At 36.3% G+C, this 72,089-nt stretch overlaps 2 protein-coding genes and 2 pseudogenes across 2 annotated transcripts in view; 1 reads left to right on the top strand and 3 right to left on the bottom strand.

The window, feature by feature from the left end:
- LOC147437371 (calcium-dependent protein kinase 7-like) overlaps positions 1-2,999 on the top strand; it is a 20,462-nt gene extending 17,463 nt beyond the window's left edge. The window contains exons 7-10 of the mRNA XM_086486915.1: positions 281-514; positions 645-812; positions 1,528-1,600; positions 2,557-2,999. Of these exons, the coding sequence (XP_086343041.1) occupies positions 281-514; positions 645-812; positions 1,528-1,600; positions 2,557-2,606 (525 nt within the window). The 3' untranslated portion in view covers positions 2,607-2,999. The remainder of the gene's footprint in view (positions 1-280; positions 515-644; positions 813-1,527; positions 1,601-2,556) is intronic.
- A 29,951-nt stretch (positions 3,000-32,950) lies between these two features.
- On the bottom strand, positions 32,951-34,350 carry LOC147437370 (uncharacterized). Its single transcript, XM_086485934.1, has 2 exons — positions 34,029-34,350; positions 32,951-33,871 (listed from the first exon to the last, which is right to left on the bottom strand). The coding sequence occupies exons 1-2, from the start codon at positions 34,333-34,335 to the stop codon at positions 33,102-33,104; spliced, it is 1,077 nt and encodes a 358-aa protein (XP_086342060.1). The 5' UTR covers positions 34,336-34,350; the 3' UTR covers positions 32,951-33,101.
- An 11,261-nt stretch (positions 34,351-45,611) lies between these two features.
- Positions 45,612-47,484, bottom strand: LOC147437369 (uncharacterized; annotated as a pseudogene).
- Positions 47,485-48,576: 1,092 nt separating this feature from the next.
- LOC147437368 (jasmonoyl--L-amino acid synthetase JAR6-like) lies at positions 48,577-50,349 on the bottom strand (annotated as a pseudogene).
- Positions 50,350-72,089: the final 21,740 nt, after the last annotated feature.

Here is a 72,089-nt window from a genome sequence, read left to right as displayed (position 1 = left end):
TACACCTCTATGAGAGAGAGAGAGAGAGAGAGAGAGAGAGAGAGAGAGAGAGAGAGAGAAGAGAGAGTTTTGATAAGTTATTGGGGCGTATTTTAGAGCAAGAGATATAGAGTAGATATAATTTAATGAAATTTAAGCTTATAAGCTTAAGGAGTGGGAGAGGGAGCACAACCAAGTTTAGCAATTTTGAACTTTCAGTTTTTTGGATTTGAGGTTTTGGTATGCTGCTGCTAGAAAAATTGTTTATCTAAATAATAATACAGTGATGTTGGTGCTACAGGCTGGTGTTGATAACAAAGGGACCATTGATTATCCAAAGTTTGCTGCTTTGACTGTTCATCTACAACGAATGGATAATGACGAATACTTGCACAAAGCCTTCTCTCATTTTGACTTAGATGAGAATGGGTTCATTGATTTTGATGAACTCAAACAAGCCTTAAGCGATGAGTTGCCCTCCGAGGATGGCACAGAGTTCATAACGGACATAATGAACGAGGTAGATGTGGATAAGGTGCGCCATTCTTTGCTCAGATTCTTCCACATTTTCAAATTACAAGAGAGAACGTTTTTGGAACTTACGTTTTCTTTTAGTGAAAGTAGCATATTTGAAAACTTTTGTGGGGAACTTGTCTGTGATGCAGGATGGCCAAATTAGTTATGAAGAGTTTGCCAGCATGATGCGCACGGGCACAGACTGGAGAAAGGCTTCTCGACATTATTCTCGAGGAAGGTTTACTAGTTTGAGTATCAAGTTGATGCAAGACGGCTGTCTTCAACAGCAAGAGCAGAACAATACAACTCAACTTCAGGTGGAGAACGACACAAATTGACATGTTTTGTTAGGAAGGTTGGTATTGGCCAATGTTGGCTATGCAGGTGACTCCTTCCAGCTGTTTGGTGATGCTATTACTTGGTCATGGTTCTAGTTGTAACCACACTTATACTTTAGTTTGAGGCACCGCTCATATGAGACAGACGCGAGTAAAGGAATGATAGTCAAGAGGAAAAACTCATAAGCATAGATTAAAAGGAAAGTCCAGGAAAATAGCATAAGTGATAGCTTATCGCAGCAAATAACAACACCATAGCTCTTGTAAATTCAGTATGCTTGTAACATTGTAAAGTAAGAATAAAACGCATGTATTCTGCCTTGTGCATTTGTTGTATGCATGTGCAATACATTTGTGTCCTGCTGGTGTTGTGCAATTTATCTTGTTTATGATCTGCTCGTTTTTGGTTTCATACTTTGTTGGTGCTTCCCCTAATTTTGTATGACATCCTGAGGGCAAGCTGCAATGTGTTACCTGCCGCTTTGCCTGAGCCTCTACGAGAGCCGTGGTAGAAGCAATACCAGAGATGCAGGACATGATAGACGGGCAAACGAGCCCATGGTTGTGAGTCCAATCCAAGTGCAAAAGGCCAAAGAAAATTAAAAGAAGTGACTTGAAGAAAGGCAGAAATGTCTTGGTCATTGAAGGCATCTGGCGCAATTTCCATTCTTTAATTGTGCCTCGCATGCTAAAGACGGTCAAGAGTGGAGGAGTGGCAAGTTTGGCCCATATAAAAAGGGACACATCTCCCTTTAATTGCAATAACGGTGAGCTTTCTCTTTTGCAAGCTCTGAAGTTTTTGTACCTTGTCTTTCTTTCTTTTGTTTGCATATCTAATCATCTTTGGATCGCATCAAATTTGTCGTGAACAGATTAGATAATACTGAGTTTGATATTTTCTAGATTCTATCCGGATGCTCTTTATGAGAAAATTCAGTTTTGAGGCTCCTTGGAGATTAGAGACACTCAAGCCCTAGAAATAGTACACTTTTTTAGCAAATCACAAGTGGACACATTCCAAGCACATTCCAAATTTTCGTCCTATTGGAGGGATGTATGCGTTTCTTTATTGCAATTGGCTCCTTCACCCTAGTTCTTGCTAGGTTATGCACTCCGTGTGCTTTGGAGCCATGAAAAGTCTTACTAAGATTGAGCCAACACACCACGGGCATACGCTATCGCAAGACTTTGCCTAGTCTAGGGCGTGAGTGCCTACCTACTCATTGGACTCAAGAGTGCTTGTGTTCAGCTCCATCAGTGTGACTGGATTTGAGGGAAAGAAAGAGAGTAGACAGGGTCTTTGTGTGTAGAGAGCACATGTTGAAGTTGTATTTGTGCCAACAGAGGTAGATGGGGGGGCTTTGCCTTCGCTAACACCATGGTTGCATGCATGAGCCTTGAAACTACGTGTAGTTGAATTAGTCTATCATTGGCAGTCCGTTTTATAACCCTTGCACATCCATTTGATCCCCAATGGGTTGGAGAGTGCCTCGCATGTGCTTCTCTTTGATGCTGTGGCCGGAGCCAGGTATTCAGTGCAACTTTTAGTTCTTGTTATCAAAGATTGAAGGATCTACCTGTCTTTGCACTTTTTTTACATGGAATTTTAATTGGAGAAAACATTGAAGAATTTTTTTGCTTTTTCTGTTTTTTGGGTGAATGCCAGTTGCAACTTGTGTTATCGAATTGATTACCCTATCAATGATAAGGTATTTACTTTCAGGCAGTAGTAGGTGCCCCCAATTCATTTTTATTGGGGGGAAAGTCTCTTAAATTCCTTAAGGAAGATTGAACCTTAGGTTGTGAAGGCTCGAAACTCTCAGAACGATTCTTCTTCTATGGAGCATCTGATCCCTCCTCGAACACACATGGGTTCTCGTGGAGAATCCGAAGAGTTGCTGTTGATTGGAAGTTGGAACCAGAATGACATTTAATGAATTTGGAATAGAGTAGAGCCAGTAGGTACTAGTCTTATGCACTGTCTTAGGCATTTCTGAAGGGTCCATCCATCCCCTTGCAAGGCCTCATACTTCACATGTCAGGTGGGATCAATGATGCCAAATAGGTGACGCTGCGAGATTGGATGTCCGTCACCCTATCACAAATTAAACCATGAGTTAACTTCCCGCGAACCGAATGTGACTCAAAGAGAATTGTGTACCAAAAAGTAAATTACCTGTAAATGTGGTCTCTAGTGTTTATCTGATGGTTATAAATGCTTTCAAGGATGCTTATCGCTATCAAGATGTCCTAGCCAAGTGATAAGGCATTGGCATTTTGAGTCAAGTTAAAGCCTTTTGTTGTTGTTGGTTTTTTTTTTTGGTTGGTTTGGGGGCGTGTAGGATGGGGCGGCCCGTGGGTTTTTTTTTTTTTTTTTGGGGGGGGGGGGGGGGGGGGGGGCGTGTTATCCCTTGAATAAACACACCCCTCAGGTATCATTTCCTCAAAGTAACATGGAAATACTCCTTCAGCTCTAGCTTAGAATGAAACTAACCTTTAATTATTTTTAATACTAAAGAATTCACTAAAATGATCTTTGTGATGATTATGAAGGTAAAAACTTCCTCTCCTCTTTGAATAAGTTTCCCCCTTTTGAGTAAACTTTACCCTTGGTAATGCCACCTACCATCTAGCTTCAATATCTTGGAAGTAAGTAATCAGCGTCATCATTTGTGGTTTAATTAAGTCTTCATGGTTAAACATCATCACCATTTCTAAATTCTTAACTAGGCGTACATAGGTATATACATATACCTATGTATTTGTATATACATATACAAATACATACATATATGCGACAACAAAATTTTCAAAGCCAAGCTTGAAACCACTGTTACTCCTTTTATCAGCTATTTTACTTTAAAACGGAGCTTGTTCTATACTTGCATTTTGTCAAAAAAGAATAACCTTGATGACCCCATCACTCAACACATTATCATACATTTTGCAAAAAGAATTTATTATGGTTTCTTGCATATCTGTGTTCACATCCTTTGGTGGGGTCTAGGAGACTTCAATTGACATAATCAGTCCTTCATTTGCAGTTGTCAAATTGCACTAGAATAGCCCCAATTTCATAAGAGGACCTTTGAAAGGCCAAAATTATGCTCTTAGTCAGCACATGCTTGAGTATGAAATTATGTCCCACCTTGTCATTTTGAATTCCATTTCATCCTTTTTAGTCTTAGCTTTTGCTTAACAAGGAAAGCCAAATTCAAGAATTGATCCAATCTTACGCTTATTAGTGCATGCAAAATTCCTTAAATTGTTTACTTGATTTTGATATACACTTTTCTTTTTGCAAGCTTTAGTAAAAAGGATGTTTTGTGTTTATCCTTTTATCTTGATTTTCAATGCATCAAACTCATGGATCTCAATTTTCTCTATCCCTTTCAATGGGTAGCTTCTATTACTACTTCAACATGTCAATGCAATATTTAATGGCTTTTCTTTTCTGCCTTTATAGGAACACAAATTCTATAGAAACAAAGCATATGCGTTTCCTAAGTTTCTAGTAACTTTGGTAAATTTGATGTAGTCAGGGTTGGTGTTTGTATTTGCAGGATCACATCTTGCTAGCTTTGTAACTTGCCCTGCCTCTATTGTCTTGGTTGAAAAGTGTCATACCTTGGAGCTTGGTAGGACTAGGGGTGGCCGAAATAATTGCTTTTTGTCAGTTGGATCTTTAATTCAACTATTGTAAATTGTTGAACTAAAGTTGATTGTCAAGGATAACTTGATTAAGTTGTAGATCAAGTAGTCCTATATTCTATTGATGCCACTCTAGGTATAGGGCATTTGTACTCTAGAATGTACAAGTAGGCAACTGTCTCATGTCTAGATTTTCCACATATTTATGTCTAATTGCTCCATTTCTTTCACTTTTATTTTGCAACTATTGTTCCTAGCTCTATATCTTCTTTTGCTTCTTTTTTCTTTCTTCATCTTCTCTTCCTTCTTCTTCCGCTTCTTTTTATCCTCCTTATCTCTAAATTGGACTCCTTTATAGTCCAAAATTAGACTCTTCATTGTGATCTTCCTTTTCATAACTCTTTGAATGAATTATTATGCTCTTGCCCTTTCTTTCAACCTTACATTTATTGTCATAAAATCTAATATCTAACCAACCCAAATGATTTTCTCATATTAAACTGATCATTTAGTGTGGAAAAATAAACGGGAACAAGGGTAAGGATATAGACATGAGCTTATAGATCTCTCTGTAACACGGGGCCTATGGTAAAGGGGCCCAAATGAGAGATGGTCTGTCAAAGAGCAAGGCTAACCAATGGAGCTTAAAGACCTTAGGGTTAGCTTCATTGAACACCTTCAAAACTTAGTGTTAAAAAGTCCTTTGACCTTAAGTAAGTTAGGGCTGAGCTTGAGGTGGGAACCTTGTTCAAGCTTGAGGCCCTTGTCGTGCTTGATGACTAAGGTGCTTGAGGTGCTTGTCATGTTTGATGACTAAGATAATTGAGGTGCTTGTTGTGCTTGCGATCTAGGGAGCCTGAGGTGCTTGTGGGAACACTATCAGGCTTGAGGTGCTTTGTCATGCTTGCTGACTAAGGTGCTTGGGGATAAGGTGTGCAAAAGTCAACAATGATCCCTACAAGGAGGGGGCGAGCCCTACAAGAGGGGGGATGAGAGAGAACACACACACCCTCACACAAGGTAAGCTTGGTACAAAGAACGCATTTAGGACACTTGTCAAGTTCCTCCTCATGTTGCCCTCATGGTGTGCTTAAGGCCTATTGATTGGCCACCCAAGGGGTCCAATGATAAATTAACTAATTTAATTAATGGTTTTAGCATTTATCAAGTCCTCCCTCTCAAAGGGGGACACTTGTTCCAAGAGTAGTATGCTTGCTTGGTATGACTCTTGCTTGTGATTGGCTAGGCCTGAGGGGTCCAATGAGCTTCAAGCATGAGCTACAAGGAGGGGTTGACCAAAGCAAGGAGGGGGCATGCTTGAGGGGTATAATTTCCCACACACACTCACATATACTCTCATCGTGTATTGTGGAAAGTGCAAGATCTCCCTCTCCTTCTCGAAGCAAGTAGAGAGGTTGAGAGCCTACACCAACACTCTTGGCTATGGAATGCAAATCCAACCAAGAGCCATGCTTCAATGCTTAAGCTTGCGATCTTCTCCATCTTCATTACTATGCTATTAAGTATGCCAACAAGAGGAGTGATGATAAGTGAAGAACTAATTCTTTCTCTCTTGAAATGTTTCTTCTTCCTCTTCCCTACACTCATTCCTTGCTAGCTCTCCACCTTCGAAGGTGTTTGAGGTCTTGGGATAGAGGCTTAGGATAGTTAATGCTTTTCACAAAGTTTATGTTATGCTCGTGATGCATGAAGCTTTCCATCTTCATTGCATCACCTACGTCACAAAGAACACAAAGATTGTATTGTTCCACAAAGTTTATGTTATGCTCGCGATGCATGAAGCTTTCCATCTTCATTGCATCACCTAGGTCATAAGGAATACAAAGATTGTATTGTAACAAGTCTCTCTCGACGGGAGAAACTATAATACAATTGCCTATTGGAGGGGGGACCGGCTCCACATAAATCCGATCCTCAACCGTTGTCATGTTCTCTAAAGTCTCTCTCTCTTGCAAAAGTATTGTTCATGCCAAGTTAACTAAATGCTATGTTTATGTTGCTACCGTCAATTAAGTTTCCCCGCTATGCTCTCAAAGTAATTCCATAAAAGTACTTCTCTAATTTCCGTTACTCTCAAAGTTAATAGGCCATTTCCATTACATTTAGAAACTTTTACATTATGACTAATTCACCCAAGCATTTTTTGTCATATAATAAATCGATTAAGCTCCTAAATTGTTTCCTTAATCCAACAAAAGAATTTGCTTATGTGCATTTCTTTGGTAAGTCTTTACTTTCTTGGAACTTGTTTGCTAGCCATATAAACCTTTTTGCAAAGTCCTCGACCAATTTGTTATTCAATGTCTGGTCATTTATAATTTTTCTTGTTTAAAGTTGCCCTAAAATTGCATTTATGAAAGCCCTATATGTTGCAAAGTGAGCAACCCCAAAGTTTGCACAAAAGTCAAGAGAATCACTAGCAAAAGTAAGGACATGAACAATTTTTTAAATTTGTCATGCGTCAATACAAAGTATAAAATTTTCTAGCATGCGATGGCTTCTTTGAAACTACAAGACAAGACAAATGGGGTGTTGTACATGATTTCGTTGAAGAATTCCCAATTGAAATCTCAAGCTTTAAGGGAGCATAGTCAAATTAAGGTTCATGTTTGGTTTTTGTGTGAGAAAGTCCAAGCTAGTTTTAAATCTCCTAGTTATAAATCTCATGTTGATATGAGGATTTTTCCGCTATCCCATTAAAAGCTAAAAAAGGAGGTTTGTTATCTTCTAGTGTCTACTTTGCTCAATACCTTGCTAGTGCTCTCGAAATAAATATTCTTCTAAAACCTTAGAAGCCCTACATATGGCAAATTTTAAAGGTAAATTGACTATCTTTGAAGGTTTCTACACTAAATTTCTTCTCACTTTGAAATTCTAAACTTAGAAGGTAAATTTCAAATTTTGTAGGTGGGATTACACTAAACCTAGTTTTCCCCCCCCTCAAGCACTGCTCCTTGCTTTAATCTGTGTATTGATGTCTTGAACAATCGAAGACATCTTTTTTTTTTCTCGAGCTCCGTTCCTTGCTTTAAGCTGTGTATAAGAAGCCCTTGATGTCTTGAACAATAGAAGGCATCTTTATTTAAGTACACAATGCTTTGATATTCTACACCTAGATTATCTCTCATTTTGTAGGCAACTCATATAAATAATTTCTGAAGAAGACAAAACGGGCACCTACGTAAGCCTTCCTCCCTTCTTAAAAAACTAGTAAACCTTGCTATCACATGCAATAAAGCCTTATTATTTCAAAAACCAAATACAACCTAATCTTGGTTTTTATGTGTGGGATCCTACCCCCATGAATTTATCTAGATTCTTATAGCCGATGATGCAAATGTAGCGTGCGCGCGCGTGTGTGTGTGTGTTGCAAACGTCTTCCCATTGATGTATGCGAAAACACCTAGTCCTTGGGAGATTCTTAGATGTAGGTGGTCATAGGAAGTATGAAGAGCGAGAGAGAGGCCTCATAGCTCATGCCTCGTAAATGGGCTTTTTTGAGTTCATACATCAGGAGTGACAACATCAAACGTTACGTCATTGTGATGGAGCATAAGAAATCATTGTGATGGAGAATAAGAATTGCATGCAATGAGAGAGGAGTGAACTTGTAGGACCATGTAGGTGAGTGTACGTACGGGAGAGAAATGAGGGACAGAGAGAGGAGAGCAACATGAGGAGTGAATGGAGCACCTACTCAATGCAAGAGACCCCAGATGAGTAAGCCTTTTAGGTTCGTTGCTAGCATTTGACACAAAAACATACTTTGCTTGTGTGTTAGGTTGAAACGTACAATCTTGCAAACAAGAGCTCCGTGAAAGTGCACCACCAACGTAAAAACATAGCATGATGTAGATCCTTTGTTGTCCCCATTTTTTTCTTATGTAAAGTGCACCACCAATGTAAAGACATAGCTTGATGTAGACCCTTTGTTTTCCTCAGTCTTTGCATAATATGCAACCGTGTAGTCAACTCAACATGCTTCTTTCCCTCAAAGCACAATTATTTTCTAGCACTCAAATATTTCGTCAAGTCTTTCAATGTTTCCTACTGCTTCTTGCTAGTAATGCCCATAACTAACAACTCCCACCGCAAATGCAATGCTTTCACAAATCCCAAAAATGGAGTATAGCATGAACTGACAACATACATATATAAGGAATTTTGGTTATCTCTGCCCATTCATGATGGGTTCAGTTACACATATGGAGGCAAAGGCATACAATTTGGCTTCCCCCCTCCATCACAAGTAAAGAACCTTGTTTGAACTGTGTTCCGTAGTGTGCATGAGAAGAATATGATTTGCTTGTCCCAAATTCTTCATGTCAAAGTTTGCATGTAACTTCACCTTTGATGCAGTACAAAGGAAATGATCAATCTCACTCTACCCATACCTTTGAGAGTCCATAAACACATCAAAATTATGATTAAGTCTTTTTTAAAGCTTACACACAATGCTTCCTTTCCTTTGTCAATAAAACTCTCTGGTTTTTCCATGTAAATTCCCTCTCCTAGGCTTCACTCTTCCCATCAAACATTGGCAACAAGACATCCACATCCTCCATGTCTTCTTGTGTGGTTTAAGAACAACACAAAAGCAATTCAAGACCTCTATTGATACTCGGAAGAACATTTAAATTTTTATAGATCTTATGTGTACGTTAATTGTGGAAAGGAGGAACATTGGTGAGCAATCATTTTCACATGGCACAAATAATTCTGAATAGATCCTCACAACTAGTTGGTACTACTACTAGCAAGGGTGTGGATGAGCCATATAGATTGTTTGCTATGTAGCACATGATGAACACTATGCTTGAAATTGTAGGACAATATAGTACCACATGATGAACACTATGCTTAAAATTGTGGCACAATTAGTGATAATGTATGGGGTGTGGATTTGGGTGGTGCATAGAATTACATGACCAACAATGGTAAAGACTTAAGGACTTGCAAACTTTGAATAGTCTAGGTTACATTGAAATTGGGGATGATGAGACACATTCTATTGCCCATATAGGGAATGTGCCATTGTCTTTAACAAATAGCAAACTGAAATACCTGATTGATGTATTGCACCCAACTTTAGAAAGAACATGGTGTCTATTGGAAAATCATTGAGCAGGGTTCGTAAATTACACATTAGGTTCATTTTGATAGTCTCTATGTAGAGGAATACAAGAAGAACATGTAAGGACCCCAAACCCGCCGACACCAAAAACGGGATGGGACCATTGATAGGTCTCTAGGCCTACTAAAGTCAGAGTCCTTAAATAAGAAAAAATCAAGGGAATTCACCCTTACCATTGAAAATGGTTTAGGTCTATAGCGCTAGAAGGAGAACTAGTCCTGTCTCGCAGTGGAAACGGGACCACTAAAACAAAAAGAAACTATTCCGGCCCTATAACTTCATCATTCAGATTAAGGTTTTCTTAGCCAACGCTTTTTTCCCCCTAACATATGTGAGGGCACAGCCATTGGTGGATTCCTCTTCCAAGTGAAAAAGTATCTAAACGTTTTAGTGCGTGGGAATGGATAGTTACTTGACTAATCAGGTCCACCCGTCCAAGATTGACAACCTTAGTAAAAAATCCCCACTTACCACCCCGCATTCACACATGATTTCTGTGTTGTTTAATTACTACCACATTCTTTTCACAATTAAAACAATGTTTCCTTTTTAACTTTCACAACTGAATTTCATTAAAACAACCCTTGAAACAGTATTGAAAGCATTCTTTCAGCAAAAAAACATCTTTAGACTTAAGATAAGGTACTGTCATTATGAAGTATCTCTGACCAGTACTGGCTTGTCTCAAGACCACCTATACAGGGGTGAAAAAACGGCACCCATTCCTTCTTTATAAAAAATGGGGTGGAAAAAGCCATTACCCAAAGTTCGGGCGTCCATATGCCAACCGGTTGCCCATACAACCAGGCGGTTCCTCTAAGATAAACTTGATATTTTAAGTAATATCCACAAACACAAACAAGCACGGGGTAAAGACTCCATGCGCGCTGAGGAAACCGACTCATCCACGGTGGAATCACCATCATTACTCATTACCTGGAGTATAATATTTCAAGGAATCAGAGGTGTCTTGAGACAAGCTGTCTTAGGGATGGTCAAACATTTCTTTCTTGCATCAATTAGTCATAACCCAATCATTTCTTTCTTATTTACAATCATTGCTCGTTGGTTTCTTGGAAGTTACCTTTCATTTACAGCCAGTTTATCCTTTGTAACTCTTACGTATGCAATGCTAACTTAAAAATGAACTTTAAAAGATTAGAGTGAACAAAATAGAAATCCACCTAGAACGGCTTGCCATGTGCTCCTGCGCTGGAGCCTGCTGACTTTCCTCCGTCGGCCTATGGCTAGGCCCAACAGCCTCATGGTCGTTAGTGGCTTTATTTCTTTTGTTGCTAATATCCTTTTCCTCCGTAAGAGAATTTCCTCTGGTTCTCTTTGGAGCCATATCGGCAGCCTTATAAAAAGACTTAATCGATTAGAGGTTTAATTGAATAATCTCTTTTCTTCCTTTAAAAAAAAAAAAAAAGATTTTTGGAGTAAGTAGGTATCCTTGATAGTTAATTGGAGGATATTTCTCCTGTAACTTCCTTGTACTATTAGTAATTTCTCATAATCACCATTTAATTTGGGAGGCTATTTAACTGGGTTTCTCCTCAGTCTATATTCCATGAATATTTTATATTTAATCTTAGTAAATTATAATTCCTATCTGCTAATGGATTACTCACCCTAAATGTAATTTGATATGTTCTATCTTTAGGAATTTTCATAAGTTTTATTTATAACTTTTCCCTCCTATACTTATGGTCTAATTTAGGCAAATTTTTGCTGATAGTAATTTGTTATAACACCCAATTATGCTAAGATAATTTTCCCAACCTTCAAAAGTGATTTTGGACCTCAGGTATTTATTTGATAGTTATATAATTTCATTTACTAATTTTCTTTCTCTATTTTATACCCAAAATCGGTTAATTTTAATGAAGATAAGTATTCAAACTATTTATCTGAGGTTAAGATATTTATCACAGATCCCTCAAGGTGTGTTCTACCTCTGATAATTATCTCAAAGATTTTTGGATTAATTTACTATTTTCCTCCTTTTATTTTCCCCTAAAAAATAATGTAATTTTACTAAGATAATTAGTTAAACTAACCATCAAAGGTTAAGATAATTATCACATGTCTCATAAGGTAGGATTCACCTCTGATAATTATCTCAAAGCAGTTTGAATCAATTTGTTATTTTTCTCCTTCTAATTTGTCCTAAAAATAGTGTAATTCTGCTAAGATAATCAGATAAACTAATTATCTGAGGTTAACATAATTATCACGGGTTTCTTAAAATGTGATTAACCTCTGAGAAATAACTAAAACCATTTTGAATTAATTTGCTATTTTCCCCCTTTTAATTTGTCCTAAAAACATTGTAATTCTGCTAAAATAATTAGGTAAACTAATTATCTTAGGTTACCATAATTATCACAAGTTTCCTAAGATGTGAGTAGCCTTTAATAAAAAACTCAAAGTATTTGGAATCAATTTGCTATTTTTTTCTTTTTAATTTGTCCTAAAAATAGTAAAATTCCGCTAAGATAATTAGGTAAACTATTTATCGGACGTTAACAGAATTATCACTTGTTTCCTTAGATGTGGTAATCTCTGATAAATAACTAAAATCATTTTGAATCAATTTTATATTTTTGCCCTTTCAATTCGTCCTAAAAATAGTGTAATTCTGCTAAGATAATTAGGTAAACTAATTCTCGAAGGTTAACATAATTATCATGGGTTCCCTAAGATGTAATTAATCTCTGATAAATAACTCAAAGCATTTTGAATCAATTTGCTATTTTCCCCTTTTAATTTGTCCTAAAAACAATGTAATTCTGCTAAGATAATTAAGTAAACTAATTATCGGAGGTTAACATAATTATCATAGGTTTTCTAAGATGTTTTTAACCTATGATAAATAACTCAAAGTATTTTGAATCAATTTGATCATTTTTCCCTTTATGTTTCTCTAAAAAACAGTGTAATTCTGCTTAATTAATTATGAAAATTACTCAAAAAATTATAAGATAGTTTTTTTAGTATAATGACAGTCTAACATAGCTCTGATAATTATCTCAACTTAATCTAAATTTAATTAGTATAATTTCCATCAATTTATGATTAAATTGGATAATTTCAGCCATAATATGATATAATAATTAATTAGCTTAATATCCCTAAGCTTAATCACAATAATCAGCAGAGAATATTTAATTAAGAGAGAATTTTTGAGTATACATAGGATTAATCTTCAATATATTAAGAAAATAGGTTAACTTAGCTTTGTTAATTAAGAAATATTAGGCTAATTACCGTTTAATTAACCAACTAGAGCTTGATCTCTAGTGATTTTTGCGTAGCGGTCTCTCTGATGAGAGAGAATGCGCCAAGGCTCCGAGTCTAAATTTTTTTGAAGGAAAGGGGATTTTTTTATAGTTTTTCTGGGCCCCGGGCTGTTCCTGGCATGTTCTGGCACCTCAAGCAAGGCCCCAGCTTCTAGGTAGCACCATTTGCTGCTATTTCTATCTCTGGCAGGTTCCCCACAGCTCCACACTGCCCCCTCAGCTTCCAGAATCAATTTTGGTTGATTTTACTGATTTTTAATGATGAAAATTGGAATATAAGTAAATTCTAGAACCTTAGGATAAGAAAGTCTTTGTTAATAATAATTACTGAAACCATCCAATTTTATTTATCTAATTGAATTCCTAGTGTAACCTTTCAGGGCCCGTAACTTTTTCAGATTTTATCAGAATCTGATTCTGAAAATTACTAACCATAGTAAAGCTCTGGTTATGATTTCAAAAATACCAATATTAGCCATGATTGAGTCATTCAACAGTGGTTTTCAAGTTAATTTTACAAGCTTTATACAATTTCTAAGGTTTCAGAAATTGGAAACCTAATCACCCAAACTTAAGGAATTGAGATGTCCTCATCTCAACCGAAATTGGGGAAATCTTTGCGAAGTGATACTTCATCCTCCCATGTGGCGTCTTCAGTGGGGTAGTCCTTCCATTTTACTAAATGCTCTCTGATAATTCTGTTTCGTAGACTCCTTTCCCTAGTATCAAGAATACAATCTGGTTGGAGTTCAAGAATTCCGTGCTTCTGCATCACAATCTGTTCGTCATCTAGAGTGTGATTGGGATTTGGGATGTAGGTTTTTAGAAGACTGATATGGAATACATTATGGACCTTGAGGTGCTCAGGTAGTTTTAATTTGTAAACTTGATCACTGATTACTTTAATTAGTTCATAAGGTCCACAATATATGGGGCTTAGTTTTTTGTATTTTCCCAAGGATAAAGTGCTTCTCTTTGGCCGTACCCTAAAGAATACTTTATCCCCTTGTTTGAAAAACCGATCAGACCATTTTTTATCAGCATAGTGTTTTTGGCGGTCCTTGGTTGCCTGAATGTCTTGTCTTATGGCTTTGGTTTGGGCATCCATCTCCTCCAACATTTGCTTTGAAGCTTCTACTCTTGTAGTAGGGTCAGAAAAGTTTAGAGGTGATATACATTCATGCCCATAAAGAGCATTAAATGGTGACATCCCAATGCTTTTATGAAATGAGGAATTATAGGGGAATTCCACCAGAGGAAGAAATTGTATCCATTTCCGGGGTTCTCTACTACAGTAGGCTCTAAGGATCTCCTTAATAACTTGATTCACTCTTTCCGTTTGGCCGGCTGTTTGAGGGTGATAGGATGTACTGAATCATAGCTGGGTACCTAAGGATTCAAATAAAGCTTTCCAAAATTATGAAGTAAAGTTTGCATCTTTGTCATTGACTATTCTCTTAGGAAGTCCGTGTAATCTGAAGATCTCTTTGATAAATAAACAGCTTATGTCTGATGCAGTGTAAGTTGTTTTTACAGGCATCAAATGGGATACTTTAGTCAGCATATCCACTACCACCATAATGGAGTCGTAACCCCCTTGAACAGTGGGAAGGCCTGTTACAAAGTCCATGCTAATGAGTTCCCACTTCATTTCAGGAATGTCCAGAGGTTGAAGTTTTCCTGGCATCATTACTCGTTTGGCCTTAATCCTTTGACAGTAAAGACATTGATTGATGTAACGAAGTATATCTCCTTTCATTCCTGGCCAGAAATAGATTTTCCTTATGGCATTAAGGGTCTTTGCATAGCCAGGATGGCCGACAGCTGGAGCGTTGTGTCCTTCATAAAGGATTAACTCCTTTAATGTTGGACTTTTAGGAATGTAGAGCCGATACTTATAATAAAGAATCCCATCCTCAAGTGAATAATCCTTGATTCTGTCTTTCTCTTTCTCTTTGAGGTCCTGTTGACTAATAACCTGTAGAAGTTTTTGATAATCCTCATCTTCCAGGGAAGCCTCCTTAACCTTGTTTAAGATTGGATTGTCGACTGTTGAAATAGCCCCAAGAAAAACCTTACGGCTAAGAGCGTCAGCAATCACATTCTCTTTCCCTGGTTTATATTTTATTTCAAAATCATATTCCTGTAAGAGTTCTATCCATCTTCTCTGCCTCATGTTGAGTATTGCTTGTGAAAAAATCCATTTTAAACTCTGATGATCAGTGATTAACTGGAACTTTCCTCCTAGAAGATAGTGTCTCCAGAGTTTTAGAGCATGAATGACGGCTAGGAGTTTCAGATCATGAGTTGGATAATTCAGCTCGTGGATTCTTAATTTTCGAGAAGTAAAAGTGACTGGTCTGCCTTCTTGATTTAAGACTCCTCCTATAGCAAGACCGCTGGCATCTATCACTACTTCAAACTCTGAGTGAAGTCAGGAAGTTTGAGTACAGGGGCTGATGTGAGATTTTGTTTTAGTTTGAGGAAACAATCCTCCTGTTTTTTTTCCCATGTAAGTTTGGCTGTCTTTTTAAGTAGCTACGTCAAGGGTGCGGCGATGACTGCATAATCTTTGACGAAGATTCTATACCATCCTGGAATGCCCAAGAATCCTCGAATTTCACTGACGGTTTTGGGTTTTGGTCAGTCTATTATATCCTTAATCTTTGCGGGGTCTACTGAAATTCCTTCAGGGTTTATTATAAAACCAAGATAACTAACTTCGGGCGTGAAAAACACACATTTACTCATCTTGGCATATAACTGATGTTGGCGTAGAAGATGAAGTACTTTACGTACATGGCCTTCATGCTCTTTTTCATCTTTGGAATATACCAGGATATTGTCGAAAAACACCAACACAAAATCATCCAGATATTCTCTGAATATATCCTGCATGAGACGATTAAAAGTAGACGGAGCATTCGTAAGACCAAAAGGCATCACGATGAACTCATAATGTCCATACCGAGTGTTGAATGCAGTTTTGTAAATATCTGCCTCCTTAATCCGGATTTGATGGTAACCTGATCTGAGATCAATTTTTGTGAATACCTTGGCTCCATGTAATCTATCAAGCAATTCATCGATGCGAGGAATAGGATACTTATTCTTTACCGATACCTGGTTAAATCCCCTATAATCGATGCAGAGACATAAAGATCCATCCTTCTTCTTTTGGAATAAAACAGGCGCTCCCCAAGGTGAAATGCTTGGTCTTATGAATCCTTGTTCAATAAGTTGACGAAGCTGTTCTTTTAAGTCAATAGCTTCAAGGAGGGACATTTTGTAGGGTCTTTTTGAAATTGGTTCACTACCTGGAAAGGTTTCTATTTCGTGGTCTATATCCCTTGGAGGAGGTAAATTTGAGAGATCTTCCGAAAATATATCCAAAAATTCCTTAAGCCATTCTGGAGTTGTGTTGTCCCTTGAATCATCTGCCTTATTAATTTTTACTACAAAGATCTGTTTCCCTTTTCGTAACCCCTCCAGAAGTCGACTAGCCTTAACTAAATGAGCCTTAGGCTTCCCATTTGATCCTTGTACTAACATTTCTTCGCCTAAGTGATTTTTGAAGGTTAGGTTCCCTTGAGCACAGTGAATTTGGGCTTGATTTTTGATTAACCAATCCATTCCTAGAATACAATCATAGATTCCTACTGGTAGAGTCCGAAAGTAAGATGAAGTAAGTGTTCCTCCTAGTTCAAACTCAACTTCCCCGGCTCTAAATTGAGATAGAACCTCTTTCCCATTTGCTAGTTCTACCACTAATTTCTTGGTGGGATTTTGGTTCAATTTAAGTTTCCTTAAACATTTAGGGGAGAGAAAAGAGTGTGTGCTGCCACAATCTATAAGTAGTTCAAATTTTTCACCTTCTCTGTTTGCAATGATTTGGATGACAAGATACTGTTGCCGAGCTCCAGGGTTATTAATGGCGGCAAAAAGAGTAGCTCTTTCTTCTTCCTCATCCAGCAAGGTTGGCCCTCCTACTGCAGCATAAGCTCTGGCTCCTCTACCTCTTCCTCTGTCTCGTCTTCTATTTCCTCTACCTCTTTGATTATTTCCTTGTCCTATCCGAGTCTGAGGAACGGTTCCAGCAGCAACTCTGGGATTTTGCCCCTCGGGGCAAAACCCATTCTATTGCATCCATAGCATCTGATGTTTGGAAAAGTCTGCTCTATAGTGGATGTAGCTGACAGTGTCCTTCATTGACTTCCTTGGTTGTAATTTCCCCTTGCTCTTCCTCTAAAGTTATTGTAGTTGTAATAGCTCCTTGCAGGGGGGTTTCCTTCAACTGCAAGTGGTTTAGCACTTAGAAGAGCATCTTGAATAGATATGGGTCTCATAGCTTCCAAGTGGGTACTTAAAGGTTTGTTTAGACCCTGACATAAACGAGCAATCTATTTTTCCATAGTCATTGGTGGTGCATAACGTCGTAAAGGGGTGTAATACTCTTCCAAAGTAAGCCCTAACTTTTTGAGGGTGAAGAATTCATTCATTTTAATAGCTTGGTGAGCTGGAGGAAGATATCTTTCTTTGACTGCCTGCTTCATTCTTTCCCAGGAGGGACTAATGGAAGGGTTATCTCTACAATATTGTTTCCGCCAGAGTTTTGCATCTTTGATGAGTCGAAACATTCCTAACATTACCTGATTTTCCGAAGCAGTTCCTGCTGCCAAGAAATAATCATCCATGGCGTCGAGCCAGGCTTCGGCATCACGTTCTAAGTTGGTTCCCTCTCCCTTGAAAGTTGGGAGTTGAACTTGTTTTAACAGTAGTTTCTTTTCCTGGGTGGGAGTGTAGAGGCTTTTTGTATTACCGTGGGTTTTTAATTAAGGGAAGTCTTTTAGTGATAACACTAATTTTGTTTTGTCATGCAAGTTTTCTATTCTATATACTTTTGAAATTTTGAATGAAAGCAAAAATCTGACAATCACTATCACCATCTCAATTAAACTACACAAAGCATGTCATAAAACCATGGTATATACAAGAGTTAAAACAACACTGACTCATACTATGTACAAGATGGACTCATGCTATATACAAGATGGACTCATACTATATACAATGTGTAACTCTCTAGATCAAAATCCTCTTCACCACTGGTGGGTTTGACAGGGGATCAAAAAATATGACATCTTTTGGTCCCCTAAATTTTGGGCCTACCCTCATGGGCCTAATCCTACCTGGGTATATTACTTTGGCTACCTGATCATATACCCATTGATTTTGTGACACTTCTACCCCATCTATAGTAATGGTATGTTTTGGATCTTCAGTCCCACTGAAAAAGAAAACTTCGATGGTCCAAAGTGTTTCTGTCCACTTGAGTCTTTTCAAATTGAGTGCCAACCCCTCTACCTGTCCCGCATCAATCAGGAAAATTCTGCAAAACTGTGACCAGCTGATTCCCCAGGTAGAAGGAGGGGAAAACATTACATCTAATAATTGCATGATGCTCTTGCGAAATAAAAAGTTATTGGAGTTGCAAGCAGCCTCGAACATGATGTTGAAAATCACAAGCTTTTGGTAAGCTTGGCGGATATTTTCCTGTATTGATAGGGAAATTCTCATTTCACAATATACCATAATTAAAAATGCAATATAACTTGTGCCTATTTTTTCAACTTTTACCCTCCTAAGGTCAGGACCTTATTAAACCTGGCTCTGATACCACTTGTAAGGACCCCAAACTTGCTGGCACCAAAAACGGGATGGGACCATTGACAGGTCTCTAGGCCTACTAAAGTCAGAGTCCCTAAACAAGAAAAATTCTAGGGAATTCACCCTTACCATTGACAATAGTTTATGTTAATAGCCCTAGAAGGAGACTTAGTCCTCTCTCGCAGTGGAAACGGAACCACTAAAACAAAAAAAAACTACTCCGGCCCTATAACTTCATCATTCAGATTAAGGTTTCCTTAGCCAACGCTTTTTTTTCCCTAACATATGTGAGGGCACAGCCGTTCGTGGATTCCTCTTCCAAGTGAAGAAGTTTCTAAACGTTTTAGTGCGCGGGAATGGATAGTTACCTTACTAATCAGGTCCACCCATCCATGATTGACAACCTTAGTCAATCCCCACTTACCACCCTGCACTCACATATGATTTCTGTGTTGTTTAATTACTACCACATTCTTTTCACAATTAAAACAATGTTTCCTTTTTAACTTTCACAACTGAATTTCATTAAGACAACCCTTGAAAACAATATTGAGAGCATTCTTTCAGCAAACAAACATATTTATACTTAAGACAAGGTACTGTCATCATGAAGTATCTCTGACCAGTACTGGCTTGTCTCAAGACCACCGATAGAGGGGTGAAAAAATGACACCCATTCCTTATTTATAAAAACCGGGGTGGAAAAAGCCATCACCCAAAGTCCGGGTGCCCATATGCCAACCGGTTGCCTATACAACGGGCGGTTCCTCTAAGATAAACTTGATAACTTAAGTAATATCCACAAACACAAACAAGCACGGGGTAAAGACTCCATGCGCGATGAGGAAACCGATTCATCCATGGTGGAATCGCCATCATTACTCATTACCTGGAGTAAAATATTCCAAGGAATCAGATGTGTCTTGAGACGTGCCTTGAGACAAGCTGTCTTAAGGATGGTCAAACATTTCTTTCCTAGGTCAATCAATCATAACCCAATTGTTTCTTTCCTATTTACAATCATTGCTCGTTGGTTTCTTGGAAGTTACCTTTCATTTACAGCCAATTTATTCTTCGTAACCCTTACGTATGCAATGCTAACTTAAAATGAACTTTAAAAGATTAGAGTGAACAAAATAGAAATCCACCTGGGACTCCTCGTCCATGTGCTGCTGCGCTGGAGCCTGTAGACTTTCCTCCGTTGGCCTATGGATAGGCCCAGCCTCATGGTCATTAGTGGCTTTATTAATTTTGTTGCTAATATCCTCTTCCTGGGTAAGAGGATTTCCTCTGGTTCTCTTTGGAGCCATATCGACAGCCTCATAAAAAGACTTAATCGATTAGAGGTTTAATTGAATAATTTCTTTTCTTCCTTTTTACCCAAAAATAAGAATTTTTAGAGTAAGTAGGTATCCTTGATAGTTAATTGGATGAGATATTTCTCCTGTAACTTCCTTGTACTATTAGTAATTTCTCATAATTACCATTTAATTTGGGAGGCTATTTAACTGGGTTTCTCCTTAGTCTATATTCCATGAATATTTTATATTTAATCTTAGTAAATTATAATTCCTATCTGCTAATGGATTACTCACCCTAAATGTAATTTGATATGTTCTATCTTTAGGAATTTTCATAAATTTTATTTATAACTTTTCCCTCCTATAATTATGGTCTAATTTAGGTAAATTTTTGCTGATAGTAATTTATTATACTACCCAATTATGCTGAGATAATTTTTCCAACTTTCAATAGTGATTTTGGACCTCATATATTTATTTGGTAGTTATATAAATTCATTTACTAATTTCCTTTCTCTATTTTATACCCAAAATCGGTTACTTTTAATGAAGATAAGTATTTAAACTATTTATCTGTGGTTAAGATATTTATCACGGATCCCTCAAGGTGTATCTACCTCTGATAAATATTTCAAAGATTTTTGGATTAATTTACTATTTTTCTCCTTTTATTTTTTCCTAAAAATAATATAATTTTACTAAGATAATTAGATAAACTAATTATCAGAGGTTAAGATAATTATCACGAATCTCATAAGGTAGGATTTATCTCTGATAGTTATCTCAAAGCATTTTGAATCAATTTGTTTTTTTTCCCCTTTTAATTTGTCTTAAAAACAGTGTAATTCTACTAAGATAATTAGATAAACTAATTATCTGAGGTTAACATAATTATCATGAGTTCTTTAAGATATGATTAACCTCTGATAAATAACTCAAAGTATTTTGAATCAATTTGCTATTTTTTTTAATTTGTCCTAAAAATAGTATAATTCTGCTAAGATAATTAGGTAAACTAATTATCTGAGGTTACCATAATAATCACGGGTTTTGTAATATGTGATTAATCTCTGATAAAAAACTCAAATAATTTTGAATCAATTTGTGATTTTCCCCTTTTTAATTTAGCCTAAAAACAGTGTATTTTTGCTAAGATAATTAGATAAACTAATTATTGGATGTTAACATAAGTATCATGTGTTTTTTAGATGTGATTGACCTCTGATAAATAACTCAAAGCATTTTGAATCAATTTGCTATTTTTCCCCTTTTAATTTGTCTTTAAAAAAGTGTAATTCTTCTAAGATAATTAGGTAAACTAATTTGTGGAGGTTAACATAATTATCATGGGTTTCCTAAGATGTAATTAACCTCTTACAAATAAATCAAAGCATTTTGTATCAATTTGCTATTTTTCCCCTTTTAATTTGTTCTAAAAACAGTGTAATTCTTCTAAGATAATTAGTTTAGCTAATTATCTGAGGCTAACATAATTATCACAGGTTTGCTAAGATGAGATTAACCTCTGATAAATAACTCAAAGTATTGTGAATCAATTTGATGATTTTCCCCTTTATTTTTCTCCCAAAAATACTGTAATTCTGCTTAATTAATTATGAAAATTACTCAAAAAACTAAAAGATAATTTTCTAAGCATAATGAGAGTCTAACACAGCTTTGATAATTATCTCAACTTAATCTAAACTTAATTAGTATAATTTTCATTAATTTATGGTTAAATTGGATAATTTTAATCCTAATATGATATAATAATTAATTAGCTTAATATCCCTAAGCTTAATCAAAATAATCAAGAGAGTATATTTAATTAATAGAGGATTTTTGAGTATACATAGGATTAATCTTCAATTTATTAAGAAGATAGGTTAACCTAGCTTTACTAATTAAGAAAGATTGGGCTAATTACCGTTTAATTAACCAACTAGAGATTGATCTCTCGTGATTTCTGCGTAGCGGTCTCTCTAGATGAGAGAGAATGTGCCAAGGCTCCGAGTCTAAATTTTTATGATGGAAAGGGAGTCTTTTTATAGTTTTTCTGGGCCCCGGGCTGTTCCTGGCAGGTTATGGCACCTCAAGCAAGGCCCCAGCTTCTAGGTAGCGCCACCTGCTGCTATTTCTATCTTTGGCAGGTTCCCCACAGCTCCACATTGCCCCCTTAGCTTCCAGAATCGATTTTGGTTGATTTTACTGATTTTTAATGATGAAAATTGGAATATCAGTAAATTCTAGAACCTTAGGATAAGAAAGTCTTTGTTAATAATAATTACAAAAACCATCCAATTTTATTTATCTAATTGAATTCCTAGTGTAACCTTTCAGGGCCCGTAACTTTTCCAGATTTTATCGAAATCTGATTCTGAAAATTACTAACCATAGTAAAGCTCTGGTTATGATTCCAAAAATACCAATATTAGCCATGATTGAATCATTCAACAGTGGTTTTCAAGTTAATTTTACAAGCTTTATACAATTTCTAAAGTTTCAAAAACTGGAAACCTTATAGAACAAAAGACTAATTGGACAAGATGTTTACTGGGATTTGTCTTTTGTGGATTGTCCTTGGTGTGGATCTTCAGCAATTGTATCTGCTTGTCTTCAAGTACTTCCCTAATGAAGTGATATTTCACATCAATATGCTTAGTCTTCGAATGGAACACTGGATTCTTTGCCAATTGTATAGGACTTTGACTATCACAATATAACTTTGGCATATCTTGTAATGGAATTGATATTTTGATGATATATTTGTGAAATATTTGATATTTTGATGAAGCATTGCAATGTTGATTTGAATTGTGGAATATGATCACTTGTTGGGTGTTGTGTGAGCAGATCAGTGATTGGCACGTGCTGGACAATAAAGCGATAGACCTGCATACCTGACGCATCCACGAGCACATAATCGACGATATACGCGAACAGAGAGATTAGATTATATTAGATTTTTCAAGTGCTCTTTATGAGCTTTGGCCACCAATTGACCACCAGTTGTTTGCAAATCCCGACAAAAGTATATTCTTTCAAATACAGATTGACTATTTAGGCCACATAGTCTCAGAAAAAGGAATATCTGTTGACCCTCAAAAGATTGACACTATTAACACATGGCCTACCCCCAAATCCGTGCATGACATAAAATCCTTTTTAGGTTTAGCAGGCTTTTATCGAAAATTTGTCAAAAACTTCTCACACATTGCATCACCAATGACCACTCTACTTCGTCAAAAAGTACCATTCAATTGGGGCCCCACACAACAAAAACCATTTGACACTCTCAAGTATCTCCTTACACATACCCCCATCCTACAATTACCCGACTTCACACAACCCTTCTTTGTAGTTGTCACAGACGCGAGTGGCTCAAGCATAGGCGCAGTCTTAATGCAAAATGATCACCCACTTGCCTACGAAAGTCGAAAACTCAAACCATCTGAAACCAAATACAACACATATGATAAAGAATTGCTAGCCGTGGTCCACGCTCTGGACACGTGGAAACACTATCTTATGGGCTCCAAAGTTCTAATCAAGACTGACCAACATGCCATTAAACATCTTCTGACTCAATCCACCATTTCTGATCGTCATATCCAATGGGCCAGTTTTATTCAAAATTTTCATCCTATGATACAATACCAACCAGGTAAAGCAAATGTAGTAGCAGACGCATTAAGTAGAAAACCTGAAGTAAATGTACTCTTTGTTACTCGCTCATTTGTCTTCGATAAAATCAAGCATGTTTATTTGAATCACATTTCTGTGAGTGATGTGCAATCTTTTCATTCTATGCCTAACACATATGCTCACGATCCACATTTTTCACGTGCTTGGTTTGAAATAACTCACAATAATGGTTTTCCCTATGAAAACTACACATTGGCAAATGGTTATCTTTATTTTCAGCAAAAGCTATGCATCACAACACCCTTCAAGGAACTAGCAATGACTGAAATGCATGCACCACCATATATGGGTCACCGAGGAATTCAATCCACACTCGCTACATGTCAAGATCATTTTTTTGGGCCTGGAATGAAGCACAATATCACAAAATTTGTTTCAGAATGTTTGATATGTCAAAGAGTTAAACGTCATCATGGTAAGTCTTATGGTCTTTTAATGCCTCTCCCTATCCCTGCTGGCCCTTGGGAACAAATCTCCATGGATTTTATCACAGGACTTCCCACCACATCCTCGCACAATGATATGATATGGACCATAGTTGACCGTTTTAGCAAACAAGCATACTTTGTACCCTGCAAAAAGACATTGTCTGCACCTTTCCTCAAAACCATCTTTCCCTACCATGGCTTCCCCAAAGTCATTCTCTCTGACCGTGATGGACGCTTTTGAAATCATTTTTGGGTCGCCCTAGCCAAAAACTTAGGCTCTAAAATGGATTTCACATCTGCATTTCACCCTGAAAGTAATGGTCAAACAGAAGCCACAAACAGTACTATTATGGACCTTCTTCGATCTTATACCACTGAAAATATTGCAAACTGGGACCAACACCTCCCTATGCTTCAATTTGCTTACAATAACACCCCTCACTCCTCCACAAACCGTGCACCCTTTGAAATTGTCTATGGCAAGAAACTCCCTGTCCCTGTATCCACTATTAGCACTGATGTCCCTGCGGCTGACACTTTAGCAATAGATCACACGCACATTTTACAAGAAGCCACAACTTGCATTAAACGAGCACAAGAACAATACACTGCACAAGCCAATAAGAAACGAAGACCTGCACCTTTTAAAGAAAACGACCTTGTCTGGCTTAGAATAGAAAAACGACGCTTAAACAGTGTAGAAAAACATCCTAAAGTGAAATTGGCCCCTAGATTTTATGGCCCATTCAAAATTCTTCATAAAATAAATGACAATGCGTTCCGCTTGGGCATTCCCTCACATTGGAAAATACACAACTCCTTCCATGTCAGTTTGTTGAGACCACACAAGGGACCTATTCCCGACACCCCTACCACAGCTGACCCCCCTTTCATTGAGAACGATGAAGAAATTTTGACTCCCGAAATAATTTTAGATCATGACATGACCACTACCCGCAGAGGAAACCAGTACAGAAGATATTTGGTAAAATACAAAAACCATTCTTTGGAAGAGTGTCAATGGATTTCTGAACAATCGCTAAGTCAGCACTACCATCACTTGATACTTGCATACCACACACCTAGAGACACAGATTCACCGATTTAGGCAGTGCCTCTCTTCTAGTGTAGATTCGCCGATTTAGGCAACACGAATTTTAAAAGTGCAAATCCGCCGATTTAGGCAGCACTAGTGTAGACTCGCCGATTTAGGCAACACGAATTCAAAATGCAGATCCGCCGATTTATGCAGCACGACCATTGGTGTAGATCCGCCGATCTAGGCAACACCAAATTACTAGACCACTCTACCAGTGGCTGGCCACCACTGTCGCTAGTTTGGTTTTGGTAACAATTGAGGACAATTGCTTTTCAACCCCGGGGTATGTAATGGAATTGATATTTTGATGATATATTTGTGAAATATTTGATATTTTGATGAAGCATTGCAATGTTGATTTGAATTGTGGAATATGATCACTTGTTGGGCGTTGTGTGAGCAGATCAGTGATTGGCACGTGCTGGACAATAAAGCGATAGCAGTTATTCGGAATAAAACTTCCACCAGTGGATTTTCTGTGGCAAACCTTAGTATTTATGGTTTAGTTATAAGTTGAGATGTAGACAGCTATTAATTATTACATTGAGCTCTTTATGAGCCAAGACTACTTTATGCCCAAGTGTGAATTGGATGTAACTCATTTTTGAGCATGAACTTTTCTATAAATTAAATACGTGCAAGAGGGACATGCTGACTCTTGCACGGGGGGAGATTGCACCCAGTGCTTGTGTCTTCTTCTCTTCTCTTCTCCCTCCTCTCTCACCGTGTCGGCGTAGCACTCCACTCTAGGAGGTGCGCCTACACACGTTCTTTCACTCTCTCCTGCTCTCTATCTCTCTCTGTTCGCGTATATCGTCGATTATGTGCTCGTGGATGCGTCAGGTATGCAGGTCTATCGCTTTATTATCTGTAGTGTGTTATTTTACATATTTTGCAGGCCTTCCACACTCCCTTTTGTAGCATATCTACTTTGATTCCCAAGTCTGCTACCAATCTACCAAGCTAAATAGCTTCTTTGCATGCCTCATTTGTTGCAACATACTCAGCTTCTGTAGTAGAGTGCGTAATACAATCTTGTAATCGAGATCGCCATGATATGGCACCTCCAACCAATGTAAAGACATAGCCTGATGTAGATCTCCTCTTATCCAAGTCTCCTGCATAATCTGAGTCAGTGTATCCTCTGACACTCAAATCTTGACTACCATAGCGTATGCGCATACTCTTTGTATGTTTTAAGTATCTCATGATACCTTTCACTACCTCCCAATGTTTCTTGCTGGGATTTGACATATATCTGCTAACCACTCCCACTGCAAATGCAATATCCGACGTGTAGCAATCATTGCATACATCAAACTACCCACTGCAGACGCATATGGAATCTTATCCATTTCAGCCTTTTCTTCCTCAGACACAGGACAACCTTGTTTCCTAAGTTTCACATATGGTGGCAATGGAACACTCAATGCCTTTCCCTTCTCCATATTGAAATGTTGCAAAACCTTGTCAATATACTCTATTTGAGATAACCAAATCAACTTCTTTGATCTGTCTCTCTCAATGAGCATACCAAGTATATGACTTGCCTCACCCATGTCTTTCTGTCAAACGATTTTGCCATCTTTGACTTCAAAGCTGAAATTTCTTCCAAGTGTTTGCCAGCAATCAACATGTCATCCACATACAAATTAAGGATCAGCCAACTGTCATCCTTAGCCTTCTTTGTATATAGACAGTGATCGAACTCACTACGTTTGTAGCCTTGAGAAAGCATAAACTTGTGGAACTTATGGTACCATGCCCTTGGTGATTGTTTTAAGCCATAAAGAATCTTTAACAACTGGCATACCAAATTTTCCTTGCCTTTCTCAACAAACCCTTCTGATTGCTGCATGTAAATTTCCACATCTAAATTCCATGCAAGAACGCTGTCTTGACATCCATTTGGTGCAACACCAAATCCAATATGGCAACCAATGCAAGAAAGCATCTCAATGTAGTCATCTTAACCAGTGGAGAGAAGACTTCATCAAAGTCAATGCCTTGTTCTTGCCTAAAGCCCTTGGCAACAAGCCTTGCTTTGTACTTTGGCTGACTATCATGAGCGGTGATCTTATACCTGTAAACCCATTTACAAGGTAGAGCCTTTTTGCCTTGTGGTAATTTAACTAGCTTCCATGTCTGGTTTTTATGCAGAGCTGTCATCTCTGACTCCATGGCCAACTGCCATTTTTTCGAGTCAACCACTTGTAATTCTTCCTTGTAACAAGATGGTTCTCCGCAATCTGTGAGCATGCCATAATTTAGAGATGGCACATAACGATCAGGTGGTTTGGAGACATGCTCAGAACGTCTCACCACAACTGATTCTGCCTCTCTAGCCACTATAGGCTGTTCCTGAGCCTGACCATGCTGTCTTGATGTGCTAGCACTAGGTACATCTTCCCTGAAGACAACTCTTCTGATCTCCTCTGTCTTCTCTGGATTAGCGTGAAAATTGGCTCCATTGAAATGCACATCATTGCTACGAATAACTTTTCTGGGCTTAGGATCCCAAAGCCGGTAACCCATCTCGCCCGATTCTTCGTAGCCAAGAAATATACACTTCTTGCTCTTTGGTTCTAACTTATTCCTGAACTCCTTAGGAATATGGCCAAAAGCTTCACAACCAAAGACTCTGAGATGCTTATACGAAGGTGCCTTGCCTGTCCATAGTATCTTGGCCACTTTCTCTTATCCAGAACCCTACTAGGAGACCTGTTGATCAAATGGACTGCTGTAGCCACTGCTTCCGCCCAAAATCCATCAGGCAACTCAGCATTTGACAACATGCTTCTGACCTTCGCTTGTATGGTCCTATTCATACGTTTTGCAACCCCATTCTGTGACGGATTATATGGTGCAGTAAGTTCCCGCTTAATCCCTTTTGCTTCACAAAAGTCTTGAAAAGCTTTGGAAACGTAATCTCCACCATTGTCTGTCCTTAAGCACTTCAGCTTTCGACCACTCTGATTCTCCACAAGCTGCAAGAATGTCTTAAAGACCTTGAGCACCTCATCCTTGTGCTTCAAGAAGTAAACCCATACTTTGCGAGAATAGTCATCTATGAATGTACAAAAGTACGCTGCTCCCCCTAGTAACAAACTAGGCATTGGTCCGCATAGATCACTATGTACAAGAGCTAACCGTTTGTCCCTACGATTCCTCTTTGATCTGTGCGGTTCCTGTGTTTGCTTACCATAAACAAATGCTCACAAAACTCGAAATCTTGAAATGAAAAGCCAGGCAAATAACCATAATGAGAAAGTATTTCCATTCCTCTTTTTGACATATGTCCCAGCCTACGATGCCACAGTGACACACTTGGCTGCTCAATCACATTAATTACATGGTTTTCAACCTCTGAACATGTGAAGCATACAGAGTTCCTGACTTGCTTCCATGTGCTACAGTCATCAAACCTTTGGAGATCTTCCAAGCGCTGTTCCCAAAAACTGTCACATAACCCGCATCATCCAACTTCCCTGTTCTGATCAAGCTCTTTCGGATTGCTGGAACATGTCTGACATTCTTGAGCCATAAAGAAGAGCCATTCTGAAACTTCAACTGCACATCTCCCACTCCAAGTATGTCACAAACTTGCTCATTGCCAAGTCTGAAATAATCTTTAGTAGCCACATATGATGTAAACTACTCTTTATGCGGAGAAACATGTAAAGATGCCGCTGAGTCGATAATCCAATCACTCATAGCATGTACATCCTCTGCAGTCAAGAAAACAGAATCAAGATTGCTTGTGAGGAAGATGTCACCAGCTGCTATACCAGAATCACTATCTGAACCAGATCCTGTGACATTCACCTCTTCAATCTTCATTGAACTCTTCTTTTCATCTTGCTGAGAACTCTTTGTTTTTCCTTTTTCTTGTTTGCACTTTGTACAATTTCGCTTCATGTGACCCTTCTTGCCACAATGGTAGCATTCTATGTCATCCTTTGACTTCGAGTCACGAGACTTACTTCGGTTTTGTGCCTTCTTACCCTTCTTCTCTTTAGACTGTTGTCTCCCTTGAACGACCAAAGCACTATTGCCTTTGCCTTTGTCAATGTTCTTCCTGTTCACTTCCTCTGTGAGCAAGCTGCCTTCTACATTGGCACTTGTAAGACCTTCTGGCGCAACAGAATTACTTAACGTTGTACGAAAAGTATCCCAATTGTCTAGCAAAGTGATTAAGAGAAACATAGCCTTCACTGAATCTGGAAAGACTATCTCCTGTGCTATTAACTGGTTGAAAATTGTATGAAATTCATTGAGATGATTTGACATGGCTGTCCCTTCCTTCATCTTCAAATCCACCAATTTCTTGAGCTAGTAAATCTGAGAAGCAGCACTTTGTTTCTCGTACATACCACATAGCTTTTGCCATATGCCATACACTATAGTCTCTTCTGCTACATTGAAGTAAATATTTTCTGCCAGTGTCAGCATGATTGTGGAACAAGCTAATTCGTCGAGCTCTTCCCACTCATCGTCAGCCATACCTTCTGGTCTCTCCCCTTTGAGCTTCAGTTTTTTCACTTGTTTTTTCTGCACCAAAACCTGCCAAATCTGCTTCTTCCAAAATGGAAAGTTTGTGCCATCCAGCTTCTTTATGTTGTAAAGAGTCTCACTTTGAGAAGATGCCATATCTGCCAAACTGTTTACTTCTAGGAAAAATCCGGCAGAGTTTCCCCTATAAACTGGCCTCAATACCCAATAAACAAGCTGTAAACAACAAGCTGAACACCTCTCCTCAAGAACTGTCAGTATTTTGAAATTTTTTGACAGAGTCTCCCCTGTAAACTGAGCTCTAGGAACCAAAAGATAGCTCAAAAACAATCATAAATAGCTGACCAATGACAAATCTAAAAATCTCTCTAATATGCTGTCCTGTAAGCATACACTGTCTCCTGTCTGGGCAATCACAGAACCTGTATCTGTCTCAAGACTGAACCCTGAACAATGCCTCAACGGCCTGACGCATAAGATGCAATCTAGTGTCTACAAAAAGTCATACATCCTATGGGATAAAAGTCACCGAAGAGGATGCGTGTAGAGGGGAACTCTAGCAACCTAATCCACCTCACATTGGGTAACCCAGCCCCCAGTGCTTGGTTTCAAAAAACCTCACACACGACCCTCTCAGATGGCTCATCAAACTGCCCAGAATTAGCATACATCCTACAAGAGACCAATCACTGTCCTATGACCGCTGCAGAGGTCTGTCTGCTAGCGTGACTCACAACTAGCAGACCCACAATCACAGTACATCAATCTGAAATACATGCCAGTGGTGTCAACCCGTCGTATGGCCACACCTCCCATGAAACCTGGCAAGCACAAGAAGTAGCAATGCAGACTGCAATATATATATCTGATGATATATATGTGTACCTGGTCTATAGATGATGCTTTGAAGACTAATGAGTGATGTGTGTCGATGCGGACCACCTCCTGCTTGCCAATCTACACAAGACCGGTTTCTTTGCGGCTGAAACCTATCCTCTGATGTAGTGCTCATAACGAAATTCTAAGGGCATAAACAACTTCGAAAGGGGAGTAAAACCCCAAGTCACCTATTGGAAATGCTCCCGGAATGCCGAGTGTGAATTTCCAAGCTCCCGATCCAGAATCTGCCTGAAAAGTGCGCGCGCGTGATTACGCAAGAAACGCATTGCACCTCGCTCTGATACCAATTAAAGTCGCGGAGCAGAGCGTAGATCGACTCACACACACACACACACACACACACACACACACACACACACACAGACACAGAGAGAGAGAGAGATACACAGAGAGCTTACACAGTACACAGAGAAGTCGTTTGAAGGGTTATCTCCCAAAACCTTATTATCCACAAAAGTATAAGTGAGTATATACAAAGAGTTAGTGATAAGTGAGTTAGGCGGGTGGGCGGCCATATCCGTATAAGAGGCCACTTGGGCTTTAATCCCAAGACTTATCAAGGCTATTCTTCCTTATGACATGTAAGTAAGTGTTGGTTATGAGTAGTGAAGGGAAGATCATTCCAAGGACTCCATGGTAGTGTCTAATCCCTTTGATATGAAAATTGGAGCATCATCACTTTAGAATCGAACATAACGGCATTCATGAAATGAAATAGCGAGAGATGATTTAGCCAAAATGTTGAAGAATTATTTAATACAAAAGGTTGGCATAAATGAACACTCCTTTGATGAGTTAAAGTAGTTCTCATTGATCCCTCCACATGGTTGTTAAAAGTCTTTGCATACAACAACAACCATTTGTTTTTGAGATATCTCTTCAATTGCGGTTTGAAGATGATTGAAAGGTTTGGTATGCTATTCCTATAAATGCAATGAAAATTGATAGAGCTTGAAGGTAAAATTGTAGGAATTAGCTACTTTTGGGTACTCACATGTGTAGAGTTGTGAGCTCTGTATGCAAGAACAATGATGACCGTGGTTTGGGCAATCTTGTTGCTCCGTTGAAGTGAGAAATGGTGTGATATAGTTTGGAGTCTTGACAAGAAGGAAATACAAAAGCATATAAATTATGAGCAGAAGCATTAGCTACATAGTTGAGCACAATAAGCATGTGTTGTAGCTAGGGCGGAATCTCGGGGGGATCACTCAATTATCATGTGAGTGCAATAGAAGAGGTTATTAAATTATACTTTTTCTCAAATTTTCACACACAGAAAGGTACCATGAAATGGAATTGGAAAAAAATTTACAGATTGAATAGGAAAAGGAAGTATTTTATTTGTCAAAAATTCACCTATAAAGAGTTTTTAAAATAGTCCTTGAATGCACGCGATATACACAATTTATACATAATGACCCCCCCCCCCAGGGCGGAATTAAGCCTTCAAGTAGGGAATATATGCAAAACTTGGAAGCATGACTCAAGGTTGTTGCCCCAAGAGTTTCTTGCTCATCACTCAAATTGGGGACTAGATGACAGCTAGCGAAAATGACAAATGATGATGCCCCTAGGAATGTGTCAAAGGTTACTTGATACACTGACCTCTAGAATGGCTATGTGATATCTCTTTTGTCTCCTCAATTTTTGGTTAGGAAACTTGTAGAAAATTGGTTCATTTTGTTTTGGCGCCCTCCATGATATATTAGATGACTTGAAGAGAAGCTAAGAGATAATCAATGAAGGCTTTAAGTTTTACCTAACTAAAAGCTCGAAACTAGTTCTTGGTCATGAGAGATTAGATCTCACAACCTTAATCCCCCTAAAGATGGAAAAGATGAAAGCTCTATAAATGGATCACTCATACTAGGTAAAAACTAACCTAGGAAATAAGGCTTTGATACCAATTATAGTAATTAAGGGAGAATGTAAAGGGAACATTCATTGCAAAAAGAAAACATTGCTTTACTAACTTGCTTGAAATGAGATACAAAGGTGGTCCTGTTATAGGTGAAGGAGAGGACTTTACTGATATCATGGATGGTGCTAGAAGTTGCATGGTGCATGGGATATGAGAGCATGGCTAGGCTAGGCTAGGGTCACACAAAGAGAGGGCGAGAAGGACTAAGATGATTGACTTTGGCATAGATTGAGGGTTAAGACTCAATAGTTTTCAAAATTAGAGAATATTTTCTTCTCTCTTTTGTCTACATTTACATATTGAATGCATGCCTGATATGATTTGCCCATGCTAATCTTCTTTTTGTATATTTCATGGTACTCTCCCAAGAATGTGATACATGTATATGCTCATTATCGGGTTAGGAACTCTTAATGGAGTTAAGGTTTATGAGCATAATATGCAAGATGGGATCAAGTGCAAAGAGAACCAAAACAAGTTAAGAATGCCGATTTAACCATCAAACTTGATAGACATGGTGGTAGCTTCACAACGCGCTACATATGTTTTTTAGTACATCTAATTTAAGCAACTCATATCAGAAACCATGTACAAAAGGAGTGTAGCTCCTCGTTAAGTTCTATCTATCTAATTGTTGCCTTCAATGAATTGCACTCTAGCTGTCAATGTTTCAAACAGGAGATAAGCATTGATGAGGATAGCAACACAAGCTTTTGGATTGGGGTTTAGAGAGGGGGAAAAGTTAGAAGAGGGCACAAGCGGTGAAAGATTAGAAGGTGGTGGTGGAGGTGAAAGATTAGAAGATGGTGGTGGAGGCAAGGTAATGGGGGTAGGAGGTGATGGAGACAAGGTAAGGGGGGGAGGAGGTGGTGGAAGAACTTGGCACACACAAGGTGTTGAGATAGTGGGAGGAGAAACAAAGGGAGGGGGGACATTGCTGGGGCATGAGCTAGGGGAAGAAGGGTCAATTGTTGGTGTCAATGGAGGAGGAGAGTTCACAAATGGATTAGGGGTTGCGAAGGGGGTGTTGGAAGTGGGTGGGGCAGGATCAAAATATGGGGGGTATGAGTTGGACGGGCTCGGTCGATCGAGATTAGGGGTTGGTGGCATGGATGGGAAGTTAGGGAAGCTCGTAGATGGTGGAGGGGTGGAAATTGGGGGGTTTATAGAGGGTAATTGCTTGCTAGGGGTGGGGTCTAAGCATGTCACTGCAAGCTTTTGCCCAAATGCACAATGGTCCAAGAGGCCACAAATGAAGTACCATACACCACTTTTCTCAAGACGAATCGATGTATTCCCATTAGAATAACGCACAAGAGGAGCGCTTGTGTTGCAATTTTCATAGTCATCTTTCTCCACTAGAAGCACATCATGAAGATCAGGTTGGTACTCAAACACTGCATCCAACATTATTTGATGAGATTCAACACTCCAACAAAAGCACCATCAATATGTGAACAACAACAATAACAGCAATAGAAAGAAGAGAAGAAAACATTCTAGAAGTAATAAAACAATGCCATGACCTTGGAGGAGAGAGAGAGAGAGAGATACCGAGGATGTCGCCCACATGAAAGGCTCGTTGATGCACCCACCAGCTGTAGTTGAGCTGGCCAGATGAGCCTGGCGGCAGCGTCCAACCTTCTTGCTCGCCCACCACTATATGCTGGCTTATTGCATCTGCTGCCGGCCGGCTGCAGCTTGCAATGGTGCTTGCCACTATCACTACAAGCACAGCTACCTGCGCCACAAGCAGCACAAACGTATTGCACTCACCCCTCTCACACCCACGCCTGCCCATAATAACGTATCTCTCTCTCTCTCTCTCTCTCCCTCTCTCTCCCTTTATATAAATGCCCATGCACTCACCATTTGTGTGAGCCTCAAGGACGCGCTCTCTCTCTCTCTCTCTCTCTCTCACATATGTATGCCGAAACTCATGCGCTACAGCCCTTTGTATGTACACACACATTTTATTGGTGGCCAGTATGAAGCTTTAGTGCCTCCCTAAACAACTATTTTTCCATGTAGATAACATTTAAGGTTTATTTAGCCAAGGAGCTAGCAACTCAAGAGTCCTACTTACCTGCCTTGCATAAACCAAGACTCTCTTATTCACATAATGTACAAGGAAAAAGAAACGCCACCACTAGTTGTAACATTTGAACATCGCACAACTCTATTTTAGCTTAACACTCTCCTATAGAGCTCACATGTGCTCTTCATTCCGAGCACTACGTAGAGCAAGACTTCATATTTGCAACACTTCTTTCTCTAAAGACAAGAGGCACACCAATGAGATGAGTACAATCTTCATACAAGAAGAGACTCTTTATTGCAGCATTTTCAAACCAATCTCATCAATGCAAACGGGAACGATTATTATAGTTGCTCTTAAGCTCATTCAATCTCATCCAAACATAGGTGTCTCAATGTTTAATAATCATATGTGGGTAAACCTTGTGGAGGCTTAGATCTAGCATGCTTTTAAAGTCACTTCGTGTCGATCCTCAACACTATATACTAGGGGGTGCTAAAAGAAGTCCCAATGGTGGATCAAGGGAGGGGAAGTATGATGTAAGGTTTCCAGTTTCTGAAACCTTAAAGATTATATAAAGCTTAGTTCAACTGATATGAATATTGAAAAAGCAATGTAAAATTGTCCGACCGTGGCAAATATTGATATTTTTGAAATCTTAAGCACAACAAACTCCGAGCTAGAAATTTTCAGAATCAGATTCCGATAAAATCTGGAAGAGTTACGGGCCTTGAAAGGTTACACTCGGAATTCTATTAGTTAAGTAAAATTGGATGGTTTCAGTAATTATTATTAACAAAGACTTTCTTATCCTAAGGTTCTAGAAATTACTGATATTTTCAATTTCGTCATTAAAAATCAATGAAAATAGTCAAAATCGATTCTAGAAGCTGAGGGGGGCTATGTGGGATAATGATGAACTTTCCCGGACTAGATTTAGGAGCAGGGGACGTTTTTTGACCTGCAGGGCTGCTTGGGATGCAAGTTACTGCCAATTTTAAGCCTGTGAGTGCTTAGAAACCTATAAATATGACCCTTGCTTCACAATTTCAAACAGATTCGGAGCCTTGACACACTCTCTCTCTCATCTAGACAGAACGCTACGCAAAAATCACTACAGATTAAGCTCTAGTCGATTAACCTGAACGGTAATTAGCCTAATCCTTCTTAATTAGCAAGGTTAGATTAATCTATTTTGTTAATAAATCAAATATTAGGCGTATGTATACTCATAAATCCTCTCTTAATTAAATACTCTCTGCTGATTGTTATAATTAAGCTTGGAAATGTTAAGCTAATTAATTATCCTATCATATTAGGGTTGAAATTATCCAAATTAACCATAAATTAATGAGAAATATATTAATTAAGATTAGATTAAGTTGAGGTAATTATCAGAGTTGCATTAAATATTCATTAAGCTAAGAAAATTATTTTATAAATTTTTGAGTAATTTTCATAATTAATTAGACAAAATTACACCGTTTTTTAAAGAAAATTAAAAGGGGGAAATTAGTAAATTGATTCAAAATGATATGAGTTATTTATAAGAGGTTAATTATATGTTAGGAGACCCGTGATAATTATGTCAAGCTCAGATGATTAATTTATTTAATTACTTTAGCAAAAATACTCTATTTTTAGGACAAATTAAATAGAGAAAATTCGCAAATGGATTCAAATTGAATTGAGTTATTTATCAAACGTTAATTACATGTTAGAAAACGTGTGATAATTAATTAAATCTCAGATAATTAATTTATTTAATTACTCTAACAAAAATACTCCGTTTTAAAGACAAATTAAATAGAGGAAATTAACAAATAAATTCAAAATGATTTGAGTTATTTTTCAATGGTTAATTATATGTTAGGAAACCCGTGATAATTATGTGAAGATCAGATAATTAATTTATTTAATTACTTTAGCAAAATTACTCTGTTTTAGGACAAATTAAATAGGGGAAATTAGCAAATAGATTCAAAATGATTTGAGTTATTTATCAGAATTTAACTATATATTAGGGAACCCGTGATAATTATGTGAAGCTCAGGTAATTAATTTACCTAATTACTTTAACAAAATTACTCTATTTTTAGGTAAAATTAAAAGGGAAAAATTATCAAATTGATTCAAAATGTCTTGAGTTATTTATCAGAGGTTAATCACACCTTAGAGAAGCTATGATAATTATGTTACCCTCAGATAATTATTTGACCTAATTCTCTCTGTAAAATTACATAATTTTTAGGAAAAAAGAAAAGGAGGAATATAATAAATTAATCCAAAAACCTTTGATAAAAATATCAGAGGTAGAACACACCTTGGAGAATCCGTGATAAATACCCCAACCTCAGATAAATAGTTTATGTATTTATCTTCAATAAAAGTAACCGATGTTGCGTATAAAATAGAGAAGGAAAATTAGTAAATGAATTTATTTGAGTACCAAATAAATACCTGAGGTCCAAAATCACTATTGAAGGGTGGAAAAATTACCTCAGCATAAATGGTTGGTATAACAAATTACTATCAGTAAAATTCTTCTTAAATTAGACCATAAGTATAGGAAGGAAAGGTTATAAATCAAATTTATGAAAATTCATAAAGATAGAACATATTCAATTACAATTTAGGGTGAGTAATCCATTAGCCGATAGAGATTTATAATTTACTAAGGCTAAAATGGAATATAGACTAAGGATAAACCTAGTTAAAGGGCTGCCCAAATTAAAAGATAATTATGGGAAATTACTTATAGCATAAATAAGTTACAGGAGGAATATCTCATCAAATTGACTATCAAGGATACCTACTTACTCCAAAAACCCTTAATTTTGTTCACTTAAAAATCTATTAAAGTTAATTTTTAAGTTAGCATTGCATACGTAAGGTTAGGAAGGATAAACTGACTGAAGACGGAAGGTAACTTTCAACGTGCATTTGTTTATAATGTAGGAAAGAATTGTTTGGGTTAAAAGTGGTTGAATTAGGAAAGATATGATTGATCATCGTTAAAACAGCTTGTCTCAAGACACCTCCGACTCCTTAGTATAAATTAATAATACTGATTGGATTTCTAGCCACGGATAAGTCGGTTACCCCCATGAACGTTGAGTTTCTAGTCCATGTTATGTCTTGATGTTTCTACATAAGTTAGGATACCGTTTTTATCCTAGGGGAGCCGTCCGGTTGTATGGGCAATTGGTTTCGTGTATGGCACTCGGAACCTTGGGTGGGGGTTTATCCACTCCGGATTGTGAATAAGGAATGGGTGCCGTTTTTCACCCTTAGGTGGTCTTGAGACAAGAAGAGTACTGGTCATGGTTATTATGGATAATGTTTTAATTGACAGTACCCTGTCTTAAGTTTAAAGATGTCTGTTTGCTAAAAGAATATTTTCAATATTGTTTTCAAGGGCTGTCTTAATAAAATTTTGTTATGAAGGATAAAAGGAATCATTATTTTAATTGTGATAAGAACGTGGTAGTAATTAAATAACAAAAGAATCATGTGTGAGTGCGGGGTGGTAAGTGGGGATTGACTAAGGTTGTCAATCATGGATGGGTGGACCTGATTAGTTAGGTAACTATCCATCCCTGTGCACTAAAACGTTTAGAAAACTTCTTCACTTGGAAGAGGAGTCCACCAGCAGCTGTGCCCTCACATATGTTAGGAGGTAAAAAGCGTTGGTTGAGGATACCTTAGCCCAATTGTGGCAATTTTAGGGCCGAAATAGTTTTTTTGGACTTTTAAAATGTTGTTCCGTTTTCGCTGCGAGACATGACCAGGTCTTCTTCTAAGGCTATAGACCCAAGCCATTGTCAATGGTAAAGGTCTATTCCTTGGATTTTTCTTGTTTTGAAACTCTGATTTTTATCAGACCTAGAGACCGTCAAGGATCCCATCCCGATCTTGGTATTGGCGGGTTAGGGATCTCACAAGTGGTATCAGAGCATGTGTTAACTAAAGTCTTGGACCTAGGGAAAAGTTTAAGGCGTTAAGTTGAAATAAGTGATCTTTGACTAATTCAATTAAAAACGTATTTAATTGAAAAGAGGGAGTGGAAGGAAGAGAGAGAATTATCCCTATCCTTGCAGGAAAATTTCCATCAGGCCTACTTCAAATTCCTGGATTTCAACATTAGGTTTATGAGGGCTTGCCTATCCCGAGACTATTAATGCGGAAAAGCGTGATGAAATGGCTGGATAATAGATTTTCTCCTTCCACTTGGAGAATCAAGTGGTCAGGATCTGGTGGAATTTTCTTCATTGATGCGGGAGAATTAGAAGATTTAGAACTAAATATGAAGAAACTCAAATGGGCCGAAGATCTTCAAGTGATTGAATTATACTTTTTCGTTGGGACGAAGAATTCAGAAGAAACCCTTGTAATAGATGATGTCCAAGTATCACAAAATCAGTGGGTGTTTGATCAGGTGTCTAAAGTAACCTACCCAGGTAGAATTAGGCCCATATGTGTAGGCCCTAGTTTTAATGGACCAAAAGATGTTGTATATTCTGATCCTATATCTGATCCACCCAAAGTCCACAAGATTCTAGTATAGGGTTTTCGTCACCCTTGTACATAGTAGGACCTTCATGGATTGTATTAACTCTTGTACATACTATGGTTCTCATGGGTATACTATAAGCAGTTTTGTTTATGGTTTCGTAATTGTCTTCATCCTCCGTGCAAAAGTTTGAGTATGAGATAAGTTAAAAGCATAAGTAAGAGAGATTTCATATGGTACTAAATTCCACTAATTCAATTTCAGGAAAATACTCGCGTAAATAGCCTTTACACTGCTAGTCAAGAGAAAAAATTACTACTAAAGCAAGTTCAACTCCCTACTTTCAAGGGAGAGGGACCCAATTTAGAGCGAGATGCCGAAGCGTGGTTAGATGCTATGGATAACTATTTCAAAGCTGCAGGAACTGCTCTAGAAAACCAAACAATGTTGGGTATGTTCCGTCTTAGCGGAGATGCCAAACTTTGGTGGAAGCAACACTGCAGAGATAATCCCACGAGTAGTCCATTTTGGGAGAAAATGAAGCAGGCAATCAAAGAACGTTATCTCCCTCCTGCACATCAGGCTATCAAAATGAACGACGTCTTTGGTCTACGCCAACTAGGACTTTCATTAGATGAGTACTACACCAAGTTCGTGTCTTTACGACGATATGCTCCCCAGATGACCATGGAGCAACAAATTGCCCGTTTCTGTCAAGGCCTCAACAAACCCCTGAGTACACGTCTCGAAGCCATGAGGCCTACATCAATACAGGATGCCCTTCTCAGGGCTAAGCCTCTTGCAGGCGAAGGAACCAACTCTATAAGGAACTATAATGGATTTAAAAACTTTAGGGGACGAGCCAGGGGAACTTTCAACCAAGGATACCAACAATGTGGACTAGCTGTAGTAGTGAACCTGGAGCAGACCTTCCCAAACGTTAGGTGCTATGGATGCAATCAAATGGGGCACTATAGAAATAACTGTCCTGAAGAGCAAAACCCTCAAACTACTGCTAGAGCCATTCCTCAAAATCAAGGAGATAATGTACAAGGGGGTAGAAATGGAGGACGAGGTAAAGGAAGAGCAAGAGGATCCAAATCTTATGCAATCATAGGAGAACCAACCTTATGAATAAAAAAGATAAAAGAGCCACTCGCTTGGCCATAGTTAGCAATCTTAGAGCTTTGTAAACCACTATAAATTAATAATGTAAAAACTTGAGTTACTTATATATTGTAATGGTATACATGACTTTCTTCTCCAAAAATTACTTAATGAATCTAAAGTTAAGTTAGTATTCAATCAAGAAATTAAGGGTAGATCTAGCAAATGATAAAGAGGTTCTCGTTAGGAAGGAAAAATTTGAATCTTAGAAATGAGGTAGTTATCAAGAAACCAACTCACATTCTTGTGCACACGATAACTTCCCTGGGAAAATGACCTAGATATGAAAGTATTAAGGTACGAGACTAATAGGAAGCCGGAATAACTCTTGGTATGATACTTCTTAAAACCCTTTTACATATTGTTGGTTAACCAGGTTAGAGCACAGAGGGGGTACCTCTGGTGCAGTGGTGGAAGCTTGTGCCGAACGCAGATTGCTCAGAATGGCAAGAACACGTCGAGCGCGTTCAGATTGGCAAAGCTGAAATACATGATACTTGTCGAACACTGATTGCTCTGAATGGTCAGTTAGACCGAGTGCATTCATGTTGACAAGCTGGATATATGGATCTTTTATGGAATTGATTCAACCTGGTTTTTGAGATGATACAAATGGTTTGTAAAGGTTTTTAAGATGGGCTCAACACTAAGAGTTTCTTGAGGAAAAATTGACTAGCAAACAACTCCAACCAGAAACTAGAAAGAACTCTTAGAGTAACCAGTAACATTTGGAAAAGTGAAAAGGTTATCCCTTCGAAGATGCCACTTGGGAGGATGAATTTCTCTTCTCAAAGATTTTCCCAATTTCGGTTGAGATGAGGGCATCTCAAATTCTTAAGTTGGGGTGATTGTAAGGTTTCCAGTTTCTGAAACCTTAAAGATTATATAAAGCTTAGTTCAACTGATATGATTATTGAAAAAGCAATGTAAAATTGTCCGACCGTGGCAAATATTGGTATTTTTGAAATCTTGAGCACGGCAAACTCCGGGCTAGAAATTTTCAGAATCAGATTCCGATAAAATCTGGAAGAGTTATGGGCCCTGAAAGGTTACACTCAGAATTCTATTAGTTAAGTAAAATTGGATGGTTTCAGTTATTATTATTAACAAAGACTTTCTTATCCTAAGGTTCTAGAAATTACTGATATTTCTAATTTTCATCATTAAAAATCAGTGAAAATAGTAAAAATCGATTCTAGAAGCTGAGGGGGGCTGTGTGGGATAATGATGAACTTTCCCAGACTAGATTTAGCCACAGGGGACGTTTTTTGACCTGCAAGGCTGCTTGGGATGCAAGTTACTGCCATGTTCCAGCCTGTGAGTGCCTAGAAACCTATAAATATGACCCTTGCTTCACAATTTCAAACAGACTCGGAGCCTTGACACACTCTCTCTCATCTAGAGAGAACACTACGCAGAAACCACTAGAGATTAAGCTCTAGTCGATTAACCTAAACGATAAGTAGCCTAATCCTTCTTAATTAGCAAGGCTAGATTAATCTATTTTGTTAATAAATCAAATATTAGGCCTATGTATACTCATAAATCCTCTCTTAATTAAATACTCTCTGTTGATTGTTGTAATTAAGCTTGGAAATGTTAAGCTAATTAATTATTCTATCATATTAGGATTGAAATTATCCAAATTAACCATATATTAATTAAGCTTAGATTAAGTTGAGGTAATTATCAGAGCTGTATTAGACAATCATTAAGCTAAGAAAATTATTTTATAAATTTTTGAGTAATTTTCATAATTAATTAGACAGAATTACACTATTTTTTTGAGAAAATTAGTAAATTGATTCAAAATGATAAGAGTTATTTATTAGAGGTTAATTATATGTTGGGAAACCCGTGATAATTATGTCAAGCTCAGATGATAAATGTATCTAATTACTTTAGTAGAAATACTCTGTTTTCAGGACAAATTAAATAGGAAAAATTAGCAAATGGATTCAAATTGAATTGAGTTACTTTTGAGAGGTGAATTACATGTTGGGGAATCTGTGATAATTAGGTCAAGATTATATAACTAATTTATCTAATTACTTTAGCATAAATACTATGTTTTTAAAACAAATTCAATAAGGGAAATTAACAAATAAATTTAAAATGATTTGAGTTATTTATCAATGGTTAATTATATGTTAGAAAACTCGTGATAATTAGGAGAAGCTCAGATAATTAATTTATCTAATTACTTTAGTAGAAATATACTATTTTAAGGATAAATTAAATAGGAAAAATTAGCAAATGGATTTAAAATGATTTGAGTTATTTATTAGAGGCTAACTATATGTTAGAAAACCCATGATAATTATGTGAAGCTCAGATAATTAATTTACCTAATTACTTTAGAAGAAATACTCTATTTTTAGGATAAATTAAATAGGGGAAATTAGCAAATGGATTCAAATTGAATTGAGTTATTTATCAGAGATTAATTACATGTAAGGAAACTTGTGAAAATTAGATCAAGCTCAGATGATTAATTTATCTAGTTACTTTAGCACAAATACTCTGTTTTTAGGACAAATTAAATAAGGAAAATTAGCAAATAGATTCAAAATGATTTGTGTTATTTTTCAGAGGTTAATTATATGCTAAGAAAGCCATGATAATTATGTGAAGCTCAGATAATTAATTTATCTAATTACTTTAGCAGAAATACTCTATATTTAGGACAAATTAAATAGGGGAGATTAGCAAATAGATTCAAAATGACTTGAGGTATTTATCAGAATAAAATATAAATTAGAAAATCCGTGATAATTATGTGAATCTCATATAATTAATTTACCTAATTACTTTATTTTAGGACAAATTAAATAGGAAAAATTAGCAAATAGATTCAAAATGATTTGAGTTATTTATCAGAGGTTAGTTATATATTAGGGAATCCATGATAATTATGTGAAGCTCAGGTAATTAATTTACCTAATTACTTTAATAAAATTACCCTGTTTTTAGGAAAAATTAAAAGGGAAAAATTATCAAATTGATTCAAAATGTCTTGAGTTATCTATTAGAGGTTAATCACACCTTAGGGAACCCATGATAATTATGTTACCCTCAGATAATTAGTTTACCTAATTCTCTCTGTAAAATTACATAATTTTTAGGGGAAAATAAAAGGGGAAATATAATAAATTAATCCAAAAATATTTGATAAAACTATCAGAGGTAGAACACACCTTGGGGAATCCGTGATAAATACCCCAACCTCAGATAAATAGTTTAGGTATTTATCTTCAATAAAAGTAACCGATGTTGCGTATAAAATAGAGAAGGGAAATTAGTAAATGAATCTATCTAAGTACCAAATAAATACATGAGGTCCAAAATCACTATTGAAGGGTGGAAAAATTACCTCAGCATAAATGGTTGGTATATCAAATTACTATCAATAAAATTCTACTTAAATTAAACCATAAGTTTAGGAGGGAAATGTTATAAATCAAATTTATGAAAATTCGTGAAGATGGAACATATTCAATTACAATTTAGGGTGACTAATCCATTAGCCGATAGAAATTTATAATTTACTAAGGCTAAAATGGAATATAGACTAAGGATAAACCTAGTTAAAGGGCTGCCCAAATTAAAAGGTAATTATGGGAAATTACTTATAGCATAAATAAGTTAGAGGAGGAATATCTCATCAAATTGACTATTAAGGATACCTACTTACTCCAAAAACCCTAATTTTGGATAAAAAAAGAAAAAGAAGATTATTCAATTAAACTTCTAATCGATTAAGTCTTTTTATAAGGTTGCCGACATGGCTCCAAAGAGAACTAGGGGAAATCCTCTTACCGAGGAAGAGGATGTTAGCAACAAAAGAAACAAGGCCACTAATGACCATGAGGCTGGGCCTAGCCATAGGCCAACGGAGAAAAGTCTACGGGCTCCCGCCCCACAGCACATGGACGAGCAGTCCCAATTGGATTCTATTTTGTTCACTTAAAAATCTTTTAAAGTTCATTTTTAAGTTAGCATTGCATACGTAAGGTTAGGAAGGATAAACTGACTGAAAACGGAAGGTAACTTTCAACGTGCATTTGTTGGCAATGCCGTAAGGTAGGGACTATAGGGAGAATTTTTGCTAGCATGGCCATAGGGTATCACGCCAATGGGGAGTGGCCGAGTAAGGCTTTTTTTTTTGGGTGGAGGGCATGTGTGAAATTTCTATTGTTGTTTGGTGGTTCGGGTGCATTTTCAGCGTGGAAAGTTGATTGTGTGTGTGTGTGTACACTTTTTCTCTGCTGCAGTTGATAGAGAGGTTGTGAGAGGGAGGAATGGATCGTACGATTTTGAAGAGGTGTCTCTCTGTCTCTCTCATCATCTATGTTATTTACAGGTTCGATTACTTGGTGTAGAAGTGTGTGTGTGTGTGTGTGTGTGTGTGTGTGTGTGTGAGAGAGAGAGAGAGAGAGAGAGAGAGAGAGAGAGAGAGAGAGAGAGAGAGAGGTGGGATTTTTTGTGGCTCTGCAATATCCATTTTGTTTGGGTTTTGTGCTAGACTTTAATGTTCTTCCCCTCTCTCTCTCTCTCTCTCTCTCTCTCTCTCTCTCTCTCTCTCTCGTAGGACAAATCAAGTTGTTGAAGTTCAATTTTATCATCGCGGGCATACGCACAGCCCTGGTCTTGTTCACGCTTGTGGTTAAGTTTTATTACCGTTGTGAGGAATCTTTAATATCTATCTGTATGTATTTATGTAGTGTAGCGTCGACTCCTCATTGTTTGGATTTCTTTTGCTTGGGACTGATTGTCCAGATTGCTGTGCTAGGGAATGGGCTGCTATTGGCAAGAGAATAAGTGGAAGGTTTTCTTGAAATGATGGTGGAGAAATTGTGTATGTCATGCATTTTTGCAAGAGCTAGTGGATAAAGGAGAAGACGACAGTCTGAATGTTTGAAATACCTTGAAAAGACTGCTCAGTGATAACTTGTGATGGGAAGGGAGGCTAGAGGGAATTCTGAGAATAGGAAGAGAGAGAAGCCTTAGTCTCCCTTACAGACCCCAATTGAGTTAAAGTTGACAGGTCGATCTGCAAAAAGTTTCTGCCTCTTCACCCTCTCTATCAGGTGTAAATAGATCTGATTAGATTGGGCGGTCATTGAATTTTTTGAGTTTGCTCAGTCTGTGTACATTTCATCAACTCGGCAAAACTGAGAATTGGATGAAAAATAGGCTTTTGTTCTCCCGATAGCTTTTGTTCAGCTGATGTAGGTAGCTACATTTTGAGCACAGGTAGCCATGGTTGGTGGCATGGACTTGGATGGCTCAAAGAAGTATTCATAGTGTCATTTGTAGAGGCAACAGCTTCACCTTTAAGTACAATAAATGCCTCGTCCTTTGACACGATACTATGACTGATGCAGCCTTGGTTGTATTCTGCGCATGTGAGAGTAGTCTAGGAGTGGATGTCAAGCATGTCCTCATTTGCTCTTTTGGGGGGCTGTAAGGCAGCTTTGATTTCTACTTGTAGAATGGCGGTGGTTTTCATTGGTCGGAAACCAGCAAAAAAGGTATAAGAAAACCAGACTTTGAATCTTCATAAGAGATAAATTTCCTCTTGATGGTCTCAGTATAGACTCAGAACATGCTCTTCTGCAATTCAAAAGAGATAAATTTCCTCTTGATGAACTCAGAATAGGCTCAGGACATACTTTTTTGACATAGATGATTAGATAATGCTGTCTGACTGCAGCAATGCATGATGCTTCTTTAACAAATGTAACAAATTTAAAACATGTAGATTGGATATGGCTACCAGTCTGAGTACTCATGACTATAGCTTCTTTGACTGGTCCAAATTCAGCTTCAAAACAGTCCTTCAAATCATCTGTAGTATTGCGGTGTTCTCCTTCCAAATTAAAAGTGACTAGAAAATGGATACAATCAACCACAGCTCAAATTTGAAAATGTCTATCTCACCCTACAGAAGGTGACAGGCCCTCCACAAAGACCTCGATAAAAGGAAGACTTTCTGTATATCCATGAAAGGGTTGCCACTCCCTACCCATGGAGTTATAATTAGAATTGAAAGGGAGTGTTTGACTGTCCACTTGATGCAACACTTTGTTGGTAAGGGCTAGCGTTGTTATAAAGAAACCATGGCCGCATTAGGAAACAACTGCAAGAAAAAGCTGAATTAATCGTTAAGGAAACCCCCCTTTGGCATCCGAGGTGCTGTGTGCTGATTCATGCTTAGTTCTGTAGCCACTATTGGGTATTGATGACATTAGTTGGTTGTCATAGTATTTGGTTGACACGATGCATAATAGAGCTGATGGTCATATAGTCTTGTAGTTGACTACAATGAGCTTATTACTGCAATTTTCTTTATTGGATAAATCTGGGCATTTCTTGAATTCATCTAGGTATGTGTTCCAAGAGACAATGGTACTACCTTGGCTGGTTGCAATAGAAGTCTTTGATCTTGCTTCCAGAGACGATTCTAGATCTTGCACTTGTTTCATCCTCGTTGAAACCTGCATTGTCAACCCTAGTTTGTAAGATAAGACTGTTGTATTTCGTGCGCCAGATCCACGTTATGGGTGCCACCTGTCAGTTTCCGCTGGCTGGTGGTTTCTGATGATTCCCCTACTCTCTGGTTCTCCAATGACACCCTGCAAAACTTGCTTGGATATTTCTTCTGCGCAAAACCAAGCTTTCCGTCTTTACTTCGTCGAACAACGTAGACAATGGGCTAGCTCATAAAATTCTACTCGAAAGGCAATCAAAACCTTCAGATGAAGTTTCCTGATATATATGCAAGTACATAAAGCAAAATTCTTGAATTTCCCACTCTGAATCTCTAGACATGACTGAAGTTGTATCGTGGACAATTTCCGGCATCAAAGCACTATGGACAATGAGATGGTCATTTGCTGATAGCCAAATGAGTAGGGCTTAATCCCTAGATGACGCTGTAAGTGTGAGAACCGGAACTCCCAACTTTTGCGTTTTCAAAGACTTCTGAAGCTCTGTGTGTGTCCTGGGCGATTTTCTATAAAAGAAAACGCTAAAAAAATACTAACAATGCCAATATGGTCAATACGATAACCAAATGGTAACCAAATGAGTACAAGCCAACCTACTCGTGGTGATGGAAATATGTAAGCAAGATTTTTAAAGTTCTATTTCTCGAATCACAACCTGTGATCTGGAACCTGCTCTAGGCCGAACCTGTCTCTAAAAAGCAAGCTAGGCAACAAAGCATATGGACATACACAGCTCGCAACTGCAACCTGAACGTAAGCATGAGACACCACCAAGACCATGAGCTAATTATATTGTTACATGAACAAAAACAAAAACAAAATGCGAACTAGGAGTAAAGAAAATGCAAAAGAAGATGACAGAGATGGATAGTCGAACCTACCTAAAATCCGTTCGCTCCCTGATCACCTAGTCTACCCTAAGTCTACCCCTTGTGTGTGGCCTCGATGTTGAGTACCAAAACCACTACTTGAGTCTCCTAATCTAGCTGGAACGTTGAAGTGTGCACCAGGTTCTTGAACCGAGCATACATGAGCAATCTCGTTCAATAGCCTCTATTCTGCAGTCTGTCCTTGCACTAGTGCATGGACGTCTTCATTGTAATCTTTTTTGTAGTGAGATCTTACATCAGGTCACCCCATAGATATCACAATATACCCCAATGTTGCCTACAACCTATAATGAATTGGCAAAGCACTGGATCAGAGTGAAGAGACTAGTGAGGCGAGGTTCGAGCCAACTCTGCAGGAGAAGGACCAAAATCTGGAAAACGCCGAGAGTGACCTATATTAATGCATAGTACCAGAATACAATTGATCCTTATCTGCTTCGATATGTTTATTGGTGAGTATAGCCATCAAGAGTTTTAAAATCAAGATCAATATTAGTGCCAAAATGTGTTGCAGGCAACAGTTCATAGACGGCATTTTTGAGGGGATCCTGTCTACCTCTTGTACGTTTGTGGAACTATGTATTGCTTGCTCTTTTGTAATACTCAGCTCCTATGAGGCTTGTGCTAGAGATCGACTATGTATTGCTTGCTCTTTTGCGATACTCATCTTCTATGAGGCTTATGTTGGAAGTGAGCCTGCATGGTTTTCCGTTCGCAAGAAATGCGTGAAAAAGCTGTGGACTGCTTTACCAGTGCAAAGTGACGGACTCTCTCATGCTACAATCATGTATGATTGCACCCGGAATTCGCATCTGAGCTTTGCAATGTATTCGCCGCCATAACTTGCTTGCGTTCCATTTGTAAACAGCCAGGAGTAGTGTTTTTCACTTGCTTCGTATTTAACACCATATTTGGCTCATTGCTCACTTTGCGTTTTGCAAGTGCTTCAACTCTAGAATCAGCACCAACATTTTTCCTATATTCAAAGATAAGCCGAGCTGTGAACAGATAGCACTACTCTATTCTTGAGTAAGTTGAGAACCTCTTTAGAGACAATGCGGCACGGCGTCTTGTATTGTGTTATTGCCCCAACACCCCAATTTAGATACCGGTCTAGTAGCCCACGGAAGGTGCCTGGCTCTACCAAACATAGCTCCAACGCCCCGATCATTTTGGCCTTCCTAGACCCCTCATACCCAGGGTCCACGAAAGCAAGATCCATTGCAATGGCACACGCCCTCAGTATGATCTCCTCATACATTGCTTGCTCACATCCTTGTTTCATCACTTCATTGAACTTGAGATCCAATGGTGACATGCCTCTTCGGCTATCTTGGCGAGCCGACTTGCTAATGCTTTTCCTGCTAAGCTCCTAAAAGACCATATAGTGTCCTAGGGAACTAGACAAGTTAGCAAAGCTCGTGAAGTCAATGAGGCCTGCTTTCGCATCATGTCTCTTCAGCTCCTCCACCTCTTCATTCACAGCAAGCTGTAAGTCCTTCTCCGTGTCCTTGTCTATGTGCACAGTTAGCAACACATTTTTCCTACATACATATGCCAATTGTGGTGATGCATTGAAGAAGCCGGCCACCCTGACGATGTCCCCCAACCTATAACGATATAAACCTGCGTATAGACCAGATTTTAGTCCAAAAAAAAGACAACACAATCTAGCTCAAAGAAAACTAAATGGCAACACTGAGGGATTGAGCTAGTCTTGGCCAAAAATGGGATTTTCTATCTCCATATGTCGTCAAAATGACCTCGTATTTGCAACCAATCTCCACCTCAGTGAGTTTGACTGGGTCTGCCTCTTGTTGGCAGTCATCAATCATGCCTCTTGAAGGCCTTGGGATGAATTCAAAGTAGGCCAAACTGGGCACCACAGTAAAGGTCACATCTCTGGACTCAGCTTTTGGGTTAGTATTTACCCCAATGTATAACTCTGTGGAGCCATAGTCAGTACTAAAAAGAGGCAGAGCACCAACATAGTGGCGCAAGCGATCGAGGTAGGGCTCCATGGACCCTGTCATGATAGAGTAGATGTACTTGCAATTGGGCCATATGTGAGGAATCACACCAGCCCAGCCTTCAAGAGTGGAGCACCTGGAAGCAATCCCATCAGCAAGCTCGGGGTGTGGCGTTGGCATGAGTTTGGACATGGCTGCCCTCAAGTCGAGGGCCATAATCCAGCTAGTTAGCTCATCCTGCCAGATGTCATCGCAGAGATTGGTCCATTCAACCTCAAAGGTATGGAAGACCTCAACAATGGTGTATGCAAAGGTGGCAGTGATAAACTCTAGCTCGTCACCGTGAAGAAGAGCACAGAGCAAGTGGTAGTACATGGCTTGTCGATTTTCAAGGTGCCAAAAAAGTTCGTCGGGGCTGCAAGCGCAGATGTTGGCAAACTTTTGCTTCTGCTTGAATTCTTTGCTTCTAAAGAGATGGGTGGTGGCAGTCCCTAAAGAAAAGCCAGCATTGGTAGTAAATAGCTTCCCAGAGAAGACAAGCTCAAGGAACATACCTCCAGCCCTCGTGGGGAAAGCACTACATTTATCAGTTCAAAATAAGCTCAAGATGATGAGGGTTGTTCAATGAAAACATGACTTGCAAGGCCAAAAAGATAGTAGGAATTCCATGCAGACACAAATACTTACTGGCCTCTATATGCTGCTGCGATCTTGCTGAGGTGGCCGGAAGCCTCTAGAATCTCCTTGTAGAGCACAAGATATTTTTGTTGACCATCAGAGGTAGTCCCAGAACTGCAGAGTAAGAAACAAAGGGTTGTGCATTGAATTTCACATGCTCATTAATGGATCAAATCAACCAAAATTTGTAACCTTTCACTAAGGCATGCACATTTTTTGAGCGAAAACATAATCCTCGACTCTCTGCTGTCCCTAAGAAATGCACATTGTTGATCCCAAAAAACAACACCCACTTCAAAGATAGAATTATGATGGGTCTCAGTATTGAGTTCTCAAATCAACCTATTTTGAGCTGATCTTTAGTAGTATGATCATTCAAATCAGCCCTAGAAATAGCATCAGATCAGCCATCAAGTTTTAGCCTTTAGTACCGTTCGATTTCAGCCATCATATGTCCTAGAATCTATCTCATAGGTCAGACTTCGGTACCCTCAGATTTCAGCCATCATCAAGTCCTAGAAGCTATCCCATAGGTTGGTGTTATTCCCCTTCAATTTTGTCACTTTGAGGATACTTGCGTTCATTGGCATTTACTATGTTCACAAGCATTTAGTATGAAGTTGTATAGGTGTGACATAGAAGTAAACATCACTTTGGCAATAGTAGTGAGGGACCCTTGAAGTCTTTATTGTGTGATTTCATCATACTGTGCCTTGTACTTTCCGCCATAGCAATCAACCATTAGATATGTCATAACTTGCTTGCGTTTCATCGTCAAGCAGTTGGGAGTAGTGTTCTCCACCTAGTTCCCTTCCCTTTCCTGGACACCATCATATGCTCCTTTGTATCTGTTTTCCAATCTATGTTCAACTAGCATTTTCAGTCTTAGAGCAACAATTCAACACCGTATTTAACCCATGATCTACCTTGCATTTTGCAAGTGCTTCAGCTGTAGAATTAGCACCAATATTTTGCCATCAAAAGCAGTCCTTCAGCCTCAGTATTCAGCTCTCAAACCAATCTAATCTCAGCTGATCTCTAGTAGTACTATCATACACATTAGTCATAGAAGTAGAATGAGATCAACTACGAGATTTCATCTTTTAGTACGCTATCTAGTTCTTGTAGGTTTGTGGAACTATGTATTGTCCCCTACTCTCTAGTTCTCCAATGACATCCTGCAAAACTTGATTGGATACTTCTTTCATGCAAAGCCAAGATTTCCGTTTTTACTTTGTTGAAAAACGCAGACAATGGGCTAGCTCAAAAAATTCCACTCCAAATGCAACCAAAATCTTCAGATGATCTTTCCTAATGTATATGCAAGTACATAAAGAAAAATTCTTGAATTCTCTACACTGGATCTCTATACATGACTGAAATTGTGTCATACACAATTTCCAGCATCAAAGCGCTATGGACATTGCAATGGTCATTTACTAATAACCAAATGAGTAGGACTCAATTCCTAGATGCTACTGCGAGCGTGAGAATTGGAGCTCCCAACTTTCATGCTTTCAATCACTCCTGAAGCTCTGTGTCCGCTCTAGGCGATTTTTTGCAAAAAAAACGCTGAAAATACTAAAAAAGTAAGCTAGGTAACAAAACATACGGACGTACATAGGTCGCAGTTGCAACCTGAACGCAAGCATGAGACACCACCAAAACCATAAGATAATTATATTATTACTAAACAAAAACAAACACAAAATGCGAACTAGGAAGAAAGAAAACGCAAAGGAAGATGACAGAGATGGATAGTTGAACCTAACTAAAATCCACTCGCTCCCTGCTTACCTAGTCTACCCTAAGTCTACCTGTTGTGTATGGCCTCGATGCTGAGCACCAAAATGACTCTAACTGGAAGGTCCAAGAGTGCATCAAGCTCTCGAACCGAGCATACATGAGCAATATCGTTCAGTAGCCTCTATTTTACAGTCTGCCCTTGCACTAGTGCATAGACGTCTTCATTGTCACCTTCTTTGTAGTGAGATCTTGCAGCAGGTCACCCCATAAATACTATTCAGCTGATCTCCAGTAGTACCATTAGACACATTAGTCGTAGAAATAGAACGAGATCAGCCATCACATTTCATCTTTTAGTACGCTGTCTAGTTCTTGTAGGTTTATGGAACTATGTATTGTCCCGTACTCTCTAGTTCTCCAATGACACCTTGCAAAACTTGTTTGGATACTTCTTTCACGCAAAGCCAAGTTTTCCGCTTTTACTTCGTCGAAAAACACAGCCAATGAGCTAGCTCAAAAAATTCCACTCCAAATGCAACCAAAATCTTCAGATGATTTTCCCTAATGTATATGCAAGTACATAAAGAAAAATTCTTGAATTCCCCACTCTGAATCTCTATAGATGACTGAAATTGTGTCATACACAATTTCCGGCATCAAAGCACTGTGGACATTGCGATGGATAGCCAAATGAGTAGGGATCAATTTCTAGATGCTACTCCGAGTGTGAGAACCGTAACTCCCAACTTTCGTGCTTTCAATCACTCCTGAAGTTCTGTGTGTACTCTAGGCGATTTTCTGAAGAAAAAACACTAAAAAAACATAAAAAAAAACGCCGATACGGTCAATATGGTAACGAAATGGTAACCAAATGAGCACAAGTCAACCTACTCGCGATGATGGAAGTATGGAAGCAAGGTTTTCCAAGTTCCACTTCTTGAATCACAACTTGTGACCTGTAATCTGCTCTAGACCGAATCTGTCTCTCAAAAGCAAGCTAGATAACAAAGCATATGGACGTACGTAGTTCGCAACTGCAACCTGAACGTAAGCATGAGACATCACCAAAACCATAAGCTAATTATACTACTAGTAAACAAAAACAAAAACAAAATGCGAACTAGGAAGAAAGAAAACGCAAAAGAAGATGATAGAGATGGGTAGTCGAACCTGATTAAAATCCGCTCTAAGTCTACCCCTTGTGTGTGGTCTCAATGCTGAGCATCAAAACTACTACTTGAGTCTCCTAATCTACCTGGAAGGTTGAAAAATGGACCGGGCTCTCGAATCGAGCATACATGAGAAATATCGTTCAATAGCCTCTATTTTACAATCTGCCCTTGCATTAGTGCATGGACGTCTTCGTTGTTACCTTTTCTGTAGAGAGATCTTACAGCGGGTCACCCCATAAATACCACACTATACCTCAACGTTCCCTACATCATATAATGAACTGGCATTTTATTTGCTCGCGGAAGTAAGCCAGACAATATGCTGGGCGAGTGAACCTTGGGATTTCATTTGGCGAAATGCCAAGAGATAACATAATCCTCTGTTGATAGGCCTTACCACCAGCTTCTGCTTCTATTTTGAATTTCTTGCGTTTGTACTCTTCCTTCTTACCTGACATGGGAAAATTGTTTCCTGCCACAGGTTCTGTATGTGAGGCTTCCTTTGCTACGTTTGTACATGAGGGCCGAGTATCACAAAAGAGCAAGCAATACATAGTTCCACAAACCGACAAGAACTAGATAGTGTACTAAAAGATGAAACCTGATGGCTGATCTCGTTCCAGGAGTAGTGTTCTTCACCTACTTCCCTTCCCTTGCTTGGCTGCCATCATATGCTCCTTTGTATCTGTGTTTTTAGTCTATATTCAGCTACCATTTTTGCATCAGGATCAGCTAGCGTTAGAGCAAGAGTTCAACACCGTATTTAAGTCATTACTAACATAAGTCAACTTCGATCGGTGAAGACCCAATTTTGTTGACGAAGTACGAGCTCGCCCAACATACTGCTTGGCTTACTTCCGTGAACAAAGAAAACGCAGAAGAAGATGCTAGAGATAGATAGTTGAACCTAACTAAAACCCGCTCGCTTCCTGATCACCTAATCTATCCTAAGTCTATTCCTTGTATATGGACCCGATACCAAGCACCAAAACCACTACCTGAGTCTCCTAATCTAGCTGGAAGGTCAAAGACTGTAGCGAGCTCTGGAATTGACTATGCACGAGCAATATCGTTCAGTAGTCTCTATTCTATGGTCTGCCCTTGCACTAGTGCATGAACATCTTCATTGCCACCTTTTTTGTAGTGAGATCTTACAACAGGTCAGCTCATAAATACTACAATATATCTCAACGTTCCCTACAGCTTGCAATGAATTGGTGAAGTACTAGATCACAACAATGAAGAGGCTAGCGAGGTGAGGTCCGAGACAGCTACGCAGGAGAAAGGCCAAAAAATTGGAAAACACCGAGAGTGACCTAGAGTAATGCACAGTGCCAAAACACAACTGATCCTTATCTGTTTTGATACCTTTATTAGTGAGTATAATCATCAAGAGTTTTAAAATCAAGATCAGTATTAGTGTCAAAATGTGTTGCAGGCAACAGGCCATAGATGGCATTTTCGAGGGGATTTTGCCTAGCTCTTGTAGGCTTTGTGGAACTATGTATTGCTTGCTCTTTTGTGATACTCAGCTTCTATGAGGCTTGTGCTGGAAGTGGGCTTGCATGGTTTTTCATCCGCAAGAAATGTGTGAAAAAACTATGGACTGTCCTATCGATGCAAAGTAGTGGCCTCCCTTATGCTACAATCATATGCGATTGCAACCGGAGTTCGCATCTGGGCTTTGCAATGTATTTTCCGCCATAAATTGCTTCCGTTTCATTTTAAACAGCCAGGAGCAGTGTTTTTCACTTGCTTCATATTTAACACCATATTTGGCTCATCACTCACCTTGCGTTTTGTAAGTGGTTCAACTCTAGAATTAGCACCGGTATTTGGCCATTGCAAATAGTCCTTCAGTCTCAGCATTGAGTCCTCAAATCAACTTACTTTGAGTTGATCTTTAGTAGTACCATCATTCAAACCAGCCTTAGGAGTAGCGTTAGATCAGCCACCATCAAGTTTTAGCCTTTAGTATCCTTAGATTTCAACCATCACCAAGTCCTAGAAGCTATCCCATAGGTCAGCTTTTAATACCCTCAGATTTCAGCCATCATCAAGTTCTAGCAACTATCTCATAGGTTGGTGTTATTCCCCTTCAGTTTTGTCACTTTGGATACTTGCGTTCATCAACATTTAGTGTATTTGTAAGCATTTAGTATCAAGTTGTATAGTTGTGGTATACAATTAGAAGTAAACACCACTTTGGCAATGGTAGTGAGGGACCCTTGAAGTCTTCCTTGTGTGATATCATCATACTGTGTCTTGTGCTTTCCGCCATGGCAATCAATCATTATATATGTCATAACTTGTTTGTGTTTCATCTTCAAGTAGCCAAAAGTAGTGTTCTCCACCTACTTCCCTTCCCTTTCCTAGGTGCTATCATATGCTCCTCTGTATCTGTGCTTCCAGTCTATGTTCAGCTAGCATTTCTGCTTCAGGATCAACAGTCTTAGAGCGACAATTCAACACCGTATTTAAGTCATTACTAACATGGGTCAACTTCGATCGGTGAAGACCAATTTTGATAATGAAGTATGAGCTCTCCTTAAACAATCGTCTCTTGCTTGCGTTTTGTTTGTAAACTTGCGTTTTATAAGTACTTCAACTCTAGAATCAGCACCAGTATTTGGTCATTGCAAGCAGTCCTTCAGTCTCAGTGTTGAGTCCTCAAATAAAGTTACTTTGAGATGATCTTTAGAAGTGCCATCATTCAAATCAGTCTTACGAGTAACATCAGATCAACCATCAAGTTTTAGTCTTTGGAATCCTTAAATTTCAACCATCATCAAGTCCTAGAAGCTATCCCATAAGTTAGCTTTTAGCACCCTCAGATTTCAGCCACCACCAATATTGACAAGCGAAACTGACATAGTGGTAAGTGTTTCTAATAACTCACTACAGGATTAGACGACACTTTCTGAGCTAAAGACTAAATCAAATGTTGGAGGTAGCCATTGATAATCAGACCTATTGATACTTGGACCTATTGAAGATGATTGATTTGAATGATTGCTTTTGTTCTTTGTAGGTCTTTTATTTTATATTTTGCCAAGTGTCGTTGCTTGTTTGTGTTTGTTTAATGTGTTGAAGTTTAGATGATTGAAGCTTCTTCCATTGTAAAATTCATTAGTCAAATATTTGGTACTCTTTTCATTGGGCTTAAATTTTTTAATGGTATGCAGGGGTATTTTTGAGAGACCAAATTAGTAGCCCTTCTAGTATATATGTTTGTTTTTAGAAAGTATTAGATTTTTTTTTCATAATATGTTTGATTTCCTAAAAAGAAATCTTGTAAATTTGTCTTGATATGATATTTTGAGAATATATTCATGCAAGTAAAAAAGAAATAATATTGAAATCGAATTATAAGAAATAGACATACTAAAAAATGAAGCTCCAAATCATATATGAAGCAGATTTTGATTTAGGAAATACTCAGTTCTAGTTTTTTTTTTTTTTTTGCACTTTGCTCTCCTCTCAGGACGTATTTGTGCAGGAGAAATAGAAAATAAGTATATTTAAATACACACCATCGTCTTTTCTTAAAGACTTGGTTGTGTTTCAATAAAAAATAAATAAAAAAATTACATGTAAGTACACTCTTACGTCTTTCAAAGACAAGAGTAGTACAAAAGAAATATGAAACTCTCTCCTTGAATACACGCTAGTGTCTTCTCTTGAAGACTTAGTAGTGTTTCTTCAAAGCAAATAAAGTATTGTATTTAATCTTATCAATAATTTATATTCTTCGTACTCATGTTTAATTATATAAATTTAGAACAATTTTTTTTTAATGTTGTACATAGTGGAAATAATAGTAGAATTTATGATATTGATTTGTAAATGTCAGTTAAGTTTTTATGATGATGATGATATTTTTGTTTAGAATTTTTTATGCTGCGTTTGAAAATTCATTTAACAAGAATTCTATTTTGTATTAAAAAGAAACATATTTCATGAAGTTTTATATGTGTATTTAAGAGGTTTCTTTATCAAATTTTTATGCTCATTGGTCACAATCAAGCAGTGCAGTGTAAATTGTCATATTTAATAGTTTTTTTTTCTATTGAGAATTTAATGTTTTTTATTTTTAATAATTCAATGATTGATCCACATATAATTCCTAGTCATATTCTTTGTTTGGATAGAAAAATATATTTCTATCTTGCTTGAATATATGCTTATGTCTTTATGTAGATTTTATTTATCTTGCTCAAAACATTGTTTTGACTCATCAAATTTTTATGTTTACTAACCATGATCGAGAGTACGGTTTGGAATGTTATATTTAAAAGTCATTTTGTGTTTCGACAATTTAATGGTTGGTTCGTGTATAGTTCATACTTGTATTTTTTTCATGAATAGAAAATATGTTCCTGCTCCATTTGAATGTATACTTATATTTTTGTATAGGATTTGTTTATCTTGCTTAGAAAATTGTTATAATCATTTGTATTGTATGCATTTTAAGAAATAACCTGTCCTTAAAAAAATTCATGTTTACACATAAGAACAAAGTTTTCCATTGATGAGATTTCTATGCTGATTAGTCCAACTGATTAATAGAGTAGAATAATGGAGTACACAATGGTATAATAATTTTGTCTTACAACGGTTTATAATAGAAATAATATTGAAATCGAATTATAAGAAATTGATATACTAAAAAATGAAACTCCAAATCATATATGAAGAAAATTTTGATTTAGGATATGTTCAGTTCTAGTTTTTTTTTTTGCACTTTGCTGTCCTCTCAGGACGTACTTGTGCAGAGAAAATAGAAAATAAGTATGTTTAAATACACACCATCGTCTTTTCTTAAAGACTTGGTTGTGTTCCAATAAAAAATAAATAGAAAAATTACATGTAAGTACACTCTTACGTCTTTCAAAGACAGAGTAGTACAAAAAAAATACGAAACTCTCTGCTTGAATGCACGCTAGTGTCTTCTCTTGAAGACTTGGTAGTGTTTCTTCAAATGAAATAAAGTATTGTATTTAATCTTATCAATAATTTAAATGCTTCATACTCATGTTAAATTATGTAAATCTAGAAAAAATAAATAAATGTTTTACATATTGGAAATAATACTAGAATTTATGATATTGATTTGTAAATGTCAGTTAAGTTTCTATAATGATGATGATATTTTCATTTAGAATTTTTTATGCTACGTTTGAAATTTCATTTAACAAGAATTATATTTTGTATTAAAAAAAGAGATAGTTCATGAAGTTTTTAATGTATATTTAAGAGGTTTCTTTATCAAATTTTTATGCTCGTTGGTCACAATCAAGCAGTGTAGTGTAAATTCTCATATTTAACAGTTTTTTTGTCTATTGAGAATTTAATGATTTTGATTTTTAATAATTCAATGATTGACCCACATATAATTCCTAGTCATACTCTTTTGTTTGGATAGAAAAATATATTTCTATCTTGCTTGAATATATGCTTATGTCTTTATGTAGACTTTATTTATCTTGCTCAAAAAATTGTTTTGACTCATCAAATTTTCATGTTTACTAACCATGACCGAGAATACGGTTTGGATTGTTGTATTTAAAAGTCATTTTGTGTTTTGATAATTTAATGATTGGTCCGTGCACAATTCATACTTGTATTTTTTTCATGAATAAAAAATATGTTCCTGCTCTATTTGAATGTATGCTTATATTTCTGTATAGGATTTGTTTATCTTGCTTAGAAAATTGTTATAATCATTTGCATCGTATGCATTTTAAGAAATAACATGTCTTTAAAAAAATTCATATTTACACATAAGAACAAAATTTTCCATTGATGAGATTACTATGCTAATTAGTCCAACTGATTAATAGAATAGAATAATGGAGTACAAAATGGTATAATAATTTTGTCTTTGAACGGTTTATAATATATTTGATTTATATATAAGAGACATATACTCTAAAAGATGAAAAAACAAGTTCTTCCTTGGCTAAATTTTGATACTAATAGGTTACAAACAAGTAATGAAACACACAAAAAATCGAGAATACGGTTTGGATTGCCGTATTTAAAAGCCATTTTGTTTTTTGATAATTTACTAATTGGTCCATGTACAATTCATAGCTGTATTTTTTTCATGAATAAAAAATACATTCCTACTCCACTTGAATGTATGTTTATATATCTGTATAGGATTTGTTTATTTTCCTTAGAAAATTGTTATAATCATTTGCGTTATATGTATTTTAAGAAATAACCTGTCCTGAAAAAAAATGTATATTTACACGTAAGAACAAAGTTTACCATTGATCAGATTTCTATGTTAATTAGCCCGATTGATTAATAGGGTAGAATAATGGATTACAAAATGGTATAATAATTTTGTCTTATACGGTTTATAATATATTTGAGTTATACGTAAGAGACATATACTTTAGAAGATGAACAAACAAGTTCTTTACTGGCTAAATTTTGATACTAATAGGTTACACACAAATAATAAAACACAAAACAATTCTTTTATAGATAGGAGATATATTTTCTACTATTTAACTTTTTATATTAGATGATTGTAATCAAGTAAATGAGTACAAAATAGTATATTTATTTTGTCTTCAAATGGTTTGCAGTATACTTAGTTCACGCTCGAGAAACTTGATGTCTATTACTGACTTTTATGTTTGTATATGAATAATATTCTTTTATAATAATTAGTTGTAAGTAATTAGTTAACCATGTATCGTAGTATGAACTACTGTATTTGAAAATAATTTTATTTTACAATAATTTATTGCATTTTTATTTTATTTGGATAGATTAGGTTCTTCTAAACAATGGAATAAATTTTACATAGTTTAATATTTGAATTACTACCTGTTTATATTGATTTGAAAATGTAGAAAGATATATATAATTATTTAAAAACACAAAAGTATTTTTTACTAAATACTTATATAAAAATATACTTATTAACAGCTTTCATTAAACTACCTATAATTTATTGGATTCAGTTATGTTTTTTGAAAAAAAAAAATTAATAAGAGTAAAAAACTGCAAATCAATATACTAGAACATACCGTGATTTTGCATTGACTTCCTTGTTTATGATTGTTGACCAATATTCACTCTCTTCTTTAATACTGAATATAACTGTCATTATTTTTCTGTAGATCATGGAAATTTCAAGAGACAAGAGGGGTTTAGATAAAGAAGAGCGTCGGTGTTTGGTGGCTACAATTGTTAGAAGATGCTTGGCTTTCACCGACAAAGAACTTGAAATTTATTTTGATCCTACTCGTGCTGATCTACAGGAGTTATTAACAATATTGCAGGAAGCAAGTGCTGCTAGTTTGAAAGCCACATGGCCTTATTTTGAGCATTGCAATAAATTTCTTTCTTCAATACCTTTTCTTAATGAAATAAGCAGAGGCCTTAGTGAATTTAAAAGATTGTTTTTGCAATTAGAACAAAAGAATGTGAAGATAGTTCTACTGTATTGAAAGTAGAAAAAATAGAGCAGCTATACAAAAAATTTCAAACAGCAAAAGGAAAATGAAAGTATGTACAGATGGACAATGTACAACCCAAAAAATTAATCATGGTGGAGAACCATCTCAACACGTGCAGCTTACCTTGTTGCAGCGTCGACAAATTCATTTTTTATGAAGACTCATCACGGATTCAACATGGCTATGGTACTTACTCTTGCAAGTGCAAAATTCTAGATCAATGGTTTAAGGAAAGCACATACACAACAAAAATTTTTACTGTTGTGGGAAATACTATCACGCCAGAATTGCGAGCAGCCTCTGAAGCTACAAGCATATCTATAAACCATAGTGGTATTATATTGCCGCTTGGTCTTTGTCGTAGTGAAGAAGAGTCCATTGTGATATACCCTTTTTGGAACGGACTTGCACTCACAAATTGGACATGGTTAGGAGCTTCAGGAAGTACTACTACACCACCTAAGCATTATGTCAGTATCTCTTAGAAGGTTGGTACAAAAGAGCGTTTCAAGACACATATACTCGACATTATTAATGGACTGGAACAGACCATAAGCTACATACATTTGAACGGATATTTGCACAATGACTTGTAGCTACAGAATATTTACCTGCATTTCTCAGAGAAAACAGAAGACGTTTATGTAGGCATTTCAAATTGGGGAAAAAGTACGAGCATCAGTACAAAGAAAGCGCACAAACCATTTCCAGACAACATAACAAAGACCGTCGAAGCATACATTAAGCGTTATCCATGGGTCGCTCCCGAATTTTTTAGTTTTAAACCAGCAGTTTATAGCCTAGCAGCTGAAATTTATTCCTTTGGCAAAACTCTTCTTAGGCTTTTAAAGTTTGTTTTACCTGAGGGCAAGGAACCAAAAAATGTATTTATAAGAGCTTTGTATGAATTTGCAGAACGCTGTACTCATACAACCCACTGGAAAGGCCTAGATTGTACGAGTTATTTGCTATGTTACAAAATGCTCATCAGTACAATCTCTATGTAGATGTAGATGTTGGTCTGCGACCGAACTGTGAATATAAAAATTTGCCTTTTTTCCCAAAATTATTAGCTCAATTTATATCGATTTTGAATTCTCGACAAGTAATTTTGTCTTCTTAATAATTATTTCTATAAAAAAGTACACAGTGTATAGATTTTTCATTACTTAGTCTTTTTTTAAATAATAACGAATGTACATTTTACATGTCTTTACCTCAATTCATAATTTTATCAAAAAATGTTATAAAAAATTATATATTGTAATGAATTTTACACGCAGTTGTATATTAAAAACAAACTTACATTATATATTATTAAGCACTTAAAGGTATAGATTATAAAATGGTTTCATGATGATTCAAAAAAATTAATTAGATCATCATTTAATATAATTTTAATACATTTGTATAAGAATTGATATTTATACATACGTATAAAAAATGTATTTTGACTATATATAATTTAGTACTATGATTTTCTAAAATGTGTATGAAGTATAAGAGAGTAACAATAAAAAATATTTTCTCCATATACTAAACAATATTGAATTCTTACAATATATATATCGAGTATAGTTACACTCTCTCTCTCTCTCTCTCTCTCTCTCTCTTTCTCTCTCTCTATCGCTCTCTCTGTACCTACTTTTGGTATTGAAATAAAATCATGCATTTAAAAAACACATGCTTTTAAATAGAATATTTACTATTAGAGTATAATAGTAAATGTACAGATCAATTGCTCTGTTCTTTAACTTTTTTTATATTTATTAATTAACAAACATATGTACGATGTTTTTCAGAAGATTTTCAAAAGAACAATTCTAAATGGAGTCAAGCAATCCAGTTGCTCCTTCGAATGTCTCGACTCCAGTATTTATTTCCCAGGCTAGTGATAGTTCTACACAAGCAACTACAGAAACTTCGTTGCTCTCAACAGCGAATACAGAAACTGCTTGGTGGAGCAAGAGAAGAACATGTTGATGTACATGATTCAGAAGAGGTAATAGTTCAAGACCTCCCCCCGGGTTTTGAACCAGAAGAACGCAGCGACGAGAACATTATTGAGGAAGCTACCAAAAACTACTCCAAAAAAACAAAATAATTGTTGTTTATAATTGATATTTAGATAGTTTGTACTATGGAACCCATATCCGAACAATGTACAAATTATACAACTGACACGTTTTTAAAAAAAGATCTGATTAATTTAGACCAACTTCTCCTATTTTTGTATGTAGGTTATTCGTAAAAGACATAATATTTAAAATTATCAATACAACAATTATTTATTTTAAAACCTTTATGACGTTCGATAACATAGCGACTTTTTGAAAGAACTTGGTATGGTATGCTTTACATTTTTGCACTTGCCATTCATATCGTGTTTGTATTTATTTGTTTTTTTTTTTTTGCTAGTTCTTTCTATATGAGCTTTTATCTCTATGACTCGTACTCATCTTTAAAAAAACTTATATGATATTATTAAATTTATCTTTTGCATTTTTAGCTTTTATTTTTACAGTTAGTATTTATTGATAGAAAACCAAGGCTAGAATCTATTTATAAATAGATTCTAACCAAATATCAATCATTTATTAATAAATTTATTTATTAAATAGATTCAATAAATATCAATCATTTTCTAGATTTGGCTAGTATATCTCATGATTGTGTTTTACAATAATATACGATTAGAGTTTTAATATAAAAATATGCACACACACACACACACACACACACACACACACACATATATCCAAAGCCATAACACATTTTTTATTATCAGTGTACAGAATCTTACTTGAAATTACATATTTAGAAAACCAAGGCTCTAGTACGTATATGTATCTTTCAAATCATTTTATAATTTAAAATAAAAAAGTACCATTTTCCATGCATTCTTTTATCTTTGTTCTCATTATAGTAATGGTTATAATTAATAAAATATAGCAAATAATTCCCTTTCAATTATTTAACTTACCTAAATTAGACCACATCTAAGTAACTTTTGAAATTTAAGACATTTTTAAAAAGTGGTATATAACATTGAGCTTCATTTTTTCTTTCTTTGTTACAGCTGGATTTAATGGCATATTTATGTAAGCTGCCTCTTGAATGTACAAAAAAATTACTTTCTCAATACACAACGGCAGCATCTTGTTGCTGTAGAGTTGAAGTCATCCGGAAATTAGTGAATGCAACAACAACTGAATATTTGGTACCAAATACGTTTCTTGTGTGGGAAACTTACGTGGATGGTCAATGAGAATTCCGTACTTAACCTTCAACTAACTTTTGTTAGAATATTCAATGGGCACAAGAACAAACTGCTTAGGGGAATATTATAATAGGCGTGATATATTATACATTGATGCCCATGAATTACTGATACATCCTTCAAGGGATACTATACGTGCAAAAAAAGCTTTGATGATGAATCAAAAGCTTGGAATCTGTTCAATCTTGATCTTCAAGATTTGGGAGCAAGATGCATTTCGACTCAACTTTACTTGTGCGCCACAACATTTATTTCATGAGCATTTTGGAAAGATCACTGCCAATAAGGGTTTGGATATAAGGTTTGATCATTATTATAAACCAAGATGTGTATGGGACAATGCTCGAATATCAAAAGCAATGGTTGATCAAGATTCTATTTTTTTCATGGATTGTCACACAGATAGACAAGCTTACGTCAATAAGATGCTCCGCCTTCCATTCTCTAATACAACCAATACTGAAGAATGGTATGAAAAGCATGATAGGCTTACCGATGCAGAGCTAAGTATACGAAAATTAAGCGATTTTGTACGTAGATTTCAGAACATGGAACCCATAGCTAGTTGCAAAAATTGGGAAGCTTCTCCTTACCCTATATTTCTTCCTTGTTAAAAACCTCCTTTCACAGTCATCTTGAATATGTATCTAAATTATATATATATATACCTAAACTGTTTGAAGGGAAACTTTTAAGTTTTTTTCATTTGCAACACTTTGCTTTTTTATTTTATTAAAAGTAATATGGTTTGTATAATACTTTATGCTTTCAAATTGTAAGTATCAAAGAGAGAGAGAGAGAGAGAGAGAGAGAGAGAGAGAGAGAGAGAGAGAGAAGAAGAAGAAGAAGAAGAAGAATGAAGAGAATTCTTAACATCATAGAAACAATGTCAAAAAAAACTCAAAAAACTATCTAGGACTTGAGCTTTGAGCTAATTCGTAATAATAGAACATTATATAATAGAGGCATATCATCTTATTTTAATCCAGTCAAGACGGGCCTCCTTCTTCACTTGTACTTCAGTGCTCCTAAATTTATTTGTATATCCGTTTGTCCTAAAAAGCCACAAAATGCCTATGTATAATGCATCACGCTGCAAATTTACAAGAGAACCAACACTTTTATTCTATATAACAATATAATATAACATAGTTGTATCTTAAAATGGTAAAAAGAAATTTCATTTGATAGAGAAAAAGATGCATAATAGAATGTATCAATAAAAAAAGGAAACTAGATTACAATAATCCAAGAATTTATTTCAAACTCTAAGTTAGAAAAACATGGTGGGCGATACATTATTAGTGAGTATTGCTCTAAATTATTATAAAGCAACAAAGTAAATAATATTATAAATCTAATATAAATAATATATATTTAGCATTGTCTATTTAATTTGAATAATATACATTTAATACTTTATATTCTAAATATTACATAAACTATAAGCATAATAAATTTTGCTAGAAATAATTACAATTTCCAAAAAAACTTTTGATGATTTGTATATCGCCATCTTCGTTGTGCTGTATTTTGTCCAGCGACATATGCCTATACTACCAATTCCTCTCACACATATATCAGATATATAGATTCAATCCATTGCTAATTACAAAAGAATGAGAAACTTCTTTTTACAATGTATTCCTTCTTTACTAAAAATTTTCTTTCGAGACCAGCTTGAATATGTACCTAAATTACCTATACATATACATACATATATATATATATATGTGTGTGTGTGTGTGTGTGTGTGTGTGTGTATATATATATATATATATATATATATATATATATATATATATATATATATATATATATATATATAGAGAGAGAGAGAGAAAGACAAAAGAAGAAGAAAAATAAGCAAACAAGTTCTTAATGCCATACAAACAATACAAGAGATCCGAAACTTAAACTATAGATAGCAATAAAACATTACATATTATAAAATATATGTCTTTTTTTTGCAAGGACATTCATAAACGATTAATTTCTTAAATATTAGTCACATTTAAGTGACCCATATACTTAGTTCTATTATATATTACCATGCATAAATTAATATACAAATAACATCCAACTAAAATATTATTTTGAAACTACTCTTTTAACGTAGGAGTAGTATAATACATGCTTTACATAGATATACACGAGCCATAAGTTATTTGCATACCGGTTATACTTAATTATTATGTATATTTACAAGAAAAAAAGAATTTTTGGTACACAAATACTATGTTCAATACTGTGTTTAACAAAATAGTATAGTCCACCTACACTCTTTATAATAAAAAATGCAGAGTGCATTATACTATCATTAAAAAAAATGTATATAAAGTATTTACTAAATTTTTCCTGCATAGTAAGAATTATATCTACCTCATTTTGTAATTGTGGATACTTTTACATTGATAGTTAGCACTTATGTTACCTTCTTTTTTTACTTTGCTTGTAGATTTCTCAAAAAAAAAAGTACTTATGTTTTTTTCTGCTTCTTCCGTTTTGCTCGCAGATTCTTTAAAAAAAAAATAGTTCACCCATGGACTCAGTCAGTACCGAGTAGGTATAAATTTACATCTTTAAAAAAAACATTTTTTTTAAACGATAAATTTTGCACTTACTTATTAGATTGTTAAAAAAAGCCCATAGTCAACCATACTATTCATAATAAATATTGTAATTATATATATATATATATATATATATATATAATATTTGAAAATAATTAGTAACTTAAAAATAGTATAGAGTATATATGCATATAGTATATACAAATCATTTATTTTAATAGATAAATAGTGCCAATTATTTTTTTGTTTTCCTTTGAACTTACTGAACCCCCTTTGCAAGTAGAACGCTGCTATTAGCACACCTACAATGAAGGTCAACGATTTCTCTGAACAAGTGAGATCTGGTACCGTCTTCGAAGGGCTCATTCTTAACAGATATGGAACATATGACCAAGCTTCTTCTACGAACATGGCACCGTTCCTACAAGCAAACCTTGTCGATGAAGAAGGATTCACAATGATTACATTGGAAACTAATAAATCTCAGATAAACAAATTTGAGTCCATTATTCAAAAACGAACGTGGATAAAAAGGTGATGCTCCAGTAATTATTGTCCCTGACAATAATACAATGATACAGAAACTCCCAGTTAAGAACATAGAAATTACGTTCTTCTCGAATGCAAAAATTGTTGAGTTGACTCATGTTTTAGAACATATTGAGAAAGAAGATACAATCTCTGCAGTAGTGATCCAAGATGGAGGGCCAGAAGTTACAGGCAAAGATAAAACCATTTTCCATATACAATTTGCAGATGGCGTGAATGAATATGATCGGCGTGATGTAAGTACTAGATTCAAATTTATACAGTGAGTAGCCAAAATTATATATACCTGATCGATGTTCTCTGAAAAATATATTTATGAAGGTTGTCTTCATGAGTGGATGTGAAGAAGATCGAAACACTATTTTAAATGAGTTTAACAATAAAAAGTACACAATGTTCGTGCTCAAAAATTTGTTCTCCAGTTCATATAGAGGCAAACGGTCTTTTCAATTTCGCACATCTTCGATTGCAGTCCCTGTTACTGACGACGACTACAAACATCATTTACAGAATGTTGCCAATTTTTGGAAAATGTTAAAAGAGGTAACTTACAGTATTACATACTATACTCAAACACTTAAAAAAAAAAGATACATACATATATATGCACACTCCTCTACATATACATATACATGCGAAACTTGAAGCATTGTTATTTGTATAGGTGAATGGTTGTTTGGTTTTTGCACCTCCAACCCGTCCATTTTATATCGGATGTGAATGCTGTAGCTGCAGAGTCCAAGATAGTTTCTACTCTACGCCTAATATTAACACAACCGAATTATATTGTACATGATGCTCCATAAATACTCGAACGAAGCCTGTCCCATACTTGACTGGGACAATTCAGAGTGATGGGATTTGTATGAATGTGTATGAAATAAATGACTGGGTCATGATGCTCCTTGATATAAACGAAGCAATCGACACATTCTTTCAAAACCACAAAAAAGAGTTTTACAAGAAAGTCATTACTGCACGTATTCAAGGCCATTTCAAGATAAATAATGCAAATGCTATTGTAGATTACAAAGGAGGATCTTTCAAAAAGATTAAAATTGCTGAATCATCACAGGTATATATCGTCATTGGCATATTTTTACAAAAAAAGTATTTTTTCGTTAAAACCTCTCACGTTTTTATGTTCCTTTCTCCAAGAGTCTGTAGCATGCTCACTGGAAATGTAAATTCAGGTATTCATTTCCGTTACTAGATGCATGGTCACTACTTTTACTGTGAAATAATGTTTTTTCTACTTTTACAGGGACTTGGTGCGAACAGTTTCGAGTATTAGGCATTCTGAGAGAAGCGAAAAAAAATTATATACTTGTACATGGACTTGGTCATTTTGCATAAAACACAGACGTTTTACACATAGACAAACTTTACTTCTTTGTAAAAACTATCAAAAATTTATAAGACAAATGGCTGACAGCTTATTGTATAAAAACTGTACATATTTCGAAGCACTATTAGAATTTTTGAAAGATTATATATTGTACCTGGTGATTTCTTGTTCAATACTCTTAATTATTTACTGGATAACACAATCTCCTCTGCTATACTACAAAAAACTATCATTAATAGCTTCATATCTTCTTTACATAATTATAATAATGAAGCCCTAAAATGTTTAAAAACTTTTTTTTCACTTGATATCTTGTTGACTTTGCACAATGTCTACTCTTTAAATGAATATTTTGAAAAAATGCAGCTACCAGCATCGACTTGAGGTTTATGGGGAGACCACTTTTGCATATTTTGGTTTTCTCGCTTATTTAATAAGAGTGTAACACTATCGTCCAAGACCTCACACAAAACATATATTACACACTTGTCTGAGTTTAATAGAACTTTACGATGATCGACTTGCATATATTGGAAATTTTGAGCCCTTAGTCCCACACCAACCTGCTTGTACTACTAACCACAAAAATATACTGACACAAGAAACTACTACATTTTATCCACGCTTTTGTGATTTGCAAACAGTGAAAGATTTTAATTTTAATGTTGGTGATTGTATGTTTGACTCTATTGCATTCTTGCTTAACTATGAAAACACACAAAAACATTTGATTATCACAAGCGAAGAGCTAAGACACAGAAGCGTCACTGAACTAGTTGAAAGTATTCATAAAAACGATCCCGTAGCTATCGAAACAATACAAATCCATTTAGCACCATTCTTTCTACAAGAAACTCATGGTATTGAGACTGTAGAAGAATATATTCAACGAATGATACTACCATCATCTCTAGGTGGTTTATGGGGAGATGCAGTTATACTATATTGGATTGCACGAGCTCTCAAATTAAAGATTAATGTGTGGGGCTTATCTTATCATACAATATTATTTGATACAACCTTCGTGAGCAATAATAAAATATTGAATGTACTTTTTCATGACGAATATGGAAAAGAGGGACATTACGAACCTCTTATTCTAATAAATAAGAGAACAAATAAAAGAAAATCAGCTCAATACATCGAATACCAGAACAAGAAAATAGTACACACAGAAAATGAGAATTTTGTATTTAGAAATAAGTATAACCAACAGAATAAATTTGCCCTTCAAGAAAGGAAAAAATATATAAAATGGAATAAATTTTTTGAGGAAAAGTTATTAGAATTTTTTCAAAATAATATACATGCGAAAAAATAAGAAATATCTAATATATTTTTAGAACAAAATCAAAATTTTACTGGAACTCTGAATGCAGTTAATACTAAACTTACAAGGTTGTTCAAAAGACAAAACTCTTCTAAAAGTTTTGAAAATATAGAACATACTAGGCCACTAAAATGGAACTCGTATACAAATATAAAATTGCTTGATTGTTATGAAGAACAACGACTAGTATCGAAAAAAGAAATTTGTACTAATTTTTTGCACCAAATCAATATACCAATAAATAACCTCAACAAAGTAAGAAAACATCTGGATTTCCTACTTTAAAAAAAAAAAGGCAAACATCCAGAAGAGGAACTAGAAGAAAATACAATATCTGACGATCTCAAGAGCGAAATTCAATACGTTATGACAACATTTCATGAAGCTACGCAAGACATACCCATAAACCCTTGTGTTTGTTGCAAACGATTGTGTTTTTCTAATGAGATAACTTCAAATCATGCATATGAAATACGAATGATTGAGCATGAAACCTTGTCTATTTTGAACCAAGACAATGCATCAGAATACCAACTATGTACTAGTTGCATATATTATTGTAAAAAAAAGAAAATCCCAAAATTTACCTCTCCTTCGTTTATTGAAATGAATGAACCTATTCCATTAGTCTATATTCTTAATGAACTTGAAGAACGTTTAATTGCACCAAGAAACACATTTTGCCAAATTCACCAATATTTGCATTATGGACAATTTCTACTACGAGGAAGTATAATCAATATTCCAGTAGCAATCGACATAATTTGCAAATTGTTGCCTCGAATAAGCATTGAAAACACAACTATAGGCATAGCCATAAAACGAAAATTAGAATATAAATCAATTTATAAAAGTGGTCAGACTCAACCACGATATGTAATTGAAGCTTTACTTGACTTGATTTACACTCCATTATATAAAGAATATGCAATACAAATTCATGAAGAACTTATTCAACAACTCCTTAGTCTCCGATCTTCAGAATCTAATAACAAAATACACGATTTTAGTTCATTGAATAATACAAACTTTGAAAATCACAACATCGAAAATAGCGAACTTCATGAAGAAGCAATCGAGCCACATACAGATACTTTAATACACAGTTTTTTAGATTCAAACGACTTTTTTGATGCTTCTTCAAACGTTTTAACTATTGCGCCTTGCCAAAACAAAAAACCATTAGATATATTTGTTGATAAAGACTGCGAAGAACTTAATTTCCCTTCCCTTTTTTATGGGAAAATACGCTACAAACCACTTGGACCCTACCGATATACATACCAAGACATTTGTCAGTGGGAAATCACAAACAAAGATCAACGATTTGCTAACCATATAACAAACATATTTTTTAAAGAAATAAAAATAATGATTCATCAGATTCACTCATCAGCATGGATAAGACTTAGAAAAGCTACACTAAACAATCGAGTACTATGTGTCAAAGACTTCAAAACAAAAGAAAACCTTGAGAATATACTAGATTCAAATATTGGTTATAGAGACCTTCAATGATTATGAATTTCTCCAGATTACTATGAGCAATTACGGAAAAATGTTTTTGCAATGATCTGTCAGCTTGGACCACCTACTTTTTTTGTTACATTTACAAGCGGGGAAAGTAATTGGAAGCCATTACAAAAAGCACTACAAACTCTCTCAAAAAACAAATTGCTCCAAAAGCAACAACCAAGTTTGCAAGACTACATAAGAGAAGACCCAGTTACATGTGCACGATATTATAACCACAGAACAGCATGCTTACGGGACACATTGAAACGTGCATCATTTATATATGGTACAATCAAAGATTTTTTCTTCGTTATTGAGTTCCAATCACGTGGAAGTGAACACGATCACGGTCTTCTTTGGATTGATAATGCTCCGATTTACAATGGAACAAACGAAAAAGAAATAGTCACTTTTGTAGATCATTACATATCTTGTGATAAGACAAATCGTAGAGCACTTGCAACACAGTCAAATACATTTTCACACGCACACATGTAAAAAAAATAATAAAAAACGCTGTAGATTTAAATTTCCAAAACCACCATTTTTAAATACAATTATTCTTAAACCTCTAGAAAAAATTAAAAACAGTGATACAGAAAATGCTAATAAAATTTAACAATACTTAGAAATATACGATGATAGTAAGACCCTCGATTTTTGCCAATTTCTCTTCGCTCTAGAAATGACTGAGACTACTTATTTAAGAGCAATACAATCAACAATTAAAAGACCAACAATTTTTCTGAGGAGAAACTTACAAAATATACGAAAAAATGCATTCGCAAAATATCTGATTAATATTTTGGAAGCTAATATAGACTCCCAGTTCATTTTAGAACCATATGTAGCA

The sequence above is a fragment of the Adiantum capillus-veneris genome, chromosome 17 (assembly GCF_014529385.1).
Source record: "Adiantum capillus-veneris isolate H3 chromosome 17, ASM1452938v2, whole genome shotgun sequence".
In the NCBI taxonomy this organism is placed as follows: Eukaryota; Viridiplantae; Streptophyta; class Polypodiopsida; order Polypodiales; family Pteridaceae; genus Adiantum; species Adiantum capillus-veneris.
The sequence above is the reverse complement of the archived record's forward strand: the minus strand, read 5'-3'. Positions and strand labels throughout refer to the sequence as shown.

What these genes read in the sequence shown, in the direction of transcription:
- LOC147437370 (XM_086485934.1), bottom strand. Translation starts at nt 34,335, where the DNA reads ATGGGCATTTATATAAAGGGAGAGAGAGGGAGAGAGAGAGAGAGAGAG. An exon ending in TCATGTGGGCGACATCCTCG is followed by an intron (nt 33,872 to 34,028) that starts GTATCTCTCTCT and finishes TGTTGGATGCAG; the next exon opens with TGTTTGAGTACCAACCTGAT.